Genomic DNA, 71,549 nt, shown 5'->3' on the forward strand with positions numbered 1-71,549 from the left:
AGAAAACATATTTCTTCCCATATCATCGTCGCTTGTTGAAGTAGGCGGGTTCAGTCTGCAGCCTGGCTCGGCACAGTTGTTACTCGATATCTGGATGACGTGGGCCACAAGGAGCAGCCCTAGCGTCAAGCGGAGTGCCGCCAGGGGATAAGCCTCGGAGAGGACATCGACCTACCCTGAGTTATCGTCTGAGCTTCGGCTGCAAATAGTTAAACCGTGTCCTGAAGCAGCTTAGAGATAGCGAGTGCCTCGGCGAAGAGCACATGACCGCTCTGGAGAGCTTGGTAAACGCCGAGGGCGGGCTGCATTTGAAGGAACAGGCATGCATGAGCATATTTTTAAAGAAATAAACGCAGATTTTTCTGAGTTTGTTTGGTTTGGCTTATTGGGGTTTAAAGGGAAGCTGAAATGGTTTTTTGAGAATTCGAGGTTATTCAAAAATTCTAATCTATCAAGCTTCTAAATAAAACATGCAAAGTATTTTGCACTACCATTTAAAATGGTAACATAATCGTCGATTAAAACCGCGACGATGTTTAGGCTTCCCCTCACTACGTTGGAGGAGTGCGAGGAAACTCATCAGTGACGTCATTGTTGCCGAAATTTCAGACGTCCGCTGCTTACGCCTGCACACTCCTGGGCATCGTGAGATGGCGCCAAACAATGCATCGTGAGCTTCACCTTCGATGGCGTCAGTTTTCATCCATTGAATAACCGTTTCTCCGCTGGAAACGTAGTGCTGTCATACGTGACGTCATTATCGGGGCATCTGCCCGTCGCTGTGCACTTCAGAGAAGCTGAACGGCAACGACTAATTTATTCGGCGATTACACCACCATTTAAAATGCTAGAGTAAAACAATTTCGCAGGCTTTACCAGCACATTTTGCACATTCGGCAACCTTAAACTCATCGAATTCTAAAATCGCTTCAGTTGCCCTTTAACGTCCCAAAGCAACTCAGGCTATGAGGGACGCCGTCCGCTTACTACGAACTTTGCATACAATGAACAGAAAACCTACAACCGTTTTATTTATTCACCTCCTGGACCTGACGCATGCCAAGACGTCATTAAGGTGCGGCGGCGCTTACGTCGGTAGTGCGCCCACCAGGACGCTTAAGCTACGGCAGTCTTAGGGAATACTGACGCGCAGCCCGACGTGAAACCCTAGCGATAACGAATTTGATATAATCGCGGAAGGCATATAACTCTAATATTATTCACTTTCCTGCGTTGTAAATGTGTACACCTCCCCACCCCCTTTCTCGATCCGCTTTTTTCCAGTGTATTTTTTCATATTTAATTGCCTGTATCAACTTCAGGCTTGTGCGAAGCTTCGGCTCATCAGCGTTAATCCTCATGTATTTCCTGAGTCTTAGTTTTTCCTAACTCCTGAGTTAGTGTGGAAACATAGCTATGCGAGCCAGTAGTAAATAGAACCCAGAAAACTCACTAAAACAAGCATTCAGGTCTCCAGCAGGAAATAATTTGCATTTTAATACTTGCGAGGTAAATGGGATTGTTCACTGCAGTCTCTCCCAGTTCCTCTTAGTGAGGACCCCCGGTAAAAAAAAATATCTCTCTAAAACTTTCGTTTTTTCTTATCCTTTATGTTTTCGTGCCCACGGTCGGCAATCAAAGGCAGCCAAGCGGATTAGGCAGTGTCCGTAACAGAATATCACGTCTTCAAAGTAATTGCTCATACACGAATCATACCAGGACAAGGTTACTGGTAATAAGCTGATACGGGTACCGATACCGGTAAGCGGATACCAGTAATAAGCGGATGGTGAAGAAAGTCACAGACATCGGCGACTACCAGAACAGTTTCAGTAGAACGTGAGAAATCAGTGTAGAGAGGGTACTTTTTAGGAAAGTGCCACGTGGCTTTGAAGCCGATTTCGGCTCCTACGATGAAGCAGAATTAATTCAAACATTATATAAACGCTCGGCCTCAAATAAAGGGGTAGCCGGCGTTGAAAGTACTTCCATGCAATTTCCCAGTGTCTGAGCACGAAACTGGAGGACAGGCTTATGTCTTCACGGCGCTGAAGATGGTAACCTGGTACTCTTCTTTTATGAACGATGTGTCAGCGTGCTGCTGGACACAGGCTTGCTGGAGTGGATCATCAGGTACAAGGTGATCATCAGGACGACGATGCTCAGTACGATGGTGCCGGCGCACACGGCGATCATCACCGACAGTGGGCGCCCTTGCAGCGCTGGTGAAACCTGATGCGCTGGACTGGCATGCGGCTTGCTCTGAGCTGTTGGCTGCGTGGAGGAGGAGAGGCAGCGACGGTGAGGGGACGATGAACACTTTCCGCGGATGGAGAATAAATACATAAGCGCAGAAATTCGGTACAGGCAATGTTCTTTTTTGCTGGTGGTGTACTAGAGGTGTGCCAGTAAAAAAAAAAAAGAAAGGAAAACAAGACCAGAAACTCTGGACAAACTATCTTAGTTTTCGCGGCTTTAACCACGGGCCGCGTGGCGCTGAACATTCAAAATTACTGGACGCATTTTAAGTGTTCCGTACATCCAATAGGTTTTCTAAACGCTTCGAAAGTAGCCGGTGTGAGCGTAAGCAGCATTTTTAAAGGTAATATTTTACAGCGACTGAGAAGAGGAGGCTATCGCAATCTGCGTTTTAGTGCGGCGCCTCTGTGGGTGCTGAGCAATTTTCTCTCAAGTGGAAGTATCCCAAGTTACGCGCTGTTTGCTGCTAGCGCCCGACAGATGGCGCTAGTTGGTGACTTTCAGCAGAGCTGTGACGTGCAGTAAAGCAGGACTTGAGGGTAAAAACACGCACCTAAATGGCGGACATAATAGGTATTGAGTTGAGTGATAATCACGATGAAAAAAATCAAATAGAGGGAGTCGGAAGATGGAGGACAGCCAGTTTAATTTGACGCTGTTAACGTACTATATACTGGCAAACACATTCACAAGACCACTTAAGTATACACGCAATGAAAACATAAACAACTGAGCGTGCATCCCACACTCCTATTCAAATTTTTCTATAAGTTTGAAGTATAAAGTCTCGTCATGTCCAGTACATGTCCTACACAATTATGTGTCCTACGCCGTCCCGCACATAAGTGTTAACTTTAGTGGAATCGTTTATATTGAGGTGAAATGCTATATTTTCTGTGTATTAAAACTTAGGTGCACGTGAACGGACTAGATGTGATCGAAATCTACGCGGATAACAGCAGTGTGCCTTCAAGCTTCCTACGGCGCTTATAGGCACGCAAAATACAATACATCAGTACGCAGTCCTCTAATTCTTGTTTCTTTCATCGCGTATTGCACGCGATGAAGATGACTCATGATCATTAGTGAAATGTCAGAGAAAAGGGAGTTTGAAATTGAGAGAAAAAAAAAAAAGAGAGGATAACTTAGAAAGTCAGTAGGGACTGCCGAGCTGAAAAGTAGCCTAGAAACACTATGTAGGGACTGCCGAGCTGAAAAGTAGCCTAGAAACACTATGGGAATGAACTGGAAGCATTGCAATCCTCATATGATCCACAAATGAGCAAAGGTGGGCTTCCAATAACGGCTCTCGTCGTAAAATGAATAGCAGGATAATGCTTAGAATTAGCTTGTGCTTATAAGAGCTTCACATTGCCTCGTAAACACAGAAAAAAAAAGTCCATGCACACCTTCTTGTCTAACTGCGACTAACTTAGCGTACCGCACGTTTAACTAGTGTTTCGTATTGCGTGTGGATACCAAACATATTAGAAGTCAGTCCAGGTTCATTATAAGCTCAGGCTTATTACTTTAGATGATGCAGTTGAATTTGCATAACGATGCTAGCGAAGGAATACGAGTGACACAGGGTCCATGTCGTGTTCCTGGGCTTTTGTCTCTGTTCAAGTTCTACTTCTTCGACCTCAAGAGGCGTTAACAAGTAGGCATTCAGCCTCACGAGGTGCTGATGCTGCATGTGTGAATGTAAACAACGACCCGATAGTGGCTTCCATTTTGCATCACAATGAAAAAGAAACATTGAGAGCTCTGGTAACAAACGTTTTCTTTAATGCAGGCAGTATCATAGGCTATGTCATTCCTCAGAATAACCTACAGAAAAGATAGACGGCACGACTATGCGAATTCCTCAGGAAGCGCTTCCTCCCCCTGCTGAATGCGGGAAAGTGCAGAGCATTGATTTGGCTTCCGTAGTGTGTGTCCGAAAACGCAGATTCCGTCGCGGAGTAGGGGCTGAGCCATGACACTTCCAAATTTGCGAAGACGAAATTCTCTTATCGGTGCGCTTTTCACTTTAAATTTTTTTTTTCCTAACTTAGGCCATGGCACTGTTAAAACATTCGGCAAGAACCATCATCCGCTTCTCTCTCTCCACGACAGCGTCCCTTCATTTTCCCACCTTTTTATTATATCTCATGCCCTTTTCTGTCGTCCTCTTTTCTTTTTATTCTTCACCTTCTACTCGCTTGGCCGCTTGGGTCGGTGAAAAAAGCTACAACGGGCTTCAGTTACAGGACGGCTCAAGGTGGGCTTCCAATAACGGCTCTCGCCTTGGTTTGGTTTCGTTTGGTTTTTGGGGTTTAACGTTCCAAAGCGCCTCAGGCTATGAGCAATGGATAATAGTCTAATGCTTAGAATTACGCTCGTATATGAAAGTTAGCGAAGCATTTATAGGAACTGGGTCTATATAGAGAAAAACTGCATTCCTAATAATGAATCCAGGTTTTCGTCGAGTTTCCAGCGAAGCCAAACACAATCTGCGCTTCCCGGCTTTCCCGCAGTGGTCGCACTACCAGCAGCGCCTCTCTTCTACCGAGGAGATTTTAAGAAACCTGCCGATGTTTTCACGGCTCGTACATAGCGACGTCGCTTGACTACGCCTATGTGTTTTTAGAGAAATATAAACTGCCCGGAATAACTGACTGCCCGGCCATGTTATCCCACGTTCCCCTGCTGAAGCGTGCCTGCGGACTCACGTATCGAATGAGGGCGGAAGAAAACTCGCTCTCGGTCGGCGTGTGCCACTTGGTAGAGCGACTTCCGCGCCGACTTCCCTTGGTGCTTTGAACCGGCGACTCTGGTTTTGCTTGGACGCGCGCTGGTGCTCTGTCGGGAGACCTGCACCATCGTACAGCAGCCATGGTCAGTCGCGTGTATTCGCGTGTTCACAGGCAGAAGACCTCTATACACTTCGAACAGCGTGAGAACAAAACTTTACGATTTTCTCAATTTCACGAAGAAATGGCGCCTCCTCGACAAGCAGCCAAACAGTTTAATGCTTCTAACAGCTTTATTTTTCCAACTGACCTTCCACAGCACCCGACTTGATAAAGTTCATTACGGTCGCAATCTCCTAATTGTGTCAAATAAAAAATAAAAAATTGATGTTCCGAGTCATTGACGTTCTTCATTTATGAATAGCTACCTTGTGCTTGTGACATCGTAGCTTGTGTTGCCGCGGGTCCATTAACTGCTGAAAACTACTACTTCTATTAATATTAACGTACTTCACAGAACACACAATTCACTGAACAGCAAAAGCAACTGTTACTACTACTATTACTGGTGGATTTGATAGAACAGAAGAACAACAACTGCTACTATTGCTGCTACTTCTGCAGCTAATACAATCGCAAGAGCAACAACTGAAATGACTACAACGGCAAGAACAGCAACAACTACTTCTACTGCTATTACTAACACAAAAATAAAATCTATCACTGCAGTTGATACTACTGCTGCTTCGCTTAATACAAAAGCAAGAACAACAACTACTACTGCCACTGTTTCTACTACTAATAAAATCGCTGCAGCAACTGACACATAACTTAAACTACTATTACTGCTACTGTAGCTGCAATTGCTAAACCGCCCAGAGCAACAAAACTGCAATTAATACTACTACAAGCGCATTTGCTACAACAACAAGGGTAACTACTACTACTACTGTCAATACATACAACAATACGAACAACTACTGCTTATAATAAGGGATTAATTACTCAGTAATACCCACACGAGCGCAACCACGTGGTCACAAAAAAAAAGGTGTACAACTTTCACAGAAAGTTCAAAATATAAAGAAAAATTAGTCCTCGTCGCTAGTTTGAATCAGGGACCATCGCCTCTCCGGCGCAGTCACGCTACCAACTAAGCCAACTAGAGCGACTAGCAGATGATAAGATAGCGAACAAAAAAAAATCATACCAACAAATTTTCAGGGGACGCAAAAGCTCGACCTTAAGGCTATGACGCGATAGGGTATTGGGTTAATTCTCATACTCGTACATGAAAAAGATCGTTTTCTACTTAATAATCCTATATCCTGGGAGTCTTCATACCCCTTACCCCCCTCCTGGTGCAGTGGTTAACCGATGCGCCACTGACCTGCGATGGCGGGTGCTTCCAGCGGAAGGCCTTGTGCCACCCAGATTACTCTTCCTGAGTGACCAATTATGAACTTAATCGCCACCTGCCACAGTGATCAAATTTGCTCACTATACAGTGGCCAATTTGTGATGGCGCTGCAAGGTCACGTGACCTTGGGTCACCGCCTGCCCGAATCATGCCCGCGTTTTTTTGGTCACAACGCCGACGCCGACAACGGATTTTCTGGAAAACGTGGCCTCTAACGCCATCGCGTTAAGTTACTTCTAAATGAACGCAGGATTCGAATTTACTTGATCGATACCGGCGTCGAAGTACCGCTCGGATGTCCCTTGTCGTCGTTGCCATCGAGTCGAGCCTGCCTGGGCGGATTGGCGGTGGCATCGGCCCCCGATGTACGACGCGATGTCGCCGGTGACTTCGTCCGAGGGCTTCCTGCGCCACAACAGGTGTGAGGTTACATCGACTCATGGAGTTAACAGGCTGTCACTAAATGGAAAGTGGAAGACGCACTTTCATCCACGCCGTATAGACCTTTTTGGCAATCCGCTGTAGCAGGAATTATGGAACCCCCCCCCCCCCCCCCCTCCCTGATATCCAGCCAACACTTAGCAGAAGAAATATAAGGCGCAGTGGTCTGGCAACAATGTTGGTTTATGGGGTTTAACGTTCCAAAGCGACTTATGAGAGAGGCCGTAGTGGAGGGCTCCGGAATTTCGACCGCCTGCGGTTCTTTAACGTGCACTGACATCGCACAGTACACGGGCCTCTAGAATTTCTCCTCCAAAGAAATTCAACCGCCAACAATGTGATTTTCTAATAGCGTACGTGGTGCTAAGCGGTATCATAATGACTGGTATTGCTATGCAAATGAAATACATAACATTAGTGCATTGTTCTCAACATTAAGTGCACACAAGTACAAAAAAAATACCCTCGATATCAGCTGTTTTTGAAGGAAATTTTACACACATTTGTGCAATAATGTCTTAGAAAAAAAGGGCTTAACTAACCCAATCCCTGCCGGCAACAAAGACAGCATTATCGTGGCACCGCACGGCGTTAGCGCAGGACCTTCTCCGTGCTTTGCATTATACCCATGCATTGACTACGAGAGTTAAATAGCCCCAGTTGCTAGCGTCACCTATCGGAACGCGCGAAGCTAATATCAAAACTGCATGGTTGGTTCGCTTATACGAGCGAATGCAGAAGACGCTAGAAATGCGCTACTGTGGCTCAGTAGCAAACGATCGGGAGTCCGTGAGATTTGCAGAATTATACGCTCTTTTCTGCATCACCGACTTCGAGTGCGTTAAAGCGAAGTGCTTGCAATTTACTGAGGCGGTGTATTATGGCGTTGCGTTAAGTTTGGCTATACCGGAAGAGGGTGCCGTTCAGATGACCAGCGAATTGACTGTTTGTACGTCGCTTCCGTTGGGAGACAACTTCTAGTGAGAACTTAGGGACGTCGCAAAACAATCGTCTTCTACTGGCTGACGTTTAAAGAGTCAGGCGCAAATGAATTAGGGTGTCGGGAAAGGGACAGGAAGATAAAATTATAGGCTAGGTGAGAAGTGAAGGAAACACTGAGATCCACTGAGCTGAATCCACTATAAGCGCACTACGACTACCGCGAAGCATGAGAGTTCTATTCTCTCTCTATATCGATATTCTATCGATATTCTATGGCGATATGCTATGGCCAGCTCCTCCCGTTTCCCAGCTCAGAACTAGAACGCTGTAGTTTGGGTACAAGTAACTAACCTTGACTGGTTAATAACTAGTCATGACTAACCAATGATGACTAACTTGTTACGACTGGTTAATGACTAGTTAGCAATGATAACCAGACACGACTAACTAGTCATGACTGATTAATGACTAGTTAATCATGACTTGTGACTAGTAATGAATAGTTGTCTTTATCTTCAGATTTAACGGACGGACGGACAGTCATGGCCGCGACTATGAGCCATCAAAGGCTTTCGCCTCAATACCTGATAACGGCGAGGCGCCTCCTTGCTGCGAAGTTCCAGGTTTCGGTGACACGCTCGGAGTCGGTGAGCCACTGGAGTGTAGTACGGAGCGGCGCTTCATCGGTGCACTGTCGAATTTCGGCGAAGTACCAAGCTTGCCAGAGGCGGCCGAAACACGGCGGGAACCCTTGGCTTGCGGCGAAACGTCCCCAGAGAGTTTCACCTCAGGCCCGCCGCCGACTTTGGGCGCCGTGGCGCTGGAGTTCCCCGCGAATGTGTACCCTCGCACTTGGGAGGGCTTCCACTTGGACGAAGTTCGTTCGGGCGAAGTGAGGTCGGGTTTCGCCAGCGGCGGGAATTTCTTGGCGCCCGCTAAAACCTTGCCCTGCGTTTCTTGCGGTTTGACGGATGCCTGGAGAGTTTCGCGGCCCAGAGGGTCCTCGGGAGTTCTCAGTGAAGCGTCCGTCAGTCTTCGAGGGCTTTGTGCGGGAAGCTCATTTTGCGGCGTCTTTGGAGTACCGCGACCGGAGCGTTGGGCGTTCGCCATTTCGAGCGTCTTCTTCTTTCTCAGGGTTCGGTGGTGCGTGACGGTGATGATGATGATGGTGGTGCCCTCGTGCTTAATTGCACATACACACGGCGGAGGATTGGCCAGGGTGCATAGCGGATACAAACAAACTCATGAAGAAGGAGTGGAGTATTAGGATAATTTTGTGACTTAGAGTAGAGTTTTTACAAAAATAAAACGAAAAGCAACTCAATTCTCATTCTGGCACAGGTATGTAGTCATGAATATAATCACATACTGATTTCAGGGCGTATCCCTTGGCACTTGACCCGAAGGAAAGGAGAATCGGAATAGATAAAGCACTAGTGCAGTGAGGGGGACCTCCAAGTAAATTCTACGGAGAGCAGCGAACGGCCGGCAGAAGAGGAAAAAGTGATCTATGGACTTAATTTCGTCACAAGACTTGAAAATTTAGATATTCGAATTTCTTACCCCTCTTTCTTGTCCCCCACCCCCCTTCAATTATTGAAAATTGATTACGGTGACGATTTGATTGTAGTGACGAAATGGCAGCTTCGCCCAAGAAGGGAATAGATATCGTTTTTTTGATGTTGGTGAAGTGGGGTCACATACCCATTTTCCCAAGTATTTTGCACTATAGAAGTCGAGCACCATGTCAGGGGACAGCTACCGCTGATAGGAAGAGCGGTAGTAACCAGTGGCAGCTGAATAAAAAATACATCTCTCCCACTCTACAATCCCACCTGCTTTATACTGTCGTCAAAATGTTCAGCTTTATTGGAGGCATCAAGTGGCTATATTTGCTTAGAGGAAAGCGGGCTTCGCTGGTTGATGCTGGGGCCAATTCAGCTGTTGTTGTGGAGTGACCAACGCCAGCTGGTAATGAACATAACAGAGGGCACCTGGTCAATAACATTTCTGTTAATTACAATACCTAGTTATTGTGTTTTCCTTCAGAGAGACGTACTTGCTGATTATCTACATTGACGGTTTCTTTGTCGACTATATCGGCTGAAAAGACCAACAGCGACTAACAGCCAAACTTTCATGAACCGACCGAAATGATCTGTAAGATGATGTGATGCTGTATAATCGACTTTTGACAACGAAAATCTCTACAAAGACCCTGGACGTATTGCCTCTTATAATGCCACGTATTAAATAAACTTTTTCGCGGGTTTACGACCCCTCCTGTTTTCCTAATAGAGAGACGCTCGAAAGAGAGATTTTGTTCCATCATAGACGGCTGCTGCGGTGGTAGATTTATGTATTTATTTATTTGATCTTGCACAGCAGAGGCCGATGAGCCACCGGGCCGCGCGTCGAAGGACAGACTTCTTGGAATTAAAGAGAAGCTGAAACGGTTTTTTGATAATTCGAGGTTATTCAAGAATTCGAATCTATCAAGCTTCTAGATGAACCATGCAAAGTATTTTTGCACCAGCATTTCAAATGGCGAAATAATCGTCGATTAAAACCGCGACGATGTTCAGGCTTCTCCTCACTACGTTGGAGGAGTGCGAGGAAACTCGGCAGTGACGTCATTATCGCCGAAACTTCAGATGTCCGCTGCTTACGCCTGCATGCTGCTGTGCGTCGTCAGATGGCGCCAAACAATGGATTGTGAGCTTCACCTTCGATGGCGTCAGTTTTCTTCCATGGAATAACCCTTTCTTCGCTGGAAACGTAGTGCCGTCATACGTGACGTCATTATCGGGGCCTCTGCCCGTCGCTGTGCACTTCAGAGAAGCCTGAACACCGACGACGACTTTATTCGGTCATTACGCCACCATTTGAAATGCTAGAGCAAAACGATTTCGCAGGCTTTACCGGCACAGTTCGCACATTCGGCAACCTTAAACTCATAGAATTCTAAAACCGCTTCAGTTGCCCTTTAACGCTGGCTTCCGTTCAGCGCATTTATACATGCAAAGTGACTTTGTCCAATACCATGCGGCCCGCTTTTGTTGCGACGGTTGACAATAGCAGGTGCTCTTTTAATTTTGACAACTCATCCACCTGTGGCCGTTCACTGTGAAGCATGCCCGCTCTTGACGGGGCCATTTCACCAAAATCGAAAGCCGCGCGAGCAATGAAGCTGTGCTCCTCCATATGGGGCTACAGTGGTCAGAAAATTACAAAAGCATAGCCGCGCCCGTGATGCCGCAGCTGTAGAGGAAAGGGCGCGAACCTTCCTCCACATGATCGCGCATTCTCCGTGGTACTAACCACCGCAAACAGACCCGACAGCATAGTCTCGGATCCAGCGGCCACGGCGCTGGCGTGAGACCATGCCACGCCATACAACTTCCGGTAGGGAGCTCTTATGTTCCCTAATTCGGCTAGATTGCTGCCGTAATAATAAAAATCTGTGGCTTAGCTTGGTTAAGCCCGGTAATTGCGAAAGCAATATCCGTACGTACGCCATGGTACAGCTCGTAGTGTAGCTGGTGGTGGTGCTTCTGGTTAGACTTGTGGTGATGCATCGGTTAGACAATCCAATCCAATTCAATCCAATGCAATCCAATCCTATGCAATCCAAACCAATCCCATTAAATCCAATCCAATGCAATCCATTCCAATCCAATTCAATCCACTCCGCTCCAATCCACTCCAATCCAAACCAATCCCATCCAATTCATTCCACTGGAATCCAATCCAATCCAATGTAATATATTGTAATCTAATGTAATCTAATCAAATCTAATCCCATCCAATCCAGTCCAGTCCAGTCCAATCCAATCCAATCTAATCCAATGTAATGCAATCAAGGTCAAATGAAGGTGAATGGTGGTCACCGGCCGCGGCACGCAACGGCGTGAAAGCGCAAGTAGTATTGCTTTCTCAATAATAAAAAAGGCAAAGTGGGATGGGCACGTGAGGTAGGTGAGAAGAGTTCCTCTCATTTTCCGTGCGTAGTTCACACTCCCTTGTTACGACAGTTATGAATTCAGAGGCGCACATCGGGGGGAGCTTATGCTGCCAGTCAATTCTCAGAGTTGCTTGAAGACGATGGACAATACCGATATGACGAAGGCGAGTATACAACCTTTTAGTGGGTTTATTCAGGCATGAGCAACACGCTGAGAGAGTGGGGGGGACAGGTGGGCACTGTAGTACTCTGGATGAAATTATGACACACTGATCAACAATTAGGCTGTGTGACTGCTCTTGTTAAGTTGCGTTGGAGAACCAACCCGGCGAAGGTACCACACTTTAATCTTAGTCGAAAGGCGTAAGCAATATACCTGCAATTTGATTTATTTTTTTTTTCAGCTCGCATTGCTATTACAAAAAAAATGATATAGAAGCATGCAAAGTGGTTGTAGGTAAATAAAAGATGATACTTATATCACGAAAAGCAGCGCAGGTAAAATTTCACTTTTCATTGCAAGTTGATTTTTATTGCTCTCCATATTGATTTCGAAGCAACCACTCTATTAGTGTACATACATGGCCGCCTGCCCAAAGGGTCGCATTTGTTCGCTGCGCTAGCATTGCGCAAGCTACCATGCTTTGAAGTATCGGCTCCGATATAAACAATATTCCTAGTACCATTTCATAAGCTTAGACACGCGCTGAGTATAAAGAGGCGCGTCTTTTGCTCAGGTGTCTTCGAAAGGCCGGAGTTCAAGCGCCTGCTTTTGGAACTGCCCTTTTCCAACCTTTCCGTACCGAAGACCAAATGTAGCGGTAGTCCTTGAAAATAACAAAGAGATAGGCTCCTTGCGAACCTACCAGCACGTTAACTACGGTATCGAGCACCGCAGACTCAACAAAGGCGCCAACAAGTGCTAGAGTCCAGGGAAGGCCCATGACGAGAGCCAAGCTGACGTAAAGTCCAAGGCAGCCACGCTGTTGACCACCGTCTTTCGCATCGCCGTCTTCGCCGGACACCGACCCACCACGAGTTCTCTGTACCGCGGAAGAGGTGTTCCGAATGTAGCACACTGTGCTGAGGTACATGAACAGGCAGAAGAACACAAGCGATGCCATGGGGATCTGGAAGTAGAGGACCTGTCCCCAGAAAGTGCAGATAAAGCACGCCGTTTCTCCGTAGCTCGGTGACAGAGCCGATTCAGGGGCCGTCTGGTCCACAGTCAAAGCGGCGGCGATGACGGCCATAGGCGCACCCCAGGAGAAGAGGCCGTAGGTGGCCAAGGAATTGCTGCGAGTCGAGTTCGCACTGACAGTGGTGAGGCACCTCCAGATGTCGAACGACAGCACACACGTCCAGAAGAATGTGCACAGGAAGCTGTAGTGAACGAACACCGCACCCGCGTAGCACACGTCCTCCGAGAGGTCGATGCCCTTGGTGAGAAGAAAAAGAGCCTGGGTGACCAGGAGGGTCCCGGAGAGACATATCGCGCAGGTGGACGATGCAGATCGTGCGTCGCTGTAGGTGCAGAACACTGCAATCTTGAGAGCCAAGAAGCATATCGACAAGGACGTGAACACCACCGTGACATAGTTCTGAAGGCTGTAATAGTCGGGCTTTTTCGGTTTGTACGTTACTAACGACCACCGCTTCGCTGATGTTTCAGTGACTTCGTCAGTGTAGTTGTGATAAAGGTGTAGTGCGCTGGGGACTAGTTCTTCCCGTGTAATATAGCAGTGGCCGTCGAGCATGGCGTAGCAAGTGGGCGTGCTTACTACGGGCCTGAACAAGGCAGCCAAGTTCGGCCCCATCATCGGGAACCTGTCTGCTTCTACCGTTGGTGGTAGGACGGTTGTCGGTGCGCAAGAAAGGTTTACCGCATTAGCGCCATTGCACAGGGCGCAGTAGACGTTCTTGTAGACCGGTCCTTGTGGGTCATTTACATTATGGACGGGTGCGTAGTACATTTCGCATCGACGGACCAAAGCTTCAGCCGTACCCTGTAAACACGCTTCTTTCGGCCTGTGTTCACTGCAAGGCCTTAGGTAGGTTGCTGGGTTCCTCTTCGCCTCACTGGGTGGAACAAAGTAGACCGCGCTTTCGTTTCCAAACGTTACCGCAGTCCAGAAGGTGGCGTTGGCGCTGTCATTGTTGCAAAGTGCACAAAAAGCGTTCCTGCAATAATAAGAGAAAAAAAAAAGTTGAAGATTTGAGCACCGCATGTGCTGTCGTCTCTAGTTTTAGAATTTTAGGGCAACCTTTTCCAGCTCATTTTTTTTTCGGTCGGTGAGCGTATTCCGTAAAGCACTCTTGCAAGCATGGCGTGAACAAAACTGATGAACAAATATTGCGAACAAGTGAATTCAACAGGACTAGGCAGTCATTGCTATTGAGCTCATTGTTTTGTTGGTGTATTTGATTTGGCGCTTAGAGGCTGCAATGAAAGGGGCCTCCTGAGGCGGAATGAAGAAAAAATAGACACAAATTTCACCATAACTTAAGAAACTAAAAGAATTGATGGCTACCATAAGCTATATTGTGAACTATTCTGCACTTTTTTTGTGTCTATTCCAACTTCATTGAGGGCTAGCAATATCTAGCTATGCTAGCAATACCCGCAAAGGATTTGCGTAGCTAACATAAGCAAAAGTTTTAGCCCTTATTCAAGAGAAGTGGGTGACGGACTGTGGACCGTGCAGTAAACGTTCACAGTCGCCATCTAGAGGAATACAACCAAGGTGCTGGCCAGTCGCGTACCGTCCTCGTTCTTTCACAGTGCTGAAACCCGAGTCACAAGTAAAGTTAAGAGTCAAACGTTGTCCGTAGCTATCCTGCGCTCTATCAGTGGTCTCAAGATGGCCAACGAGAGGTGAGTAAGGCGGCAAGAAAGTCAGAGGCCTATTGTGTAGCGTGAGGCACATTCGCCGAGGTTGAGTAGTTTTGCGTGGCTTCTAGAGAGCCGTGATGCGCATGCGCGAGGAGTAGTGACGTCACTACGCACAGCTGGCGTGCCTCGCCGCGCGCGCTCGCCTTCCTTTCCTTAGGTTTGGTTTGGTTTATGGGGTTTAACGTCCCAAAGCGACTAAGGCTATGAGAGACGCCGTAGATTGATCGGTGTTGTTGTTGTTGTTTAATACTTTATTTGTGCACAAATTTAAAAGGGAAGGGTGATGGGATCAGGCAGACGGGAGCCCTTGAGCCCCGGCGGCCTCCGCAGCCCACTTGCATGCCGCCACTTAGACGGCTGGGTCTGAGCTGCGCATCAGTGCCTCCCGCTGCTCCATATTTTCAATGTTGCTACGTCGTTCTGGAAGATTTGAGCAACCCAACATCATATGCGTGAGGTTGGCTGGCTGAGGGCAGAATTTACATGTACCCGTCTACTTGTCTGGGTAAATGTGCGAGTAAATGGTGGGATGAGGGTACGTATTTGTCTGTAAGCGGCGCCAGGTGTTTTCTTGGGCTTTAGTTAGGGTTCTGTGGCCGGCAGGATATTGTTTGCGGGCCAAACGGTAGGCTTGCGTAAGTTCCTGGTATGCGGTCAGTACATCCTTGTGAGAGCTACTGCCACCCCCGTGTTCTCCCTTTGCCCGATACGCTAGCTCTCGGGCGGTATCGGAGTGTAAAACATTGAAAACGCCAACGCCAATGAACACAATGAACGCTGACGGCCTATGGATTCAGCGCCGCGTTTCTGGCACAGTCTTGTCAACGCCTGCAGCTCACATCTCTCTCTCATCACCCCACGCACCTATAAGCACGATTCAGGCGTCCACTGACCCAGGGAGCCATTATGCGCACTTACTTTCCTTAATGATCGGAGTGTAAAACGTTGTCAGCGCCAACGCCAACGAACACAACGAGCGCCGATGGCCTATGGCAGTTCGGAAGTGACCACTACGTAATTCAAACGCAAATTAAACTTACAAGGTTCAGCACAATCCAGAGAAAGACAAAAATCACAGATTGGAAAAAATTCCGTGAACAGTTGGAGAATGAAGCCGGAAGAACTGCGATAACGGACATCGAAAAGTGGACCAAACGACTAAGGGAGGTCCACAGAGACAATACTACGGAGCTAGAGGTCACCGATGACTTTCCACGTGCGGATAAACGATTGCTACATCTTTGGGAGGCTCGTAGGGGACTGACGAAAAGATGGAAGAAACAAAAACATAACAGGAAATTGAGACTCAGAATAGCTGAAATCAATAAGGAGATAGAAGACCACACTGCAAACTTACTTAGAGATAATTGGCACCAAATTTGCAATGAACTAAACGACAACTTGGGTAGCGCTAAAACATGGGCGCTGCTCAGGCACCTCATAGACCCGACAAAATCGAAAAGAGAAAACAGCAAAACGATAGAACGTATCACACACAATTATAAGGGAACGGACGCCCAGATTACAGATTTTCTTTGGTCCAGGTACGTCGGAAGCACGCAGGTGCCACCCTCCACCATGGTGTATTCAGGGACAAGGAACTCGAAGCTGGATGAACCGATAAAAGACTACGAGGTATACGCGGCTGCCAGGTCATTCCCGAGGAACACAACACCGGGCAAAGATCAAGTAACAAATGCAATGATCAGAAACCTCAGTGATGACCAAATCGAAAGCCTGACTGGACTAATCAACGAGCACTGGGAAAGGGGCACGGTCCCGGCGGAGTGGAAACACGCTGAGATTATCGTGATACCTAAACCAGGGAAAACACCCAGTTTAGAGAACCTTAGGCCCATTTCACTAACTTCATGCCTCGGTAAACTATACGAGAAAGTGGTCAAGACTACACTGAGCATTTACATGGAGGACAACGGTCTGTTTCCGGATACCATGTTCGGGTTCAGAACGGGGCTCTCCACGCAAGACGTGATGCTCCAGTTAAGAGTCACGGTACTAAAACAAATATCGGGCACTCGAGAAGGCGTAATCTTGGCCGTAGACCTCAAGGGGGCCTTCGACAACATCGGCCACAATGCCATTCTCACAGAACTCTCGGCAACAAACTGTGGGGAGAGGATCTTCGCATACGTAAAGGCCTTCCTGTCTTACAGAACAGCAACGATCGGCATCAACAACATTAGGTCAGAAAAGAAGACGACGCCAAACAGAGGGACGCCACAAGGATCCATCGTCTCACCTTTGCTCTTTAACATAGCAATGATTGGATTAACTAGGAGACTGAAAAACATCAAAGGTGTAGAACATTCAATTTATGCGGACGACATCACAGTGTGGACGACAAAAGGATCGACGGGAAACAAGCAAGAAAAATTAGGAGTCACTTTGGCGACTAAAGTGGTGCAAGGCGAAAGCCTGAGTACAGCATTCTGCCACGAATGTGGTTGTGAATGATGATTGAAGTGCTACCAGCGAATGACGCGTCCATTGGCTGTCTGCGTGTGTTACTGATGTGTGGTTAACATGTTAAGCTTCGCCGGTAAGAGTGGAACGCGACAGCGTCTTGCAACGCTGCCAGGGAGTCCACAGAACGCCATCGCCAATTCGGCTGTACGCCTTGCTGGACGGTAAATTTATTTTTTGAGGAAAGGAAATGTATCTCTCTCGCATATCTGGGTGGACACCTGCACCTCGCCGTAAGGGAAAGGGGGAAGATGGGAGTGAACGAAGACGCCGTATTAGCTAGACGCGCCTTTGTTCATTCCAAAGCATTCAGCTGGCATTACGGAGTGGCTAGCGTGCTCGTATCGCACTCCGGAGACCCTGGTTCGATTCCCCAACTCGACCAATTTCGTTCTCGGTTTTATTGATTTATGCGGTCTAACTAGAAAGATTAATTAGGCTATTTGATATTTATATCATTGTATTTCTATCCATCGTGTTCTGTCATTCACCTGTCAAATGTTGGAACTGTCTAGGATGTTCGACACAACGTATATGAAACGAGCAACGTCGAACTGAGTGGGGAAGTGCGTGGTGGTGGAGCGAACGCGGCTTCGTACTTATCTGTTTTTTCAGCAGCGTTTCCTTCCGCGGACGCTGTTGTCGCTGCGACGCGCGTCTTTTCTTTTCCTCTGTCTTCTGACCTCTTCATTCTCCTCTATCTTAATTAGGCTAATTGATTAATTAAGCAATTAAATAAACTCAGTCCCACTTAGTTGGAGCATCACTATACGATCCCTTTGATTGGTTGCACGGTTACTAGCCAAAGTACAATTGGCCCCATTTGAAATTCGCGCACTGTGACGTCACGAGCATTTCGACCAATTGAAAAGCGTGACATTTTCTGTCGACAACTCCTGCTTACAACGATGAGGCATTAAAGGCTTCCGCCTTAATACTGCAAAGAGCGGCGGATGAGATCGGTCAATTTGCTTTCTTTAGCGGGATGCAGTGCTCCCCAGAAAAATCAGAATTTATTAGACTTCACAAAAATAAAGAGGACAGGGGAACGATATAATTAGAGATAGATGGACAACCCGTAAGGAGGACAAATAAGCTTCGCATCTTGGGAATGTGGCTGCAGGAGAAAGGCAAACGGGACCATACCATCCAGCTCTTGGAACACTCCACGAAACAGATATGCAGGATGTTAAGCCAGATTACGAACAAGAGAAAAGGGGTGAAGGAGCGAGATGCGTTACGGATCACTTCTGCGCTCATCATACCGAGGAAGACGTACGCGCTTCCGTACCTACAACCTAACAAAGGGGAAAAGAACAAAATGGAAACATGCATCAGAAGGGCGTATAAGCAAGCTTTAGGCGTCATGACCTGCGCCTCCACAGAGAAGCTGATGAACATGGGGGTGTACGGCCCCTATGAGGAGCACAGCGAAACCATGCTCAGATTTCAAATGGAAAGACTTAAAAGAACAGCCGCTGGCCGCGCACTACTGGTCAAGCTAGGATACCCGGCAGAAGACGAGGGCGAAGACAAGACAGACATTGACAGCCAAATTAGGAGCACTTTCTTGGTTAAACCAGTGCCCAGAAACATGGACCCGAAGAACCACGAAGGAAGACGGGCGGCGAGATCATTGGAGTTGGACAGGTTCCTAAAGAAGAAACAGATGGTTCTGTATGTTGACGCGTCCAAGTACAGAACGAAGGAAAACGCCAGGGCGGTAGCAGTAGTGAACGCCAATGGGAATATAGTTACTGGTGCGTCAGTGCGCACAAGGACAACACAAGCAGCGGAAGAGATCGCCATAGCTCTAGCCCTGACTGAAGCCAATCGGCAGGGACTGAGTTACTGGATAGCGACGGATTCTCAGGCTGCAGCAAGGGCATACAGAGATGGAAGGATCGGCCGAAAAGCCGCGAGTATCCTCTTCGAACAAAAACAACACAGACATGGATCAAACAACACAAACATTCAACACACCATCATTTGGGTCCCTGACACTGGGGTTGAGGGAAATCTCATGCAGACACCGTTGTCCGAGGGTTCACGAACCGGAGGGCGAGTTTGCCGGTCAAACCCTTCAGCACGCCAGAATCTTACGGGGAGGCAATGAAGGCGTTGTTGGGAGCGCGCAAGAAGTACTCGGCTCCGGCGGATATCCTCGACAGAGAGCAGGCCACCACGCTCAGACGACTACGAACAGACACCTACCCAAGCAGAGCCATGTATCACAAAATGTGGCCGAACAGATACGCGAAAGAGTGCGTGTGGTGTGGGGGCTACGCCACAACGTACCACGCCACCTGGGGCTGCGAAAAAAGCCCTTTACTACCAAAGGTAAATAGCCCTAGTCTAGAGCAGTGGGAGGCCCTCCTGGCTGACTCCGACCCGAGCACACAGCCGATGCTGGTGATGAGGGCCAAGGCAGTGGCGGAGGCCAACGGGATCCTGGACTAGGGAAGACCGACCACTGAAGCTCCACATCTATCTATCCCCATCCCCCATCCCCCTACTCCCTAACTCTTCCTTTTGAAAAAAAAAAATAAATGTTTTCACTACTACTTCAGCGCCGCGTTTCTGGCACAACGTTGGCAATGTCGACGCATGCAGCGCACACCTGTCACTACCGCCACTTAGCTTAAAGCACGGTTGAGGTATCCACTGTTCCAAGACGGCAGTTATGCGCCTTCCCTCTGGTTCAGGTGTCGACCGAGATGTGGACACTTCGCCCTCACCTCACGCTACGTATATACTGGCATAGCAGAGCTAAGCCACTGCCAATTTTTTGGCGCCTAAGCTACGAAAGAAACTCAAGGGGGCACTTTGTTGACCTAAAGTGCGGTGAGGCGAAAGCTTTAAGCCCAGTGTTGCTACTTGTGTCACTGATGTGTTTGTGGTGTGGTGTTGTAAGGTCGCCTCGGATACAGAAACGTGCTAGCATGAACGAAGAACTTTCACCGAAGGTTCCTCGCCAAGAAAACGTATGGCTTACCGGTAAGTGAGGTCTCTGGCGCTCGTAGCGGGGATGAAATGGAAAGTATCGTTGAATAAGTGCACCGCCTCGCACGCCTCTCGGACTTCATCTTCGGGCCACGCGGCTAGGCAGCCGGTTACCATGTAAACGAACGTCTTCACTTCAGGAGTCGCCTGCACGTCTATGCAGGAACTCTTGGGCACTTCTGTCTCCGGAGCATCGGGAAGCTCGACGTCCCAGCAGCAGTCTCCGTAGACTTGGCAGTTAGGTGAGCGTGAACAAGCAACCGACTCTGTGCTTGGACTTATGGGCTTTTCTAGGCCATCGTGAGGGCCCTCTGGGCATTGCAGGAGCTGGGCGACCACCGACGTTTGAAGGTCATTGTGCACTAGTTGACGCAATGCCGATGGCAAGGGGTCCTTGTTCACATCGTGCTTAGTCATCAGGTCGGGCCTGAGCAACGCCGCCGCATAAGCCAAGAAGAACCATGGCATCCACAAAGAGATGGTCTTCATTCTGGGTTGTAAGAATAAATGATGCCTATAGTGAATAAATGTCAGAAAAATGTGAACAGAATGCAGCTTAACATGCACATACTCCCTTGATCTTTCCCGGCACAAGTGAGGTGACAAATTTTGGAAAAGATTGGTTTATTGGTTTATTGGGGTTTAACGTCCCGGAGCAACTCAGGCTATGAGGGACGCCGTAGTGAAGGGCTCCGGAAATTTCGACCACCTGGGGCTCTTTAACGTGCACTGACATCGCACAGTACACGGGCCTCTAGAATTTCGCCTTCATCAAAACTCAGCCGCCGCGGCCGGGATCGAACCCGCGTCTTTCGAGTCAGCAGCCGAGCGCCGTAACCACTGAGCCACCGCGGCGGGGCAAGACAGCTATCACGAGAATACATAAGTGACATAGACAGAAGTTTCCAAATTTTATCTAATATGCCAGATTATATGTATAGTAGTCTGAAATATATAAGCCACGGTTTGCTTCCAGTATTTTCCAGTTTTTAAGATATATCGTCATGATTTCATGGAGCTTTACCGGCACTATGTGGAAAGAGAACAGTTCTTTTTGTGAGAGAACGACAATAACCTTCCCTCGACTAAGAGATATGAACTTCGTACTTGTATGCCGTAATGCGCTGCCTGAATGTTTAAGAGAAAATGCAGAGTCGAAAAACAGCGCAGGCGGTGAAGACAGTTACTAACCAATAATAACTGATTGCGCTGCTATGATTTTCTAACTTTACAATCACAACTACAGTAAATTGTACGAAGCAGCTTAGGCGACAGAATGACGCGAGCAGTACGTTTGAAGGCGTGTATGCGAGAAGTAAATACTAGCTAGTTAAAGTAGACGCTTAAGAAGTTACTTCCGGGAAACAATAAAAATTGGGCCACTTTCTACAACATTAAAAACCAGATCGCGTGCAGTGAAGTTTAGAGCCGAAAATGAGAGACCAAACTAGTATCAAAACTGTGTTTACTTACTTGACTGCCTATTGACTGCGGCGCCGTGCAAGACGTTGGTTAGGATTAAAGAGAAAACATGCGAAAGGCAGCTGTTGTTGACTACCTCTCAAACCTTGACGCTTGAAGCCTTGAAGAGCAGGGCTCCTGAAACATTTCGGGCTCCTCAAGAGTACATGATCACCTGTAGTCCGGAAAGCCTCTAGAGAAGTGGCGTATTATTCGGCCCAGAACCATAATCTCCAAGAAATCCGTCACTTTTTCTGCACGATGTTTGCTATCTTCTACGATTTCTTTTGAAACAATATTAGCGTTTTCGAAATCTGCCTGTGTTTAACTGTTTCTTGACAAACACTCTTTTGTTGCTGTATAAATGAGGTTGAAGTTCACTGACCTAACGGCGAGCGGTCACTTGCCTTTCTCCTGAGTATCAGAATCCATATGCCTCATATATTCCACGGCGTGGACGAGGAAGAGGACTGAGCGGCGCTCCAGGCATTCACAGGACTTCGTGCGACACATCTCGGCGCAAGCTGCTATAGCGGTGTCGGTTGATTGCAAACTGTTTCGAGGTGTTAGTCCTTATGGGGACAAACCGACGGAAGCGGATATGAAGGCGATTGGCCGCAGATTTCTCCCAGCTCCGCAAGGGGCAAAAGAAGATAAGGTGTTGTCACACGTTGCGGCATTGGATTTCATGGCCTACGTGACCTTGTTTTCCGCCACCGTTTCCTGTAGAGTGAAGATACATTCGTCGGACAGCAGCGTTGAAATTTTCACATCCGTCTTTAAAGCGTCACTTCCGTTTGATAATCTTTTTTTGAAACACGTAACGCAGTAGGAGACTGGGGGCCGCATTTTTCTCTCCGCGGAGTTCGTAACGGAACATGTCTTAAAATTTCAGTACAGAAGCGCTCTCGACAATTTTTTTTATTTAATACAGCTTAATTTTCGCGAACCTTCGAGATTAGCTTTACTTGTTCTTATAGGAACAAAGAGATCAAGATTCGCGAAGAACAATTGTTCCACGAAAGTTCTTGAGGGATGATTAAAGTCGTTATTAAAAGATTTTCAGATCAATACGCTATAACGTCCAGGTCAAATCACTTAAGTTCCAGGCATTGCTTTCTACTGAGCACCCAAGAAATGTCACAGGTGCGTTCAGGAGCCGTATGACGATTTTTGCAGGCATTCCCATCACTGCCGAAATGTGTGACAATCGCCAAGGTTGTTTTTAAAGATTGGATGTTCGTTCGAAACAACCAGGGACAATAACTGTAAAACTACAGCTGGATATTTTCCAACACCAAAGCGTTGAGCGGGTGGCGTGTCAAGCGAATAAGCCATTCCACCCCATTGCACAAGTTAGGACGGACGAAGATTACGACCATTCTGTGAGCGCCCCTGTAAACTGTGTTTCTAGCAGCATTAGCTGTCCCCGTTAGGTGAATGACGGGCCCCTGTTTACAATAATTTCTTTTGTTGACAGGGGAGCTCTGGTTACTACTACATGTAGATGTGTGGCCAAACGTCGGCTGGCTTACTGTTAAGAATGAGGTGTTGACCTCGGATTTAGAACCCGCCTAGGCCTTTGTTTAGCAGGGCCCATTTTACAAGTAACGTTCATGTGGCCTCGAAAGCACACCGTAAGAACGGCATCGGCAGCATTTCATGACGTGCATTCTCGGAATAAATTCTTTCATTGAAGCGAGCCATGCAATGCGGTTATACGCCGCCATTGTTTGTCATCAGGATAAACAAAGAAGTCCACGTGCCTGTGAATGAAAGCGAGGAGAGCAGTCGTCGCGGCAGCAAGGCTGTCTCTTCGGCACGCACACTCTAAGTCAAAGTGGACGGGATCTTATCGACGGCGCTCAAACAAGCCGATAGATGATGAAAGGGGGGGGGGGGGGGGGGGCATAGGAGCCGCTCTCCGAATGTCGTGGCGATAACCGTGCGACATTTGACGCAGTCGAAATCACAGATGCGAAGAGCTTTATTGAGAGCAGGAGGTCGATAATGTTCGCGTGCCAGAGTATACAAGTGGGAAAACACAGAGCCCATGGTGGGGCCCGTGTTGGCAGGACAGCCAAAACAGGCGGGGATGACAGGTGGCCGGGCAACATTTGTCAGATGGGTTAGATAACCGCGCGAGAAGTTCACTACGCACGAAGCTATGCAGCCATAATGTTGGCCTATTGCTGCTTTCTTTTCAGGCTGCCGGCGGTGAAGACAAACAAATGCTATGTTGGGGAACAAGAGAAGGAATGAAAGATGAAGTGCCCCAGCTCGTACCACTCAGTATAAGGAGCTTAAAGCAATTGGCGGAAAAATGATGGTATATATAAAAGAATGAAAAAAAAAAACAAAAAAAAAAACAAGGGCGTAACTTCTACCCTCCCCGACCGCCGACATAAGAACGGGTTGGTTGCTCAGCGCAACACTGTCTGTTGAAGTGGCTACGTATTTGTGTATGGGGGCACCTCGCTACCATCTGTGAACTGCTATTCCCTTACTAGACTGTAGAACATTACTTTGGTTTTCTGCATGTTAATTTTTAGCCCCACCGTTCTGCTCTGCCTGTCTAACTCATTGATCATGCTTTGCAGTTCATGTCCTGAGTGACTTAGCAGTGCAATGTCATCAGCGAATCGCAGATTACTTAGGTATTCTCCATTAACTTATCCCCAACTGTTCCCATTTCAGGCCCTGGAATACCTCCTGTAAGCAGGAGCCATGAAAAGAAAAATGGTAGGTGTAACGTTAAGAGATCGGAAGCGGGATGAGTGGGTGAGGGAACAAACTCGGGTCATTGACAACCTAGCTGAAATCAAGACGAAGAAATGGGCTTGGGCCGGGCATGTAATGCGAAGGCAAGATAACCGCTGGTCCTTTAGGGTAGCGGAGTTTATACCAAGAGAAGGCAAGCGTAGCAGGGGGCGGCAGAAAGTTAGGTGGACGGATGAGATTAAGAAATTTGCGGGCATACGGTGGCCGCCACTGGCGAAGGACGAGGTCAATTGGAGAGACATGGGAAAGGCCTTTGCCCTGCAGTGGGCGTAGTCAGGCTGATGGTGATGATGATGAGTTAATGGAAGTGGTAGGATGACGGTAGAGATAAAGGCCGGGCTACGAGGTTTTTCCAGGTGGGCTCGTTCAGGTAGCCGTAATTTATGGTTTCCTTGTCCTGGTGAGGGCGTTGGTCCAACTGGTGGTCGGAGCGTAGCTGCTTGTTGAGGTCGTGGTTAAAGGGGAGGAATCCCTTGTTTGTTCTTCGTTGGGAACAAAGACTAGAAAGGGTAGTTAAAAAACAACTAAAAAGAAAACTACCCGGCTTGCCCTGCCAGTGGCACAACAGGCTCTTCGTTGGGGACAGTGCGAACAAGGCGTTTCATATCCTCAAGAAAGAAGGTGCCAGTTCTGCACAGCCATCATCCCCGTCCACAATGTCCCTAGCGTCGCAATGGACTTGTCCAAACAGGGGTGCTACGATTACTAAATGCTCTGACAACCGCATCTAGTACACCATACGCTGGCCAAAGACAGGCACCTGCGGTCCATCGCTATGGCCATGGGTAATGAAACTGACTAGTGAGAGTGACTCATGCACACACCCGGTTTGGAGTGCTGTATGCATGCCGCTTTATGTGGGACAGGGTGTTCGTAGCAAACCGAAACCGTATACTCTCTTGGAAGGCGCGCAAGAAGTTTGGTTCTACAGCAGGAGAAAAGGGCTAATGAAGAAAGAGGTACGACCGGGCGAAGAGAAAGGGTGCACGACGTGCATTTGAGGAGGCGAAGGAATGCATTGTGGGGTGGACCAGACGTAATTCAGAAGCTTTTTCTTCCTCTTGTACTTCCAGGACTGGGCAGGTAAGCTTTTTGAAATTTTCTAAACTGAGCGCAACGTGAAACAGCACTTTAATGTGTAGTTAGGGTGGCACTAATGTGCCCCCAAAATGGCGGCGTAGTGTAGTTAAGAAGTTGTCACCTTAATATGACGTTCGCGGCGGTGATTGCGATCTACAAGAACGACCGATTTGGAGCCCCTTGCCCTCTCAGTACCTATGCATCATTTTGCCGTGACACTCTTATCTTACTGAAAATAAGTGATTTTACTCACTGATACTACTACAGCCTACGAGATTAATCAGTATTTGCACTAGTAAGTGCAGTATTTAGTGGACGTCGGCTTAACTCGATTTCTGCTTGGAAATGCACTGTGAAAAGTCACCCAGCGTCTTTCTCAGCCGTTCACGGGGCAGTCAAAAAGAAGGAAGTGCAAAGCGAGACAACAAAGAGGACGTTGCCGATGCCGCCAGAATCTCCATGTCAAGTTCGCCTCAGGTGGCCGATATCCAGGCGGCTGAGATCGGATCGCTATTTCAAGGTTCTTGCACGCGCTGGTCGAGCTGCCAAAAAAAAAAAAGCTCAGATTAGGAGAAGACATACGCTTACACAAAACGGACCATTACCAAAACAGTGGGGCATTGCAGCTCGTGGCAAAAAAAATTGGCTATGGTTTAGCTTGGTTAAGCCCGGTAATTTCGAAAGCAATATCCGTAGCTACGCCATGGTTCAGCTGGTAGTGTAGCTGGTGGTGGTGCTTGTGGTTAGACTTGTGGTGATGAATCAGTCATACAATCCAATCCATTCCAATCCAATTCAATCCAATCCAATACAATTCAATTCAATCTAATCCAATCCAATCCAATCCAATTCAATCAAATCAAATCCAATCCAATCCTATCCAATATCCTAATATGGTAGCTACCGGCCTCGCTACGCGACGGGTTGAAAGTGCAACTATATTGCTTTCGCAATAATCAAATCCAATCCAATCCAATCCAATCCAATCCAATATGCTAATATGGTAGCTACCGGCCTCGCTACGCGACGGGCTGAAAGTGCAACTAGTATTGTTTTGGCAATAAAAGCTGGTGCACCAAGTTTAACCCAGCACAGCCTCCTGAGAAAGGAATAGTATGGGCTGGGACGCTGTGCACTCGTTCTGCTTGTATAAGTGCTGGCTGTTCTTGAATATTTTCCCAGTGACCTATGCTTCCTTTTTTATTAGACCAGCAGTCAACACACATGGCAAAGTTCACAATTCTAGGAGTGCCTTTAAGAACACTGTTTTTCAGTGCAAAGAACTGAAAGCAACGCAGTAAAAGCAGCGCGCATCTTGAAATTATTCTGGAACGGTGTTTCACTAAAGTGCTGATTCCTTCAAACCTTTTGAAATTCAACTTTTGACTTAACTTTTTTTCAATTATAGTTATCGAGCCGCCGCTGTGGCTCAGTGGTTGTGGCGCTCGGCTGCTGACCCAAAAAGACGCGGGTTCGATCCCGGCCGCGGCGGTCGGGTTTCTATGGAAGCGAAATTCTAGAGGCCCGTGTACTGTGCGATGTCAGTGCACGTTAAAGAACCCCAGGTGGTCGAATACATTTCCGGAGCCCGTCACTACGGCGTCCCTCATAGCCTGAGTCGCCTTGGGACGTTAAACCCCAAAACATAAACCATAAAATCTAGTTAACGAAATCAATGTTTCCCTTCAGAATGGATACGAGAGGTGCCTGTCAGAAGCGCGTAACTGAAAAACAGGCACTGACCTGACATCTCATTGCCGTAATATATCAAGCAGCGGCAACCATGTTAATGACTTCCTGCTCTAACGCTGCTGGTTTGGTCTGGTAGCGCTCACGTAAGTTTTCCTAATGAACAAGCAATGATAGGATGGTAAGGCATAGATTAGGATGTGCTGCGCATCCGAATGGTAATTAACGAGAACATATAGTTGCAATTGATTCGGAAAATGACTGCCTCCTTCAGCTGGCAGATCCTTGGCGAAGGCGGACATATAGAGATTTTTCTGCAGAAACAAACAACCAAAAATATCTCTGGCTCAAAGAAACAAAAATTATATACAAGTCAAAGAGGTCGGATTATTTTTTTTTTACGAAAAGTACACCAAAAAAATTCGAAATGCCGAAAGGGCCCTAAAAGAATCTCTAACACCTGCCATTTAAAAAGAAAAATCTCGTCCAAATTTTACCTCCCTATTGCAGCAAAAAATAAAACGCGAAAACATGGGGCTTTTGCTCATTTATTTATTCATAATAGCTTGCATGTGCAAGGTGCAGTGCAGGCGTTAGGCAAATTTAAGCCGCGGAAGAAACACTGTAAGAAGTAACGCACAGTAAAGGGGAAAAAGTTACAAAAACTTAAGTCCTTGTACTTATTGTAACATATCTGCAACATAAGTTTTTGTCAAAATTCAGTAGCAAGGATACCAAACGCAGTAAAACAAAACAAAAGAGAACCAGATGGAATGCAATAATCACCTGCGGCTATCAAGAACCGCGGTAAAGACAGGACCTCTGTGCAAGGCACACAGCGGTTTGTCCTGTGCGTCCCGACTGTCGTTGCAGCATGGCGGTAAGCATGCATACATATGGTTTTCACGTGGGCGTATGAGTGCATTTAATATTCATTTGAATCTTACGTGAGGGAACAGCAAGGTGACCTATGAGGAGCGTCTGTGGAGCACTCGGCGCGAATACGTAGTATCTTCGATGTTGTCACAAAAATGGGCTCTGCACGAAATTAATCTCGTCCCGCGCCGTAGAAGCATCGTATCAGGATGTAGGCTGTTACTAATCTGCATAGTTAGGTTTGGTTTATTGGGGTTTAACGTCCCGAAGCAACTCAGGCTATGAGGGACGCCGTAGTGAAGGGCTCCAGAAATTTCGACCACCTGGGGTTCTTTAACGTGCACTGATATCGCACTGCACACGGGCTTCTAGAATTTCGCCTTCATCGAAATTCACCCGCCGCGGCTGGGATCGAACCCGCGTCTTTCGGGTCAGCAGCCGAGCGCCGTAACCACTGAGCCACCGCGGCGGGGCATCGTTAGGGAAAGGATTCAATACGCATTCAATTTGCACTCGACAGAACTTATCGAGAGAGCTCAATTGAGCCCAAATTGCTGATCTGTATTGCGTTCAAATTTGAATTGGGAGACCAATTTTTTATGGTCAATCAACAGGAAACTTCAATAACGAAATAGCGTGTCATTAACAGGATCTATTGAGGAGATTGAGAGTCAAGTTGATGTCAAGTTTAAAGTCATAAAGTACTTTTGTATTTCCAGAATACTCTGAGTGCGTTCTTGCGAGCGGTTAGAATTTCTTCTGTGTCGCCTTTTTGCTTGTTTGTTTTGTTTGTGATCCTCGAACTCAAACCCATTCCCTGCACTCTGAACGTCAATACGCCTACGTGGGAATAAAAAGGGAGTAATCTGTCCTCTAGTGCACTCCCTTTTATAAACGGCAACAACCCTTAGGATGGTTCCCATTGCAGCGACACTCCAGTTGCTCATTCCTCGCACTCGTCATACCATCCTTGGGCCTGCCTGCGTCGTGAGTCAAGTATCGCGGACATGTTACGGGGAACCGGTGCGACACGGAGGTTGCAGACATGTGGGATGCCAGAGACTTGAAGGTCTGTGGTCATGATAGGGATGTCAGCCTGAGAGAAGGTCCATCCGCCTTGCTGTATGTGAAGAACAGGTGACGAAGTTGGCGATAGCGGTTAAAAATTATGCACGGACCTGATAAAGAAAGTAAGCCGGTATGTTAGTAGACACATTTAGCACACCGTGTACCATGCTACCGCTGCCGTTACCGGAGTACCAGGAGCCCGCGGGTCGTTAAAGGGGCTGCGAAACACTGCCTGGGGGAATGCCGGCTATACTTCAGGTGGATTCTTTATGTCACACAGATGCTGACTTAAAAAGAATTACAGGAATCGATGCACAGGAACGGGAGTTATTCAGTGAAGAAATTTCAAAATACAAGCAAACAAAACGCTGCCCTCAACTCGATTTTGGCGGCGCTTCCCACTCCTATTTCGCTCTCCCAATGACGGCACCTGGCGCAACCAATCAAAACAGCCAGCCAGAGCACGTCGCGGAAGTTTGTACTCCATGGTTGCCTGCTCTCTGTGAGACTGGCAGCGTTGTTTCCATGCCAGAGCGCCCCTGGTGGTGTATTTTTATTTTACTTGCTTTGCAGGGCTTTTATCTAAGACAAACAAATTGTTTTTGTTGATCTAATATAAAACGCAGACAGGTGACAAAATGCGTCCCTATTTATTCACACAATTTGCAGTATATTTACTGTTTGTCCGGTCATCAAGCTCGCGCCAGGTGATGTCATATCCGCTGCTAAAAACCCGCCACTGTGTGGCGACACCATCAGTGCCATGAAGTTGTTTTTGGGAGGACATTAAAATATTAAAAAACGGAATGTACGCGGTATTACCGACGCTAATAGCACCATTATAACTCACTGTATGCAATCAACAGGCAAACCAGTTAACTAAGATTGTGTTTCTGGGCCCCTTTTATGCGCATGCTCAGTTCGCCTTGAGGGCGCCAGGTGACGCCAGGTACCCGGAAGCTGCGCGAGCGTCACCCTCATCGGGACCAATCAGCGCGGACGTACTAGCGATGGGCGGGCTACCGGTATTCCCATAGAGTTTCTTACTATTACCTAGCGGGAAAGCTGGCGGCCCGTTTATGGGAGTCTGCATGGAGATCCCTCGAGACCACTTAAGCCACAATGGGCGCTCAAAGCATCATGGGGCGGTGAGCTACCGACTACAGAACTTCCACTTTTGGCCAAAAAAATAATGCAAAAATAAACGCTATTCGATAATCAAGAATGTGCTAACATTCAATATCTTGTCTTTAAATTGCAATAAATTAGTAGAAAAGCATTTAAGTGTAAAGTTTCCCCAAAATAACAGATGGCTAGCTCTCCTATTGGCGAAGTAATGAACACTACAAAAACTAATATTAAGGCGGAAGCCTTTAATGCCTCATAGTTGTAAGCTGGAGTTGTCGACAGAAATGTAACGCTTTTCAATTGGTCGAAATGGTCGTGACGTCAGAGTGCGCGAATTTCAAACGGGGCCAATTGTACTTTGGCTAGTAACCACGCAACTAATTAAAGGGATCGTATAGTGATGGTGCAGCGAGCCTAATTAAGCTTTCTAGTAAGACCACATACACAAATAAAACCGAGAAAGAATTTGGTCGAGTTCAGGAATCGAACCCCGGTCTCCGGAGTGCGAGACGAGCACGGTAACCACTCCGCTATGTCAGTTTTTTTTTTTTTATTGCCTGACTTCACACACACAAATACACAAATACACACATACAAACACACAAATACAAATACAGTACACAAATACACTTAACTTGTTTACTTCTGTTTCCAGCCGTTTGTATTCTGTGTTTTATATCTGTTGTTTTCTTTCATGAATCCCCCCCTATGTAATGCCCGCATTGGGCCTTTAGGGTATTGAAATAAATAAATAAAATAAATAAATACACTTACAGAGCGCAATGAGCAATAATTAACAACACTATCCGCCCGGGGGTGCGTGGCTTCGTCATATTAAAACTCCTTAAGCGTCACCAAAGGCTCGACTCTTTCGAGCCACTCGGGAGCTTCAGGAGCAAGTTTCTGAACTTCAATATACTTATGCATGCACTCCCGAAAATAGATCCGTGCTGGCCGTGCATCAGGATCGCAATGATATCCTGCCATTCTGGAGCGCCAAATACAATGGAGGCCCATTAGCATAATGAGGTCGAATGGTGTCCCATCCTCACTCTCTACAGGCAAGTACCGGATACCATGAGCGTCGAGCGGAAATTCCTTTTTTAAAGTCCGTTGCAAGATGTCCCAAAAGTATACCCCCTCCCAACAGTGCAAAAAAACGTGGTCTATTGTTTCTGGTTGTTTACAAATTAAACAATGTGATCCCCAAGGTAGAAATAACTGCTTCCTTTCCAAGAATTCCTTTACTGGTAGTGTTCCGGTATGTAATTTAAAGAAAAAAGTTTTTGCACTTGGCGGCACCTGCATCGCCTTCACACGCTTAAGTACGTCGCGTCCCTGGCCTCCATTGTATAAGGCCCTGTACATAGGTTGTGGAAGAACTACATCGCACAAATCTTTATACAACTTTTTCCTGCTAACAGAAGATAAATATTCATACGAAAATCGAACCGACAGGAATCGAACACTCGCGACAACCTCTCTAAAGTAACCAAAAATACGTCCCGAGAAACTTTCGGTTGTGACAACAAAGTCCGGCAGTGCATTTCCGAGCCTTAATTGGCACACAGTGCGCAAAAACGGATCGCTTACATCGCGCACAAAACAAAATCTGCTTACAATCTGCCGCAGAAATAAGTGTCCCAGACTCAGGCCGCCATCCTTCACCAGCCTAAACAAATTGGTCCGGCTGCAGCGTTCCCAGTCCGCAGCCCACACAAAAACGGCAAAGATCCGGTGCAGTCTCTGTACGTTCATCCTTGCACAATGCAACACTTGCATCACATACCACAGCCTAGACATAAAAAACAGATTGCACACTGTGGCCCTTGCGAAAATTGAAAGGTGTCGCCCTTTCCACCTTTCCACCTTTTCACGCGTGGCTTGCGTCTGTGCTTTCCAGTACGAATCGCTATCGCGATAACCGTCCAGTGGGACACTCCGCTATGTCAGCGCTATGCTTTCGAATGAACAAAGGCGCGTCTAGTGAATACGGTGTCTTCGTTCACTCCCATCTTCCTCCCTTTCCTTAAAGCGAGGTTCAGGTGTCCACCGAGATATGCGAGACAGGTACATTTCCTTTCCTCAAAAACTAATTTACCGACGAGCAAGACGTAGAGCCGAACGGGCGATGGCGTTCTGTGGACACCCTGGCAGCGTTGCAAGACACTATCGCGTTCCACACACACAGCCGAAGCTAAACATGGTAACCACATATCAGTGACACTAGCAGCAACACCGCGCTTAAGGCTTTCACTTCTACGCGCTTTAGGTCAACAAAGCGCCCCCTGAATTTTTTCGTAATTAACAGGCGCACTTTTAAAAGAAAATATGTTAAAAAATGTTGCTTAAACACTTTAAGAGGTTTTTAATGGCATTTCAAAAAAGTGACACCTTTTATTGGCGTCGTGTGCTGTTGCGTTTTCATTACTATGGCTTTTGCACACTGCGTTCGCGTAAAAGTCGTCTGCGCACACACGAACAGCGTTTTTGGAATGAAACATCTTAGTAGTGCCACTCCGTGTTGGCGAAAAAATACGACTGTCCCGCATTAAGTAGCTCACCGCCCCATGATGCTTTGAGCGTCCATGGTGGCTGAAGTGCAGCGCCGCCAACTTTCCCTCTAGGTAATAGTAAGAAACTCTATGGGCATTCCGGTAACCGTAGCGACAACACGGTATGCTAAAGGTGTCGATGACGCTGTGCAGACGTTTGCGTAACACAACCAGCGCTGCTCGCTTGGTCGCGAACAAGGGGGTTGTGTCTCGTCAGCTGAACAGCCGAGCAGACGACGTGGCAACTGGAGAGCGCTCCGTGCGCACGCGCGTCTACTCTTAACACGAAAGGAGTAAGCTGTCCTCTAGCTCACTCCATTTTATAAATTAAGGTCCGCTAAAGGGCAGCTTGCTCTCTTTTTACTCCGACTCCTTTCTGTCTAGAGTGTCCTCTCGTCAGGTCTAGCATGGGACTTTGAACGACTGCCTGGTCGATATTCCCGTGAGATTTCCCGTTCTCACGTGGACGGGAGCGCCGCCTGCACGCCTCCCGCGGGGGGGATTTTACCGATAAGCTTTAACCGCGACTGTTCAAGGTGCATATGTCAGCCTAATCAGGGGCGAGATCCTAGAGGGCGTACGATATGGCGAGAACAATGGTTTACAGTACACGTAATATGAGATAACACTTATCTTTGTCTACTTAAATACGTTCAGCTGGAGAGGCATCTACAACAGAGTGGCATGCAGTGAACGGTAACAGCTGTCTGTTTTCAGTGCAGGAAATGGCGGACATCGCTTCGTACCAGCTCTGTGACTTAACCGCTGGCTTGAACGGCAGACCGGTCCGCTTCAGCAAGCGTCTCCCTTCCATCCTAGTATGCGGCCTGTGCTCTGTGATTCCTGGGGAAACATGTGCCTTGCCTTGCGGGCACGTCCTCTGCAAGTGCTGTCTACAGGGCTGCGTAGATGGCAACCGCATTGCCTGCCCCTTCGATGGGGAGTCGTTCGAGGCGGCGAAGGACGTCTATTGGGTGTCGTTTTCTGATGAGCTCCTGTTGGATATGGAGGTAGGTACGAGTCATGATCCGCCATAGAGTTTCTTACTATTACCTAGAGGGAAAGCTGGCGACCCCTCATGGGAGTTTGCATGGAGACCCCTCGAGGCCACTTCAGCCACCATGGGCGCTCAAAGCATCATGGGGCGGTGAGCTACTTGTTGCGGAACTGAAACTTTTGGACAAAAAAATAATAGAAAAATAAAGCTGTTAGATAACTACGAATGTCCTAAGATTCAATATCTTGTCTAATGATTGCAACAAACGAGCAGAAAAGCATTTAAGTGCAAAGTTTGCCCAAAATAAGAGATGACTAGCTTTCCTATTGGCCAAGTGATGAACACTAAAAAAACTAATATTGCGCAATTAACAGGCGCACTTTTAAAAGTAAATATGTTTTAATATAAAAATGTTTTTGCTTACATATTTTAAGAGGTTATTTAATGGCATTTCGGAAGAGTAAAAACCTTTTTATTGGCGTCGTGTCTCGTCGCGTTTTCACTACTATGGCTTTTGCACACTGCGTTCGCGCGAAAGTCGTCTGCGCACACACGGGCAGCGTTTTCGGAATGAAACATCTTAGTAATGACACTCCGTGTTCCTGAAAAATTACGACTGCGCCGCAACAAGTAGCTCACCGCCCCATGATGCTTTGAGCGTCCATGGTGGCTGAAGTGCAGCGCCGCCAGCTTTCCCTCTAGGTAATAGTAAGAAACTCTATGTGATCCGCGAATGAAGTGACGCAGTTCTCCTTCTCTTCTTCTGCCCTGCAACATGGCTTAACTTGGATCGCTTTATTTTGTTGAGTGATCACACTGCTTATGAAATGAGCGTTTCAGATTGTGTGTACTTGTTTAAGACCAGCAGAAGGAAGAGTTTCTGGTGAAAAATAGCAAGACGCCAAAGCAGAGTGGGCTCTGAGTGTATGGACGCCTCCGCCACGAAAAAAAAAAGCTTTCAGAAGATACTTAGTTTTTGTTTGCTGCTACAGAGAGTATCTCTTGACGACATAGGCGAGTGTTCCATCTCTTGACAAACAAGGCTCCACTGCACGGCCTCGGCGGCAGCACTGTCGCCGTCGAGAACTTGGGTGCGCAGAACTGTCGAATGAAAGGTAACACAGGCGAAAGTTCAAAACACGAAGCGTGAGAGGCTGCACAGTAGAACATCCAGTGCGAAAGCTTGGGGCGATATGCTAATTGTCTTAGTCATCGGAGAACGAAGCTTGTTTGCGCCGGCGGTGGTTTTTTTATCTGCTGGATACCATTTGGACGGAACATTTCTGAATTGTTTAGAGCAGTTCGAGCAGTTCAGCCTCAGATTTGCCACAGCTTTCTGACGATGTTTCCCTGAATTTGCTGAGAATTGGAGTTTAAAACATTTCAATTCCAATGAAATTCCGAACAATTTCAATTTGAAAACATGTTCGCAGTGCAGTGGAAGCTCCAAGAGATGTCCTGTTCTATCCCGCTAGCAAGCCCACCACACTCCTATGAAAGCCGTAGCGTCGCAGGCACATCTTCCAATCTGCCGCTCGCAAATTTTGTATTGCCTGCGGATGAGCAATGAGAGATAGACGGCTGGGAAAGTTTCAGCAGGTTGTTGACTTGAAAGTTCAGACGCCTCACCTGCGCGATATCTCGTAGACAGGGACACTACAAAGCGCGTAAAACGGTGTACAGTGGTTCCCAAAATTTTAGAGCCAACTGCAACTGTGGCCGGAACGGCAGCACTGAGGAGAGGCGGCGCTGTTATCGGCGACGTATGCCGATGCCGAGCCCCAGCTAGGCTACGAGGCATGTCCTCCTAGCTTTTAACGTCTTGCTGATGATGTCAACGAAAACAGGCAATAATCATCTTAGTTATCAGCCTGACTAGCCATATAGGACAATGACCTCCTCCATATCTCTGCAAATGACCCTGTTCTGCGCCTGCTATCGTTACCTTATCCCAGCAAACTGCCTAATCTCATCCGTCCACCTAACTTTCTGCCGCCCCTGCTACGCCCACCTCGTCTTTGAATGTCTGCGCGAACGCTGACGTTTGGACTGAGCCTGTTCATTTCTCGTAAGCTATGAAGGCTTTATATATGATGGCTGGTTTGTACTGCATATTTGTCTATCACGTGATTGATAGTGTGAATGTGCTGTCTTGATGAGTAGCCTTTGCTAAAGCCGGCCTGGTCTTTCAGCTGACTGAATTATGAGCTTGCCCTTATTCTATTGGCAATTACCATGGTAAATACCTTGTAGAGAACGGACAGTAAGCTGAGCAGTCAGGTCTCATATATTTTTCAGGTCCCATAGATTGGGATAATGCTACTGTTCTTTCAAGATTACGGTACGCTTGAAGCGGTGAGGCATTGCATATAGAGGGTGGCCAGTTTTTCTAGCACAAGCTCCCCACCCTCTTTCAACAGATCTGGCGTTGCCCGATCCTCACCAGCTGCTTTTCCGTTTTGCTTCTAACGATTTCTTTGCTTCTCTTTCATTACGTCTAGGTTGTCCATTTCCTTTGCACTATTACCTCTTTCATTATCGTCCTAGTTACTCCGACACTAGAATAGACCTATGTGGAAATCATCGGCTACCTTAAATGTTCTCCCTATTGGCAATGAAATGGTCTTCTTCGTCTCATAGCGCATACATCTCAATTTTGCCTATGTTTAGTTTCTTCTTGACTGCTTTTCGGCGACCTCTTTTCTTTATAGCGTGCTCGATTCCCTGTATATTATACGTCCTCACGTCGGTAACTTTAAGCTTATTAACTTTGCCAGCTTCGTCAGTTCTATTCTATCTGAGGGGCTTGAGGCTTTCATGCTCTGGCGCTTCTTAATCAGCTATTTCGTCGCCTGAGAGAACTTACTGGTATCCTGCTTAAATATTGTACCCACTACTTCTATTGCGAATTCTGTTATGATATCTGTGAGATTACCATCAATCTCCTGAAGGCTAAGGTCGCCGTCCACGTTTAAAGCAGAATATCTGTTATACAGGCAGGTCGTGGATTCCTGTGCATTTCCTTTTGCCGTTAACGCATTGATGGGCTTATTTCTTACTAGTTTCTTCCGTTCTCTTTTCAAATATTGGCTGATTCAAGACCTTACCACCCTATGGTCACTGCATCTCACCTAGCCGAACACCTCCACATCCCGCACGATGTCAGGAATGGCACGCAATGTGAAGTCTATTTCGTTTTTTTTTTTTGCCTGGCCATTCGCGGTCTTAATATAGAAGACAATATAGACAACAGGCATTAATATAGACTGAAGCGTTGCCGGCAGTCTGACAAGTGCATATCACTACTGCTAATCTGCAAACTGGAGAAATGAAGGAAACACCCCCCTTTGCCAGTTTGGACACAATGTATCAGAGAACAAATGACACCCGAAGCCGAAAGCTTTTATTAGAAGGGAGCAAATTACTCAATGACATCCACACATGCGCAAGGAAAGCTTTGCAGCTTCCACATAAACTTCGTAGTTAAAGAAAAATTCGTGCTGGTTGGGGGTTCGAACCCGGGACCACCGCTTCGTCGAAGCAGTCGCTCCATCAGAGCTATACGGGACGGCTAGTATATGATAGGGCGAGAGCGAATTGATCAATATCTCGAAGCGGGAACAGTGTTGGTCAAATGTTTAGGGGAATCCCCCAAGGTGGAGTAAATTTGTAATAAGGGAGTAATTACTCATTGACATCCACCCGAGCGCGGCCATACGGCTACAAAGCCATACGGCTTGTATCATAAGGTGTATTAAAAAATGGGCTGAAATAATAGAGTTTAGAATTGGGGACATCAAGCCTTGGGGCCCCCAAGGAGTTCAGGGTGTCGAAAGGCCAGCATAAATTGCGCCCCAAGCCGCCTTGCGTTGAGGCAACATGACGCTGTCCGGCAAAGCGGGGTCTCGCGCGCCTGAGCACATATTTTTGGTGGCCGCTACACTGTCTCTCATATTCACGGCAGACGAAATGCGCACGAACCTTTCGATGTGTTTGAAGATGCCTGCGCCACAAAATTTTAGCGATAGAACGTGCGAAGTTTTCAGATTGCTGTCAGATTTAAAAAGCTCCAGTGCTGAACGAGTATGCGTCGTTCTTTTTTTTTTTTTGGCCAAGAAGACAACATGGCAGAAAGAAATGGACGCTCTAAGAGGTTGACGATTTTGGTCGGTAAAGGGCTACGTAGAATTCGCGTTCCGTTCAGATGTTTTTTTTTTGTCTACGTAGAAATTTTTATTCTTGCAAACGCAAACAAAAAGGAAGTTAAGTTCAATTTCGAGAGTTACCATGGTGCGTTCCAGCCTAGGTGGCTCTGCACTTACGTGGCAAACGATCCAAAAAAGATGAGAAGCGTTGGTTTTCCCTATTATAAAACTCTCTAATAGGCTATTGGCCACTGTACGGAAGTGAAAATATCTAAGGGGCACTTAATCGCTGACTACATGAATATGCAATAGCAGTGCTTTGCGTCCGGACCGACGCGCTCCTACAGACACCGTTGCATCTGTTGGTCGACGGCTCGAGTCCAGTTTGACGGCTGACTTACGTTACGATTAGCAATTCTGTACTAAACTCTCACGCAGATTCGAAGGCAATTCCCACAATTCTAAGTGTATTGCGAAGCGGATAGATATACGCGTTGTTTTTTTCAGCCCCGGATAAATTAGATATGTTATACAGGGTTAACAAATCAGAAAGTCACGCGTACTGGATGTGCAAGAAGCACAGAACTCTCTTCGTTGAATGTAAAGAGGGTGTGGTGTATGAGATTCTGCTATCGTGTGGGAAACAGTGTGTAGGACAGACTGGTCAGTGTTTAAATGATCGCCTCCGATTGCATAAATGCAATGTAAAGAACGAAATGAACAAGATGGGTTGCTAACAACGCCTTGCAATTGGTGCCAAGGGTGTACACATCTCCCGACAAGACAGTTCTAATCGGTAAAAACAAGGATAAGCGCACGCGGGAAATAATTGAAGTGGAAAAGATAGATCGATTAGGAAGTGCTTGTGTTAGCATCCCCTCTTTTAGTCTGTCCTATTTGCGTTCATTCGGGCTCGATGATGTCACGTAACTCTTGTGATATCATGGAAATACAGCGAGTATATACAGATCTGTTTCTTCACAATAAAGTTTTCGGAAGTTAGCACTGTGTGTGTGTCCTCTCGTTCTGTGTCCTTGTGCTGCGCTACAACGATGGTTTTAGGTTTGAGCCCCCGTACTGTGCGCCAATTTGGGGAGTCACAATGTGCGACATATTCAAAAAAACTGCTGAAAACACGACCGGACACGAAGCAGAAACACCTCGCATCGTGTTCAGTCGTGTTCTGCGCAAAGCTTTCTTGAATATGTTACTTCCACAAGTGATCCAACAGCCTGCACTACAATCTGTGACCCGAAACCACATCGCTTTGCAAGCTGGTGCGATGTTTATTGGAATATATACTATATATGAAGTGATGCTATGTAATATCTAAAAGGAAACGGGTCCGGTCATGGTTAATGTCGTCTCACGCATCCAAATGCATTCTATTCTAATTCATTTCTAATTCAGTTCAATTCCTTTGTAGTTTGTGCAGTTGTACGTACTAGTACTGATTATTACCGGTTAACGTTTCGTATTTTCACGCCTTTGATGACGTCACGCCACTTCGACCAATCGGGAGTTTTGTAACGCCACATTTCGGACGACCCCGGGATTTCGTGCGCATGAGCCATCTAATGCTTTCGCATGGATAAGCGGCCGCGTAACCTTCGTATTAAGGCGAAAGCCTTTAATGCCTCATCGTTGTCGACAGAAGGTTGTCAGCAGAGGTGTCACTCTTTTCGGTTGGTCGAAATGGTTATGACGTCAGAATGTGCGGGTTCGCAGTAATGAGGTCACCCACGGATGCCTGATGCCCCCTTTTGGAGCAGACGGCAACTAATAAAATAGTTGTCGTCCGCTCCGACAGGGGGCGTAAGGCGTCCGTGGGTGACCACATTACATATCTCATTACTGCGAACAGAGCCATGGATACAACCGAACTCATCGAAGCAGAGAGAGAGTGCACTTTGACTGCTAAAGAAGCAGTCAAAGTGTGTAGTTGTAATGTAGTTGTAAGCAAATAGAGAACTAGTACAGCACAAACAAGAAAGGTTTTCGCTTTGCAGCACTTTAGAGAGCCAAAGTGCCCCCTGAATTTTTTTCGTGTTCTCTTGCTGCTGGCGAAAGGTGATCTGTTGGAACGCCGAGCACGGCTGCGACTTCGTGGGTCCCGCCGGAGATCTCCTGCAGCACTTCGAGAGGAACTGCTCGTACCACGCCGTCTCCTGTCCTCGGTGCGGGGACAGCATTCTGCGGAGGGAGCTACCTCGGCATTACGTGCATGCGGGATGCTCTGTATCCGCGTCGCCTTACCCAGTTGCCGCGGACATCTTTACATTTCCAGTTGTAAACAACGCCGTCAGCAAGGAGGAGTTACTGCTCCGCAAGTGCCATGACTCACTGGTTTCGATACAGACCCGCGCGAATCGCTTGTCCGAACGTCTGGATAGGCTTAATTCCCAGCATTCTGCTATGCACTCAGGGTTTCGCTGGGTCAACTTTGGCGATCTGAAACAATTACGCGTGCCAGGAATTCTACGAATCGCTTTGATTGCTGCTTTGGTTTACATGTGGTATTGGATTTTTAATACGCAATTGCTTCAAGATGCTACAAATACGAGGAACGCTTCCGTGTCTAAATCGAAGTCATGGTTTTGGTAATGATGGCCTTACACATTTCTCTGTTAGGCCAACTATTAATTCAAACTGCTTGAGCGCTAGCGTTGACTAGAAGCACTACACTGTACCGTTTCGTGGGCTAGAGTTTTACAAGGAAGATAGGTACTCGTGCTTTCTGTTTTGTGTTTACGTATAAAACGAAGACATTTTTTTATCTTATTGATGTCTATTGTTTCCAAGAATTAATTAGAAGCAGTGAAATCTGTTAGTGTAAGATTTTAGCGTTATTTGTAAGAAGTAACGAGTGAACTTGTAGAACTGAACCAGCACAAGCGGATTTAAAGGTTAGGAAGTGTTTATTTATTGTCATATTCAGCGGTTCCCGAACCTTTATAGCGGTATTGACAAATTTGATTTAACTTATTGTCTAAAGGGTTCCTAGCTTTCCGATGACCTTGAATTTTATGGTTTTTCCACGTGCATATAACTGCTTCTTTTCCGTCTCTTGATAAGAGTTTCGGTTCAATCTGCATGGACGACAAGTTAAAGCATTTCGATATGTGCGGAACAGTATACCACCATGTAAGCAGCACTCCAGCTCCACGCATCTCCATTGTCCCTTTAGTCACGGGTGCATACCTTCAAGCCATTGCCATTGCGTTGCAGGTTACATACGCTAGCGCCCATTCTTTCTTCAGTGATGGTCCTAGCGGTCGGCGCTAGACACTATGGCGTCTTTATGCCATATCTACTGACGAGTAATGCATTAAGCTGGGAGGTGGGTGTTTCGTTGGCTTCTGCTGCTTGCGTAATTCTGTCGCCATGACAGCAGCGCACCGCCACCCATCTACGGGAACTTTCCTCTTCGTTTGAATAAATAAATGTTTCACCACGAACAGAAAAAGGAGGTGTTTCTGCAGGGGCCGCTCAGCTAATACGGATTACTATGTTTTTGCCCACATTGCCGTTAGTGTGATGGTATGTCAGCATAAGTCGCGCTGCAGGTCAACGCTACTAAGCACAGCGGCGTGTCAGTGCAAGAGGAGTGAAAGAGGTACTATATTTGCTGTGCTTTGCTTATTGTCATCTTAAAAGAGCTTAGCAAAAGTGGCCTCCGATGCAAAAGAAATACTTGGCAAGAAAACATTGTGTATGTCTATTTTGTCAGTGTTCTGTACAGTGAAAATAAAACAGAACAAGAATACGCGTCTATCGACCACCGGTAATAACTCAGGTTGTGTTTAAATTGAATAAACAGGCCAAGCTGGCATGGCCAGACACATCCCTGGATGGACAGTGGATGCGGCGAATTAGATGCATTTTCTTTTGGGGGTTACCAATTTTTCTTTCCACCCAACTCCTACTGAAGAAACATACGGGTTGGGAGCTTCGTCAAGCCGCAATTGCGGCTTTTTTTTTTGTCTTCTCAGCGACGTATCTGACTGAAAAAATAAACCCTAAATCATGAACCCTGAATAATTTAGCTTCATATAATAGTTGATTTGCAACCGCAGATGACATATCTTTCTGTGTTGATTCTGCAACGTTCCTTTCATCTGGAATAAACTTCCCAGTCAAGTATGAGGCTACATATTAAAATTTAATGGTTCATAACAACGTCCGAATCCAGAAGTTCGGTCGCTTAACCATACAGCCTACGTAATTAAATACCATCAATACCCAATGCCAGTGATCCTCCTTGGCATCGGAGATGGCCGCGTGTCCACTCTAGACGCACGCATCTTCGCCAACGGGTGCTACCTCCCCGCAGCTGGGCCTCAGCTGCGCGGTCTCCATTTCACGGAAGAGCTCGTCTTACCGTCCCTGCTGTCATCACCATCGCCGGCTTCGCTGCCGCTTCCATCGTGGTTCGGCGCTAACCTTTGTGTTTTTCACCTGTGCAATGACGTCAGTGTTGTTGTCTCTGCCGATTTCGCTGTATGGCACATCAGCGAACTGCGCGACAACAGCGCTAACCCCCTTGGTTCCCTGGGGCCACCTCGTCACCGCACACCTGCGGCTATCAAGTGGAGATGGCGTGCCACTGCGTTTCTCTGACACCTGCGCGAATGACGTCACTACTGCTGCCCCTGTCGTCATCGCTGCGCTGTAGGGCATGTCTACTCACGTGCGCCTTCTTTTGTGCAATGATCCTTCTACAAACACGGCAGATGCCCTGCTCATGGGAGCGCATCTTGCCACCTAGTCCACCTCGGACCGGCTGTAAACCTAAAGGAAACGCTCAGTCTTGACATTTTGCCGTAGCAGCAGGGCTGGATGGAGGAATCCGCTCAGTTCAGGTGCTCAGGGATGCCCCCGATAATTGTTGATCCTAACAATGATAGTTCGCGAACACGTCGTGTGGAGACTGCCGTCTGGTGCAGAATCACCGCCATTGTCCAGAAGCAGCTGACAGAGTCAATCAAAACTTTGTGCTCCTTCTTTAACCACCTCGGCGAGAGTGGATGCGGATTGCCATTCAAAGCGCTGCCGTCTGCGAACGGAAAACATAAAAGCGCAAGCCGGAGAACTACGGGGCACTTACATGCACGAACGCTGACCTGCCTGTCGATGCGGAAAGCCCTGCAACTTATGGCATCGCTGCCTTCATGTGCGATGTCCTTCTGTGAAACATACCCGACGATTCTATATGCAAACATTTTTGAACGGGTAAAAGTTTATGAACGCATTTTTTTCTTATAATGTAAGATTTCGCCATAGCAATCAATATATCTGTAGATCTCCCAGCGGCAGGCTTGCGTTTTTTTTTTGCTAGTAACGCTTTTGCTATCGTCAAAAGCGTTCTTCATTAGTTTTATATGGTAGACTTAACTGCTCGATGCGAGCGATGGAAAAGCATCATAAGAAAGATTTTGCTACACATCTCAAGAAAGACCATTACCATCAATATTGCGATAGCAGTGCCTTACAATTTTTCAATATTCAAAATTTTTCACCGAGAATACTGGACATTCCCCATCGAGGTCGCATTGAAAGATGCGCGGTACACTGATTCGGCGATTCCGAGGACCACACTGTCGCCAGGTGACGCCTTATAAAAAGCATCGTCCATTAGTGCGTGTTGCCCGACCATTGTATACAGGAGCAGAAACGTCGCGATGAATTCACAATTTCCTTAGGATGCAGGGTAGCAGCGGCTGTGTGTCGCTTATAATTTCAAAACCATCGCTAATCAAATGAAAAATGTGCCGGAAACCACGGGACAGAAGCACGGAAGTGCAAGAGGCATTTCTGAAAGCACATGAATTGAAAAGGTGCTGGAAAAGCTATTTCTGTCCTAGCCAGAGGAGTAAGACTGTGTTCCTGACAAAGCCATATTTTAATTCCGAGTGTATATGACATACGTGGCATTATTATTTTACATGAAATTTCTTCAGTACTCCGTCAACAAGGGCATGATTTGATGCATGCCTTAAATTTTCCGTTTTTGCCTTGTGGCATTTTTTATTTTCATTGAAGAAAAGAGGCTGTTCACCAAGTGCAGTTCATGTGCAACGGGAGCACAGAAACCACAGCCATGATCACAGTTTTTCAGGAGTGTACTGGGGAACTGATGCCAGCTTTCAAGCTCTTAATCACTGTGAAACAGGAAGGGCCTTCGTCTTCACCGTTCAAAATGTTTTGATTTTGAAGGCTGCCATCGCCCCACTAAAACACCTGAAAAAGAACTAATGTTGCCTAAACATTTTAGCCACGGCTGTAGTCGTCAGCACCGCACAACTAAACTCTCGGGCTGGCATGTTCCTCCGATTTGAACCAGTAGCCTTCTGAGGAAATAAGAAATTTATTTGTGGGAAGTAACAAGTCACTTACGTATTTCGCGGAAGTACATTTGACTGAATAGCGATGGGACATGTGTTACTTCTGTATCTGGAGAAACGTGTAGTCTTTGTCAGAAATATGGAGCCCAAGGAGTTTGCTCCCAAAACATGTAGCGCGTCTCTTAAGCACATTGGACAGACCTAAGCTTAGGAGCGCTGAGGAAATAAGTTCCTCTCGTCGTCGTGAGATTCGGTATGCAAGAGGAGCTGCGCTGCAGGGCTCAGCAGCGAACCCCTTGGGCTGTATACTTTTGACAAAGACTGAACATAGAATCATTACATGGTGCACAAACACGAATACGCCTGTACGCCTGGATGTAAAAAGGGAATAATCTGTCCAATAGCCAACTCTATTTTATAAGAGCGAATGCGCTAGAGGACAACTTTCCTCCCTTTTTACTCGTTTCTTTTTAGAGTGTAGGAGGAATTCCTGAGTCTCGCCTAGGAAGGTAAGTCCCGCGAACACCAACAGAATACACGCGCGAAAGTTTTGTTAGGTTTAAGACATGAATACACGTAAATTTTATACAACAGTGTATGCACAGCACAATGCTGATTACATATCCAGGCAGCAAAGTTCAAATTTTGGTCGCCGTGGGGTCCCAAAACTAGTCACTTTGGCGCAAAGTAGCCGAACCTGGCAACCCTGACAGTCTCCGCGTCGTGACGTTGGTGACGTCTTGTTAGGAGAAACGCAGGCCTTGTATTCTAGGAGGTGCTGCATCCTTTCGTTGAAGCTCCATGTTCAGGTAACATCTTCGGCGTAGTCGAGTCTCTCGGTGTCTCAGTAGATGTGCTTCGATGTGGTAATGTGTCGAACGTCATCAGCCATGTACGCAGCCATTTTGGTACCGCAAAAGCACGGCGGGAGCCCTTGGCTGTAGGACACTCGTCTCTGTCGAGTGTCGACTCAAGCCCGTCGCTGGTTGGGAGGCTCTCGAACGTGTACCCTCGCACTGGGGAGGTCCTACTCTTGGACATACTTTGCTCGGCCGAAGCACGGCTGGGTTTCGTGGTCGGCGTCGGCGCGCGTTTTGTTGAGCCGTCCATGGTCTTGCCCCGAGTTCCTTGCGGTGGTTTAACACTTGCCTGGACGCTTTCACAGCCCAGAGAGTCCGCAGCAGTTGCCAAAGAAGCTTCCGTTGCCGTCCGCTGGCCTGACCTGGGGCGCGCCTTCTTCGAAGACTTTGTTGGGGTTCTACGACCGCCGCGCTGGGCGTCCGCCATTTTGTGCCTCGTCTTCTTCGGGTCCAGTGGCGCGCGACTCGAGACTTCGCAGAAGAAATCTTCTTCCTTCTCCTTATTGTCTCTGTTGCGTTCATGAAAACTAATGATGACGGTGACTTGATTTTATCAAAACGAGGGCAGCTGCATGCGCTAAAGAGCGCCATGGCTAGCATGTTCTTGGTGTGCACACGGTACCATTCGGATAGCCGGTTGATTCGCGAAATCACGTTCTAATTATTCTGTTCTGATTACTGTAATGAGCTCAGTACTAATTGACATTCAGCTTTGAAATGTGTGTAGCAAATCTTGTGAACCTCAGCACTTCATCCTGTTCTTTGAGGAAGCCACGAGTTCTTCAACGTTCTTTAAGATTGCTGCTCTGGTTTCTACTTCCGACACGAGCATTCATTAATAAACATGGCATGCTTAACATCCTTAACGCAGAGTATTTGTTAATGGGGACACTAAGGTATCGTATATTCGCAGATGTCACCTTCTAGTTCAAGGTTTGCGGGCATAATGCATACATCTGAGATCTTATAATCATTTGATATGTTTGGTGTACCTATTGCTTGAGACATAGATATTGTGCGCATATTAGATAGAGGAAATATGCCTTTTCTATTCTCCTCTTATTAAGCTCTGAACCCTTGTTATGTTTCAGCAAGTTTCTCTTGTTTCCTTTCAAGTGATTTAATTCATTTGCAAATACCGTGGTTTTAGAGGAGCAGCGGAAGTCTGCCACTCTTTTACACCTATCATTTTGCTCTGTCTCACTCTCGCACAGTTGACCGCGGCAAGAGATAAGCTGGATGCAAAGCAGGGATAGGTGGGCAGCTAGGAAGATAGTGGAGAGGGCAAGCGCGTGCGGTGAATGAGAAGGCAGTTGGCTTTGAAGTGTTAGCGGGCGCCTGGTTATGTTCTTGGCTAGTGTTATCCTATCCAACTATGAACCATCACACTTCTGCAGGAGCTGAGAGAAAATTCCTGGGTAGTGAGTCGGCTGTCTGCATGTCGCAAACGACTAAGCTAGGCTTGACTGCGCAGTATTATCGAACTGTGACGCTGTTGTCCTGTAGATTAGTCAGTTTATTGTAGCTCTTTATTTTTATTTATTGATTTATTTATAAATACTGCGGTCTTGAACTACAAGACCATCGCAGGTGGGTACATGATTTGTGTAACACCAAAGGACAAAGAAAAGGAAATACAGCAGACAAGGCGTCACAGCAACGAAATTAGTACATCACACTGTACTGTATCAATTCACAACTTCAGAATATATATACTGCAGTCATAGAGCCAAGCATATAATTAAGTAAATCTAAACAAATTACTCATCAACCGAACATTCAAAATTTCTTCACTTGTTGCAGCAGCTCCTCAAAATGGGACAAATTATTCTCTTCGACTATATGACCAGCAAGGTTGTTCCATTCGGTAATGGTTCTCGGAAAATAGGAATATTTGTAGCAGTTCGTTCTTGTGGATAAAGGTTTTACGGAAAGAGAATGTCTCAGGCCTGTTGCATAACCACTAGAGTAACTAACAATTTTCGAGATGTCAATGTTGTATTGCCCATGAATTAACTGGAAAAAGAATTTCAAACGACAGATACGGTTTCTATAAGTAACGGATGGTAAGCCACTCTTTTTAATAAGATTAGTGATAGAGGTGCGACCATAGGAATTATAAATAAATCTTACTGCATTCTTTTGAATCATTTCTAATTTGTTAATGTTAATCTTGGTATATGGGTCCCAGATCATTACGGCATATTCTAAGATTGGCCGCACAATAGTGTTATACGCAAGGAAACGTGTTTCTGGAGTAGCCAACCGTAGTGCACGCCTCAAGAAGAATATTTTGCGCAGAGCATTTGCCGAGATGGTATCAATATGTTTGTTCCAGGAAAGATTATTGGAAATCCATAGGCCGAGATATTTGTAGCATGTTACCTCTGAGAGTGCACTATCTGAAGTACCATACTGGTAGAGAAGAGGATTCCTTTTAAGCGTTATTCTCATATATACTGTTTTATCAAAATTTATCACCATTTGCCACCTATCACACCAGCGCATTACTTTCCGAAAGTCATTATTTAGCCTGATTTGATCTTCACTTGAGTTAACTCGTTCATAGAGGACACAATCAATTATCTTAGACTTCACTGCATTTTTTTTTAAATTTAGTTTTCCTCTTTTTGTGATTGGTTCAAACCAAGCCACCACCGATGGTTGACTTCAAACAAACGAAGAAGACAAGCTGGGCATGTCATTGTTTTAGCCAAGTAGAAATAAACGAAGGGTTAAATGGTATGTAATTTAAATATAATGTTATAATACCAGCCGAAAGATTTAATTTCGTGCCTTTTATAGATGACCGAAGAAAAGAAGAAAATTACTGCCTGTGTACTAAACTGCGCGAAATATTGAAGGCAATGTGCCTATGCAGACGAGAAACAGACGCATTACGCATATTGTAGTCTGCACGTCCCATGTGTGTCTGTTCTGTGCTTTGATGCATCGGGCAGTTATCTTTTTTTTTACGCTGGTTCACAGCATATGGTTCCAGCGAGAGAAACCATAAGGTTTCGTTGTTTTGCGACTCGACGATACTTGGGATGCTTCGTTGAACTTTAAAAGACAGTAACTCTAGTCTGCCTGTAGCGAGGTGCATATTCATAGTCGGCAAGGTTAGGGTTCTGTCTAGGCTTCCACACACTTGTGTATATTTTCGTCAAACTTCTAGACACCTCCCACATAACAAAGGATATGGGCCAGCTATTGCCTGTTCACGTCATCTTGAGGATAAGTAAGGCAGTAAGTTTTCCACTATTTTGAGAAGTGACACACTAGTATTCTTTCATGGTGCACATTGTTGCCGTAGGTTCTGTGACAAGAAATGGGATCTTTGAGTGCCAGTTTTGGAGCAAAAAAATAAAAGGACACCAGCAATGCTCAAGTCACTGTACGGTTTGCTGCGAAAGTATTGCCTCTTTTGATCGGCACAACAGGGCATATATTGAAAGCTTTCTTGGCCAAACGTTTGTTTCATGAATCTCGGCTGTGTGTGGTATTTGTTTTGTCGTAAGTTCTTGAGGGAAGCACCTACATTCAGAAAATGCGGTCAATTGTTTGAGCTGCTCATTTCATGGCTGGTTCGTAATCGCAGGAAGAGTTTTTTGTTATTACTACGCAGGTTTCCGGCATAATTTTTATTGCTGAAGTGAAAGAATTACAGCTATTACAGTCATTTGCAATAACAAGAAATATGACGATATACTCATGACGTAGTATGCTTAGCAGAATAAAAAACAAGCAAAGCTCTATGAAGTCAAAAACAATAGTGTTCGATCCCCAAACACCCTGCACACTGAGCATGCATGGAAAATTGATTTCTTTTCACCCGGTTCGACAAATTTATTCGTGCCTAAATTCTACCATTATTGAAAAATACGATTCCAGTCGTAGCCAAGCTGAAAAGGGCGAAGTAGGGATCATTTGCTGATCCTTCAAAATATTCTTAGCGAGCAGTCTAAGTGACATGTAGCGAGGATAGTTAAACAGCTTTCTTCCATTAGCTCAGTGCCAAATTGGTGGAGTTGGGCCCAAAGAGTCGAAAAAAGTCAAAGGAAATGGTACAAGTATTTTAACATTCAATTCAGTTTGATGCCACTAAAAGTAATAACTACTTTGGGGAGGAAGTAACTCAAAATAATAAAATATAACCTTGAAAGGCATACACCGCATTCTACGGAATATACCGAATTAAAAAAAAAAGGCAAGCCTACTGATGAATTCGAGGAACTTTTCTTTGCACATATGCAAAATATGAATGATTGAAACTGACATTCATATTCTCTGACTCTGGGTGGACCTGGACCTGACTCTGGGTGGACATGACTCTGGGTGGACCTGTAAAATTCAGATAAGAGGATTAGTCAGCGTGGCACAGGGAAATGAGAACAAGGCAAACAAAATAGGCTGGCACTGTAAGGAGAAAGAAAGGGGGGGCATTTCCAAGGAAGGACAAGGCAGGGGGGGGGGGGGGGGGGGGGAGAATGGCTCGAGTTCAGAGAAAGGCAAAAGGTGGGGGCGGAGGGGGTAACAGGAATGTCATGGTTTCCGAGAACTGATAGTAGGGGATTACGAGAAAAAAAAAAGGTGAACAAAAGGAGAGGACGAGAAGGCCGGAAATGTGGTGGAAGATATGACGTGGGAAGGGTGCAGAAAGCGATAATACGAGGTCTGTTAGAAAAGTATCCGACCTTTGGCCGAAGAAAAAAAACTGGCATAACTGGAGCGTTAGAAACATAATAACCTTCAAAGTAGTCTCCTTGGGGCTCCATATACATCTTCCAGCGGTGCTGCCATTGTTGGAAGTATTCCGAAAAGGCCCTTTTCGGAATGAAATTTAGCTCTGCTGTCGTTGCAGCCATAATGTCCTTTCTTTTCTGAAATCGCGCTCCTTTCAATGGACTCTTGATTTTCGGAAACAGCCAAAAGTCGTAGAGGGACATATCAGGAGAGTAAGGAGCCTGTTGAACTACAGGAGTCTGGTTTTTGGCCAGAAAAGTCTGAATCAAATGCGAGGAATGTGCAGGAGCAATGCCGCGAGAGATGCGCCAATTTCTTGTTGACCTCAATTCCGGTCTCTTGCGCCGCACAGCACCACGTAGGCGATGGAGGACATCTCTGTAGTACTCTTTAGTCATTCTTTGACCCTGTGGGGTGCGTACTCGTGGTCTGCCACACAGAGGGTGTCAAAGAGAGCAGTCAGCATCACTTTCACATTGCTGCGCAATTGGCGGGCCTTCTTAAGTCTTGGTGACGTGGAATGCTTCCACTCTGACGACTGGGATCTGGTTTCCGGGCCGTCCCTGTACACCCAAGACTCGTCACTAGTGATTATGATGTTGATGAAGTCGAGGTCACTGTTTGCGGAATCCAGCATGTCCTGTGAGACTTCAACACGAAGCTGCTTTTTCTCCACTGTTAGCAGCTTCGGCACAAATTTCGCTGCCACTCTCTCCATGGCCAAATCTTCGGTGATAATGGAATGTGCAGAAAAATTGCTGATGTCCACCTCTCCCGCAATTTCTCGGATAGTCACACAACAGTCCCGCATCACCACAGCGTTCACTTCGGCAATTACCTGGTAATTTCGGCCGACCGACCGGAGCGTGGCTCTCTCTCCACGGATGTGCGGCCGTCTTTAAGCAAGTTGCACTACTGCTTAATCTGCGTGCTGCTCATAGCATCATCACCGAAAGCCGTCTGAACATTTCGAATGGTTTCCACTTGGCTATCGCCAAGTTTCTGGCAAAATTTCAGGTAGTAGCGCTGCTGCTCTCGCTCCGCCATTTTCTTTGCAACAAAAAACCGACGAGAGCACTGCGCACTGCCTCACTCAAACGCTGCTTCCCAGGGACTGACGCTATCGGCAGGCGGGAAAAAATTCGTGCATGCGCACGAGGGTTCAAGGTCGGCATCTGTAAGCGCGCTTGTTTCATATCCATCAGGTGTTCGCAAAAAAAAAATAAAGTCGGATACTTTTCTAACAGACCTCGTATACTTATGCGACGTTCTGGGAAATGGTTTGACCACGTGCAAGACATTTGTTAATTTAAAATTATGCTAACCCTGGAATATACCTGAGAGATTCCAGGTTTCCTCTGGATATGTTAATCCCTGTTGGTTGCAGTGTTTTAAATTTGTGGATTAGGAATGCTTCTCTGTATTTAGGGTGGCACTAGGGTGGCACTAATGTGCCCCAAAAATGGCGCCGTAGTGCAGTTAAGAAGTTGCCACCTTAATATGACGTTCGCGGCGGTGATTTCGAACCACAAGAACAACTGATTGGGAACCCCTTGCCCCCTCAGTACCTATACATCATTTTCGCGGGAAACTCTATCTTACTGAAAATAAATGCTTTTACCCACTGATATTACTGCAGCCTACGAGATTAACCAGTATTTGCACTAGTAATTGCAGTATTTAGTGGACGTCGGCTTAACACGATTTCTGCTTGGGAATTTCCTGTGAAAAGTCACCCAGCGGCTTTCTCAGCTGTTCACGGGGCAGTCAGAAAGAGGGAAATGCAAAGCGAGGCAACAAAGAGGACGTTGCCGACGCCTCCAGGCTCTCCATGTCAAGTTCGCTTCAGGTGGCCGATATCCAGGCGGCTGTGATCGAATCGCTAAATAAAGGCTCTTGCACGCGCTGGTCGAGCTGCCAAAAAAAAAAAAATGCTCAGATTAGAAGACGCACGCTTACACAAAAAGGACCATTACCAAAACAGTGGGGCATTGCAGCTCGTGGCAAAAAAAAATGGCTTTGGTTTAGCTTGGTTAAGCCCTGTAATTTCGAAAGCAATATCCGTAGCTACGCAGCCGCCGCGGTGGCCCAGTGGTTATGGTGCTCGGCTGCTGACCCGAAAGACGCGGGTTCGATCCCGGCCGCGGCGGCTAGAATTTCATTCGAGGAGAAATTCTAGAGGCCCGTGTACTGTGCGATGTCAGTGCACGTTAAAGAACCCCAGGTGATCGAAATTTCCGGAGCCCTCCCCTACGGCGTCTCTCATAGCCTTAGTCGCTTTGGGACGTTAAACCCCATAAACCAAACCAAACCGTAGCTACGCCATGGTTCAGCTGGTAGTGTAGCTGGTGGTGGTGCTTGTGGTTAGACTTGTGGTGATGCATCAGTTATACAATCCAATCCATTCCATTACAATCCAATTCAATTCAATCAAATCAAATCAAATCAAATCAAATCAAATCCAATGTGCTAATATGGTAGCTATCGGCCTCGCTACGCGACGGGCTGAAAGTGCAACTAGTATTGCTTTCGCAATAAAAGCTAGTGCACCAAGTTTAACCCACCACAGCCACCTGAGAAAGGAATAGTACGGGCTGGGACGCTGTGCACTCGTTCTGCTTGTGTAAGTGCTTGCTGTTCTTGAATAACGAAAATTTTCCCAGTGACCTATGCTTCCTTTTTTATTAGACCAGCAGTCAACACACATGGTAAAGTTCACAATTCTAGGAGTGCCTTTAAGAAAACTTTTTTCAGGGCAAAGAACTGAAAGGAACGCAGTAAAAGTAGCGCGCATCTTGAAATTATTCTGAAACGGTGTTTCACTAAATTGCTGATTCCTTCAAACTTTTTAAATTCAAATTTTGACTTAACTTTTTTTCAGTTCTAGTTATCGAGCCGCCGCGGGGGCTGAGTGGTTGTGGCGCTCGGCTGCTGACCCAAAAAGACGCGGGTTCGATCCCGGCCGCGGCGGCCGGATTTCTATGGAGGGGAAATTCTTGAGGTCCGTGTACTGTGCGATGTCAGTGCCCGTTAAAGAACCCCAGGTGGTCGAATGCATTTCCGGAGCCCTTCACTACGGCGTCCCTTATAGCCTGAGTCCCTGTCTCCTTCAGCTGGCAGATCATTGGTGAGGCGGACATGTAGAGATTGTTTGCGGAAATAACCAAAAATATGTCGGGCTGAAAGAAACAAAAAGTATATACCAGTCAAATAGGTCGGATTACTTTTTTTACGAAAAGTGCCCCGAAAAATCCGAAATGTCGAAAGAGTCCTCGAAGAATCTCATTAACACCTGCCATTTAAAAAGAAAAATCGCGTCCAAATTTTATCCCTCAATTGCAGCAAAAAATAAAACCCGAAAAAGGAGGGCCTTATCTGCACGCACATTTTGTTCGTTTATTTATTCATAATACCTTTCATGTGCCTGGTTCAGCGCAGGTTCTACGCAAATTTAAGCCGTAAGAGATAATTTAAGACTGTAAGAGATAAGGCGCAGTAAAAGGAAAAAAAGAATACAAAAACATAGGTCTTTGCGCCTATTGTAACTTATCTTCAACGTAAGTTTTTTTTTCCAAATTCAGTAACATATGCACCAAATACAGTAAAACCAAACAAGAGAGGACCAGGTAGAATGAAATAATCAGCTGCGTCTATCAGGAACAGCGACAAAGACAAGACCCCAGCGCAAGGCACACAGCGGTTTGCCCTGTGCGTCCCGACTGTCGTTGCAGCATGGCGGTTAGCATGCATACATGTGGTTTTCACGTGGGCGTATGAGCGCATTTAATGTTCATTTGAGTCTTACGTGATGCAACAGCAAGGTGACCTATGAGGAGCGTCTATGGAGCACTCGGCGCGAATACGTGTCTTCGATGTTGTCACAAAAATGGGCTCTGCACGAAATGAATCTTGTGCCGCGCCGTAGAAGCATCATATCAGGTTGGTTGGTTGGTTTTATGGGGTTTAACGTCCCAAAGCGATTAAGGCTATGAGAGACGCCGTAGTGAAGGGCTCCGGAAATTTCGACCACCTGGGGTTCTTTAACGTGCACTGACATCGCACAGTACACGGTCCTCGAATTTCTCCTCGAAAGAAATTCAACCGCCGCGGCCGGGATCGAACCCGCGTCTTTCGGGCCAGCAGCCGAGCACCATAGCCACTGAACCACCGCGGCGGCCATCATATTAGGATGTAGGCTGTTACGAATCTGCATAGTTAGGTTTGGTGTATTGGTTTGGTTTATTGGGGTTTAACGTCCCGAAACAACTCAGGCTATGAGGGACGCTGTAGTGGAGGGCTCCGGAAATTTCGACCACCTGGGGTTCTTTAACGTGCACTGACATCGCACAGTACACGGGCTTCTAGAATTTCGCCTTCATCGAAATTCAGCCGCCGCGGCCGGGATCGAACCCGCGTCTTTCGGGTCACCAGCCGAGCGCCGTAACCACTGAGCCACCGCGGCGGGGGCATAGTCAGGGAAGGGATTCAATACGGATTCAATCTTCACTCGACAGAACGTATACCGAGAGAGCTCAATTGAGCCCAAATTGCCGATCTGTATTAAGTTCAAATTTGAACTGGGAGACCAATTTTTATGGTCAATCAACAGGAAACTTCAATAACGAAATAGTGTGTCATTAACAGGATCTATTGAGGAGATTGAAAGTCAATTTGATGTCAAGTTTAAACTCATAAAGTACTTTTGTATTTCCAGAAGTGCGTTCTTGCGAGCGGTTAGAATTTCCTCTGTGTCGCTTTTTTGCTTGTTTGTTTTGTTTGTGATCCTCGAACTCAAGCCCATTCCCTGCACTCTGAACATCAATACGCCTACGTGGGAGTAAAAAGGAGTAACCTGTCCTCTTGCGCACTGCCTTTTATAAGCGGCGACAACTCTTGGGATGGTTCCCATTGCAGCGACACTCCAGTTGCTCATTCCTCGCACTCGTCATACCGTCCTTGGGCCTGCCTGCGTCGTGAGTCAAGTATCGAGGACATGTTGCGGGGAACCGGCACGACACGGAGGTTGTAGACATGTGGGATGCTAGAGACCTGAACGTCTGTGGTCACGATAGGGATGTCAGCCTGAAAGAAGATCCATCTGCCTTGCTGTATGTGAAGAACAGGTGACGAAGTTGGAGATCGGGGTTAAAATTGTGTACGGACCTGATAAAGCAAGTAAGCCGGTATGTTAGTAGACACATTTAGCACACCGTGTACCGTGATACCGTTGCCGTTACCGGAGTACCAGGAGCCCGCGGGTCGTTAATGCGCATGCTCAGTTCGCCTTGAGGGCGCCAGGTGACGCCAGGTACCCGGAAGCTGCGCGCGCGTCACCCTCATCGGGACCAATCAGCGCGGACGTACTGGCGATGGGCGGGCTACCGGTATTCCCACAGAGTTTCTTACTATTACTTAGCGGGAAAGCTGGCGGCCCGTTTATGGGAGTTTGCATGGAGATCCCTCGAGACCACTTAAGCCACCATGGGCGCTCAAAGCATCATGGGGCGGTGAGCTACCGACTGCAGAACTTCCACTTTTGGCCAAAAGATAATGCAAAAATAAACGCTATTCGATAATCAAGAATGTCCTAACATTCAATATCTTGTCTTTAAATTGCAAGAAATTAGTAGAAAAGCATTTAAGTGTAAAATTTCTCCAAAATAACAGATAGCTAGCTCTCCTATTGGCCAAGTAATGAACACTACAAAAACTAATATTTCGTAATTAACAGGCGCACTTTTAAAAGAAAATATGTTTTAAAAAAATGTTGTTGCTTAAACACTTTAAGAGGTTTTTAATGACATTTCAAAAAAGTGACACCTTTTATTGGCGTCGTGTGCTGTTGCGTTTTCATTACTATGGCTTTTGCACACTGCGTTCGCGTGAAAGTCGTCTGCGCACACACGAACAGCGTTTTTGGAATGAAACATCTTAGTAGTGCCGCTCCGTGTTCGCGAAAAAATACGACTGTCCCGCATTAAGTAGCTCACCGCCCCATGATGCTTTGAGGGTCCATGGTGGCTGAAGTGCAGCGCCGCCAACTTTCCCTCTAGGTAATAGTAAGAAACTCTATGGGCATTCCGGTAACCGTAGCGGCAACACGGTATGCTAAAGGTGTCGATGACGCTGTGCAGACGTTTGCGTAACACAACCAGCGCTGCTCGCTTGGTCGCGAACAATGGGGTTGTGTCTCGTCAGCTGAACAGCCGAGGAAACGACGTGGCAACTGGAGAGCGCTCCGTGCGCACGCGCGTCTACTCTTAACACGAATACGCCTATATGGGAGTAAAAAGGGGTAAGCTGTCCTCTAGCTCACTCCCTTTTATAAATTAAGGTCCGCTAAAGGGCAGCTTGCTCTCTTTTTACTCCGACTCCTTTCTGTCTAGAGTGTCCTCTCGTCCGGTCTAGCATGGGACTTTGAACGACTGCCTCGTCGATATTATCGTGAGATTTCCCGTTCTCACGTGGACGGGAGCGCGCCCTGCACGCCTCCCGCGGGGGGATTTTACCGATAAGCTTTAACCGCGACTGTTCAAGGTGCATATGTAAGCCTAATCAGGGGCGAGATCCTAGAGGGCGTACGATATGGCGAGAACAATGGTTTACAGTACACGTAATATGAGATAACACTTATCTTTGTCTACTTAAATACGTTCAGCTGGAGAGGCATCTACAACAGAGTGGCATGCAGTGAACGTTAACAGCTGTCTGTCTTCAGTGCAGGAAATGGCGGACATCGCTTCGTACCAGCTTTGCAACTTAACCGCTGGCTTGAACGGCAGACCGGTCCGCTTCAGCAAGCGTCTCCCTTCCATCCTAGTATGCGGTCTGTGCTCTGTGGTTCCTGGAGAAACATGTGCCTTGCCTTGCGGGCACGTCCTCTGCAAGTGCTGTGTACAGGGCTGCGTAGATGGCAACCGCATTGCCTGCCCCTTCGATGGGAAGTCGTTCGAGACGGTGAAGGACGTCTATTGGGTGTCGTTTTCTGATGAGCTCCTGTTGGAGATGGAGGTAGGTACGAGTCATGCTCCACGACTGCAGTGACGAAGTTTTCCTTCCCTTGTTCTGCCCTACAACAGGGCTTAACTTGCATCGCTTTATTTTGTTGAGAGATCACACTGCTTATGAAATGAGCGTTTCAGATTGCGTGCAGTTGTTTAAGACCAGCAGAAGGAAGAGTTTCAGGTGAAAAATAGCAAGACGTCAAAGCAGAGTGGGCTATGAGTTTACGAACGCCTCCGCCACAAAAAAAAAGCTTTCGGAAGATGCTAAGTTTTTTTTTTTTTGCGGCTACAGAGAGTATCTCTTGACGACATAGGCGAGTGTTCCATCTCTTGACTCAAGGCTCCACTGCACGGCCTCGGCGGCAGCACTGTCGCCGTCGAGAACTTGGGTGCGCAGAACTGTCGAATGAAAGGTAACACAGGCGAAAGTTCAAAACACGAAGCGTGAGAGGCTGCACAGAAGAACATCCGGTGCGAAAGCTTGGGGCCATATGCTAATTGTCTTAGTCATCGGACAACGAAGCTACTCTGTTCGCGCCGGCGGTGGTTTTTTTACCTGCTGGATACCGTTTGGGCAGAACTTTACGGAACTGTTTAGAACAGTTCGACTTCATGTTCGGTCTCAGATTCGCCACAGCTTTCTGACGATGTTCGGCTGGATTTGCTGAGAATTGGAGTTTAAAACATTTAATGTCCAAAGAAATTCCGAACAATTTCAATTTGAAAACATGTTCGCAGTGCAGTGGAAGTTGCAAGAGATGTCCTGTTCTATTCCGCTAGCAAGCCCACCACACTCCTATGAAAGCCGTAGCGTCGCAGGCACATCTTCCAATCTGCCAGTCGCCAATTTTCTATTGCCTGCGGATGAGCCATGAGAGATAGACGGCTGGGAAAGTTTCAGCAGGTTGTAGACATTGAAAGTTCTGACGCCTCACCTGCGCGATATCTCGTAGACAGGGACACTACAAAGCGCGTAAAACGGTGTACAGTGGTTCCCAAAAGATTAGAGCCAACTGGCCGGAACGGCAGCACTGTCGAGCGGCGACGCTGTGATCGGCGGCATATGCCGATGTCGAGCCCCAGCTGGACAGTGAGGCATGTCCTCCTTGCTTTTAAGGTCTTGCTGATTATGTCAACGCAAACAGCATTAATCATCTTCGTTGTCAGCATGACTAGCCATGTAGGACAATGACCTCCTCCATATCTCTGCAGTGGACCCTGTTCTGCGCCTGCTATGGTTACCTTATCGCAGCAAACTTCCTAATCTCATCCGCCCACCTAACTTTCTGCCGCCCCCTGCTACGCTTGCCTCGTCTTTGAAAGTCTGCGCGAACGCTGACGTTTGGACTGAGCCTGTTCATTTCTCGTAAGCTATGAAGGCTTTATATATGATGGCTGGATTGTACTGCATATTTGTCTATCACGTGATTGATAGTGTGAATGTGCTGTCTTGATGAGTAGCCTTTGCTAAAGCCGGCCTGGTCTTTCACTATTGTGATACATTCCAGCTTTCAGCTGACTGAATTATGAGCTTGCCCTTATTCTATTTGCAATTACCATGGTAAATACCTTGTAGAGAACGGACAGTAAGCTGAGCAGTCAGGTCGCATAGATCTTTCAGGTCCCATAGATTGGGATAATGCTACTGTTCTTTCAAGATTACGGTACGCTTGAGGCCGTGAGGCATTGCATATAGAGGGCGGCTAGTTTTTCTAGCACAAGCTCCCCACCCTATTTCAACAGATCTGGCGTTTCCCGATCCTCACCAGCTGCTTTTCCGTTTTGCTTCTAACGGTTTCTTTGCTTCTCTTTCATTACGTCTGAATGTCCATTTCCTCTGCACTATTACCTCTTTCATTATCGTCCTAGTTGCTCGGACACTTGAATAGACCTATGTGAAAATCATCGGCTACCTTAAATGTTCTCCCTATTGGCAATGAAATGGTCTTCTTCGTCTCATAGCGCATACATCTCAATTTTGCCTATGTTTAGTTTCTTCTTGACCGCTTTTCGGCGACCTCTTTTCTTTATAGCGTGCTCGATTCCCTGTATATTATACGTCCTCACGTCGGTAACTTTAAGCTTGTTAACTTTGCCAGCTCTGTCAGTTCTATTCTATCTGAGGGGCTAGAGGCTTTCACGCTCTGGCGCTTCTTAATCAGCTCTTTCGTCGCCTGAGAGAACTTACTGGTATCCTGCTTAGATAGTGTACCCACTACTTCTATCACGAACTCCGTTATGATATCTGTGAGATTACCATCAATCTATTGAAAGCTAAAGTCGCCGTCAACGTTTAAAGCAGAATATCTGTTCTACAGGCAGGTCATGGATTCCTGTGCATTCCCTTTTGCCGTTAACGCATTGATGGGCTTATTCCTTACGAGTTTCTTCCGTTCCCTTTCAAATATTGGCTAATTCAAGACCTTACCATCCTATGGTCACTGCATCTCACCTAGCCGAACACTTCCACATCCCGCACGATGTCAGGAATGGCACGCAATGTGAAGTCTATTTCGTTTTTTTTTTGCCTGGCCATTCGCGGTCTTAATATAGAAGACAATATAGACAACAGGCATTAATATAGACTGAAGCGTTGCCAGTAGTCTGCCAAGTGCATATCAGTACTGCTAATCTGCAAACTGGAGAAATGAAGGAAACACCCCCCTTTGCCAGTTTGGACACAATGTATCAGAGAACAAATGACACCCGAAGCCGAAAGCTTTTATTAGAAGGGAGCAAATTACTCAATGACATCCACACATGCGCAAGGAAAGCTTTGCAGCTTCCACATAAACTTCGTAGTTAAAGAAAAATTCGTGCTGGTTGGGGGTTCGAACCCGGGACCACCGCTTCGTCGAAGCAGTCGCTCCATCAGAGCTATACGGGACGGCTAGTATATGATAGGGCGAGAGCGAATTGATCAATAACTCTAAGCGGGAACAGTGTTGGTCAAACATTTTCTTGGGGGATTCCTTCAAGGTGGAGTAAATTTAAAGGGGAGAAAATTAATCATTGACATCCACCGGAGCGCGGCCATACGGCTACAAAGCCATACGGCTTGTATCGTAATGTGTATAAAAAATTGGTATGAAATAATAGAGAGTTTAGAACTGGGGACAAAAAGCCTTGGGGTGCCCAAGGAGTTCGGGGTGTCGAAAGGCCAGCATAGCTTACGCCCCAAACCACCTTGCGTTGAGGCAGCACGACGCTGTCCGACGAAGCGGGGTCTCTAGCCTGAGCAGAGATTTTTGGTGGCCGCTACACTGTCTCTCAGGTTCACGGCAAACGAAATGCTCACGAACCTTTCGGTGTGTCTGAAGATGCCTGCTCCACAAAATGCTAGCGATAGAACGTGCGAAGTTTTCAGGTTGCTGTCAGATTTAAAAAGCTCCAGTGCTGAACGAGTATGCGTCGTTCTTTTTTTTTTTTTTTGGCCAAGAAGACAACATGGCAGAAAGAAATGGACGCTCTAAGAGGTTGACGATTTTGGTCGGTAAAGGGCTACGAAGAATTCGCGTTCCGTTCAGATGTTTTTTTTTTTGTCTACGTAGAAATTTTTATTCTTGCAAACGCAAACAAAAAGGAAGTTAAGTTCCATTTCGAGAGTTACCATGGCGCGTTCCAGCCTAGGTGGCGCTGAACTTACGTGGCAAACGATCCAAAAAAGGTGAGAATCGTTGGTTTTCCCTATTATAAAACTCTCTAATAGGCTATTGGCCACTGTACGGAAGTGAAAATATCTAAGGGGCACTTAATCGCTGACTACATGAATATGCAATAGCAGTGCTTTGCGTCCGGACCGACCCGCTCCTACAGACACCGTTGCATCTGTTGGTCGACGGCTCGAGTCCCGTTTGACGGCTGACTTACGTTACGATTAGCAATTCTGTGCTAAACTCTCACGCAGATTCGAAGGCAATTCCCACAGTTCTAAGTGTATTGCGAAGCGGATAGATATACGCGTTGTTTTTTTCAGCCCCGGATAAATTAGATATGTTATACAGGGTTAACAAATCAGAAAGTCACGCGTACTGGATGTGCAAGAAGCACAGAGCTCTCTTCGTTGAATGTAAAGAGGGTGTGGTGTATGAGATTCTGCTATCGTGTGGGAAACAGTGCGTAGGACAGACTGGTCAGTGTTTAAATGATCGCCTCCGATTGCATAAATGCAATGTAAAGAACGAAATGAACAAGATGGGTTGCTAACAACGCCTTGCAATTGGTGCCAAGGGTGTACACATCTCCCGACAAGACAGTTCTAATCGGTAAAAACAAGGATAAGCGCACGCGGGAAATAATTGAAGTGGAAAAGATAGATCGATTAGGAAGTGCTTGTGTTAGCATCCCCTCTTTTAGTCTGTCCTATTTGCGTTCATTCGGGCTCGATGATGTCACGTAACTCTTGTGATATCATGGAAATACAGCGAGTATATACAGATCTGTTTCTTCACAATAAAGTTTTCGGAAGTTAGCGCTGTGTGTGTGTCCTCTCGTTCTGTGTCCTTGTGCTGCGCTACAACGATGGTTTTAGGTTTGAGCCCCCGTACTGTGCGCCAATTTGGGGAGTCACAATGTGCGACATATTCAAAAAAACTGCTGAAAACACGACCGGACACGAAGCAGAAACACCTCGCATCGTGTTCAGTCGTGTTCTGCGCAAAGCTTTCTTGAATATGTTACTTCCACAAGTGATCCAACAGCCTGCACTACAATCTGTGACCCGAAACCACATCGCTTTGCAAGCTGGTGCGATGTTTATTGGAATATATACTATATATGAAGTGATGCTATGTAATATCTAAAAGGAAACGGGTCCGGTCATGGTTAATGTCGTCTCACGGCATCCAAATGCATTCTATTCTAATTCATTTCTAATTCAGTTCAATTCCTTTGTAGTTTGTGCAGTTGTACGTACTAGTACTGATTATTACCGGTTAACGTTTCGTATTTTCACGCCTTTGATGACGTCACGCCACTTCGACCAATCGGGAGTTTTGTAACGCCACATTTCGGACGACCCCGGGATTTCGTGCGCATGAGCCATCTAATGCTTTCGCATGGATAAGCGGCCGCGTAACCTTCGTATTAAGGCGAAAGCCTTTAATGCCTCATCGTTGTCGACAGAAGGTTGTCAGCAGAGGTGTCACTCTTTTCGGTTGGTCGAAATGGTTATGACGTCAGAATGTGCGGGTTCGCAGTAATGAGGTCACCCACGGATGCCTGATGCCCCCTTTTGGAGCAGACGGCAACTAATAAAATAGTTGTCGTCCGCTCCGACAGGGGGCGTAAGGCGTCCGTGGGTGACCACATTACATATCTCATTACTGCGAACAGAGCCATGGATACAACCGAACTCATCGAAGCAGAGAGAGAGTGCACTTTGACTGCTAAAGAAGCAGTCAAAGTGTGTAGTTGTAATGTAGTTGTAAGCAAATAGAGAACTAGTACAGCACAAACAAGAAAGGTTTTCGCTTTGCAGCACTTTAGAGAGCCAAAGTGCCCCCTGAATTTTTTTCGTGTTCTCTTGCTGCTGGCGAAAGGTGATCTGTTGGAACGCCGAGCACGGCTGCGACTTCGTGGGTCCCGCCGGAGATCTCCTGCAGCACTTCGAGAGGAACTGCTCGTACCACGCCGTCTCCTGTCCTCGGTACGGGGACAGCATTCTGCGGAGGGAGCTACCTCGGCATTACGTGCATGCGGGATGCTCTGTATCCGCGTCGCCTTACCCAGTTGCCGCGGACATCTTTACATTTCCAGTTGTAAACAACGCCGTCAGCAAGGAGGAGTTACTGCTCCGCAAGTGCCATGACTCACTGGTTTCGATACAGACCCGCGCGAATCGCTTGTCCGAACGTCTGGATAGGCTTAATTCCCAGCATTCTGCTATGCACTCAGGGTTTCGCTGGGTCAACTTTGGCGATCTGAAACAATTACGCGTGCCAGGAATTCTACGAATCGCTTTGATTGCTGCTTTGGTTTACATGTGGTATTGGATTTTTAATACGCAATTGCTTCAAGATGCTACAAATACGAGGAACGCTTCCGTGTCTAAATCGAAGTCATGGTTTTGGTAATGATGGCCTTACACATTTCTCTGTTAGGCCAACTATTAATTCAAACTGCTTGAGCGCTAGCGTTGACTAGAAGCACTACACTGTACCGTTTCGTGGGCTAGAGTTTTACAAGGAAGATAGGTACTCGTGCTTTCTGTTTTGTGTTTACGTATAAAACGAAGACATTTTTTTATCTTATTGATGTCTATTGTTTCCAAGAATTAATTAGAAGCAGTGAAATCTGTTAGTGTAAGATTTTAGCGTTATTTGTAAGAAGTAACGAGTGAACTTGTAGAACTGAACCAGCACAAGCGGATTTAAAGGTTAGGAAGTGTTTATTTATTGTCATATTCAGCGGTACCCGAACCTTTATAGCGGTATTGACAAATTTGATTTAACTTATTGTCTAAAGGGTTCCTAGCTTTCCGATGACCTTAAATTTTATGGTTTTTCTATGTGCATATAACTGCTTCTTTTCCGTCTCTTGATAAGAGTTTCGGTTCAATCTGCATGGACGACAAGTTAAAGCATTTCGATATGTGCGGAACAGTATACCACCATGTAAGCAGCACTCCAGCTCCACGCATCTCCATTGTCCCTTTAGTCACGGGTGCATACCTTCAAGCCATTGCCATTGCGTTGCATGTTACATACGCTAGCGCCCATTCTTTCTTCAGTGATGGTCCTAGCGGTCGGCGCTAGACACTATGGCGTCTTTATGCCATATCTACTGACGAGTAATGCATTAAGCTGGGAGGTGGGTGTTTCGTTAGCTTCTGCTGCTTGCGTAATTCTGTCGCCATGACAGCAGCGCACCGCCACCCATCTACGGGAACTTTCCTCTTCGTTTGAATAAATAAATGTTTCACCACGAACAGAAAAAGGAGGTGTTTCTGCAGGGGTCGCTCAGCTAATACGGATTACTATGTTTTTGCCCACATTGCCGTTAGTGTGATGGTATGTCAGCATAAGTCGCGCTGCAGGTCAACGCTACTAAGCACAGCGGCGTGTCAGTGCAAGAGGAGTGAAAGAGATACTATATTTGCTGTGCTTTGCTTATTGTCATCTTAAAAGAGCTTAGCAAAAGTGGCCTCCGATGCAAAAGAAATACTTGGCAAGAAAACATTGTGTATGTCTATTTTGTCAGTGTTCTGTACAGTGAAAATAAAACAGAACAAGAATACGCGTCTATCGACCACCGGGAATAACTCAGGTTGTGTTTAAATTGAATAAACAGGCCAAGCTGGCATGGCCAGACACATCCCTGGATGGACAGTGGATGCGGCGAATTAGATGCATTTTCTTTTGGGGGTTACCAATTTTTCTTTCCACCCAACTCCTACTGAAGAAACATACGGGTTGGGAGCTTCGTCAAGCCGCAATTGCGGCTTTTTTTTTGTCTTCTCAGCGACGTATCTGACTGAAAAAATAAACCCTAAATCATGAACCCTGAATAATTTAGCTTCATATAATAGTTGATTTGCAACCGCAGATGACATATCTTTCTGTGTTGATTCTGCAACGTTCCTTTCATCTGGAATAAACTTCCCAGTCAAGTATGAGGCTACATATTAAAATTTAATGGTTCATAACAACGTCCGAATCCAGAAGTTCGGTCGCTTAACCATACAGCCTACGTAATTAAATACCATCAATACCCAATGCCAGTGATCCTCCTTGGCATCGGAGATGGCCGCGTGTCCACTCTAGACGCACGCATCTTCGCCAACGGGTGCTACCTCCCCGCAGCTGGGCCTCAGCTGCGCGGTCTCAATTTCACGGAAGAGCTCGTCTTACCGTCCCTGCTGTCATCACCATCGCCGGCTTCGCTGCCGCTTCCATCGTGGTTCGGCGCTAACCTTTGTGTTTTTCACCTGTGCAATGACGTCAGTGTTGTTGTCTCTGCCGATTTCGCTGTATGGCACATCAGCGAACTGCGCGACAACAGCGCTAACCCCCTTGTTTCCCTGGGGCCACCTCGTCACCGCCCACCTGCGGCTATCAAGTGGAGATGGCGTGCCACTGCGTTTCTCTGACACCTGCGCGAATGACGTCACTACTGCTGCCCCTGTCGTCATCGCTGCGCTGTAGGGCATGTCTACTCACGTGCGCCTTCTTTTGTGCAATGATCCTTCTACAAACACGGCAGATGCCCTGCTCATGGGAGCGCATCTTGCCACCTAGTCCACCTCGGACCGGCTGTAAACCTAAAGGAAACGCTCAGTCTTGACATTTTGCCGTAGCAGCAGGGCTGGATGGAGGAATCCGCTCAGTTCAGGTGCTCAGGGATGCCCCCGGTAATTGTTGATCCTAACAATGATAGTTCGCGAACACGTCGTGTGAAGACTGCCGTCTGGTGCAGAATCACCGCCATTGTCCAGAAGCAGCTGACAGAGTCAATCAAAACTTTGTGCTCCTTCTTTAACCACCTCGGCGAGAGTGGATGCGGATTGCCATTCAAAGCGCTGCCGTCTGCGAACGGAAAACATAAAAACGCAAGCCGGAGAACTACGGGGCACTTACATGCACGAACGCTGACCTGCCTGTCGATGCGGAAAGCCCTGCAACTTATGGCATCGCTGCCTTCATGTGCGATGTCCTTCCGTGAAACATACCCGACGATTCTATATGCAAACATTTTTGAACGGGTAAAAGTTTATGAACGCATTTTTTTCATATAATGTAAGATTTCGCCATAGCAATCAATATATCTGTAGATCTCCCAGCGGCAGGCTTGCGTTTTTTTTTGCTAGTAACGCTTTTGCTATCGTCAAAAGCGTTCTTCATTAGTTTTATATGGTAGACTTAACTGCTCGATGCGAGTGATGGAAAAGCATCATAAGAAAGATTTTGCTACACATGTCAAGAAAGACCATTACCATCAATATTGCGATAGCAGTGCCTTACAATTTTTCAATATTCAAAATTTTTCACCGAGAATACTGGACATGCCCCATCGAGGTCGCATTGAAAGATGCGCGGTACACTGATTCGGCGATTCCGAGGACCACACTGTCGCCAGGTGGCGCCTTATAAAAAGCATCGTCCATTAGTGCGTGTTGCCCGACCATTGTATACAGGAGCAGAAACGTCGCGATGAATTCACAATTTCCTTAGGATGCAGGGTAGCAACGGCTGTGTGTCCCTTGTAATTTCAAAACCACCGCTAATCAAATGAAAAATGTGCCGGAAACCACGGGACAGAAGCACGGAAATGCGAGGCATTTCTGAAAGGACATGAAGTGAAAAGGTGCCGGAAAAGCTACTTCTGTCCTAGCCAGAGGAGTAAGATTGTGTTTCTGACAAAGCTATATTTTAATTCCCAATATATATGACAAGCGTGGCATTGCTTTTTTGCATGAAATTTCTTTAGCGCTCTGTCAACAAGGACATGATTTGATGCGTATCTTTATTTTGCCGTTTCTACCTCGTTGTATTTTTCTTTATTTTTATTGTAAAAAGAGGCTGTTCGCCGAGTGCAGTTCACGTGCATTGGGAGCACAGAAACCACAGCCATGGTCACTGTTTTTTAGGAGTGTACTGGGGAACTGATGGCAGCTTTGAAGCTCTTAATCACTGTAAGACAGGAAGGGCCTTCTTCACCTTTCACTACGTTTTGGTTTTGAAGGCTGCCATCGGCCCACTAAAACACCTGAAAAAGAACTCATGTTGCCTAATCATTTCAGCCGCGGCTGTAGTCGTCAGCACCGCACAACTGGACTCTCGGGCTGGCATGTTCCTCCGATTTGAACCAGTAGCCTTCTGAGGAAATAAGTTTATTTGTGGGAAGTAGCAAGTCACGCCCTTATTTCGCCGAAGTACATTTAAGTGAATGGCGGTGGGGCATGTGTTACTTCTGGTTCTGGGGAAACGTGGAGTCTTTGTCAGAAATATGGAGCCACCAAGAAGTTTGCTTACAAGCCGCGGGGCTCTTAAGCACACTTGACAGTCCTAAGCTTGGGAGCATTGAGGACATAAGTTTCTCCCGTATTCGTGAGATTCAGTCCCTGAGTATGCAAGAGGAGCCGCGCTGTAATGCTCAGCAGCGAACCCCTTGGGCTGTATACTTTTGACAAAGACTGAACATAGAATCATTATGGTGCACAAACACGAATACGCCTGTATGGGTGTAAAAAGGTAGTAAACTGTCCTCTAGCCCACTCTATTTTATAAGAGAGAATGCACTAGAGTAGAAATTTACTCCCTCTTTACTCGTTTCTGTTTAGAGTGCAGGAGGAATTCCTGAGTCTCGCCTGGGAAGGCAAGTCCGGCGATCATCAACAGAACACACGCGCGAAAGTTATTTTCTTAGGTTTAAGACATGAATACACGTAAATTTTACATAACAGTGCACGCACAGCACAAAGTTGATTATATATGCAAGCAGCAAAGTTCAAATTTTGCTCGCCGTCAGGTCCCAAAACCAGTCACTTTGGCGCAAAGTAGCCGAACCTGGCAACCCTGCCAGTCTCTGCGTCGTGACGCTGGGGACGTCCTGTCACCAAGAAACGCAGACCTTGTATTCTAGGAGGTGCTGCATCCTTTCGTTGAAGCTCCATGTTCAGGTAACACCTTCGGCGTAGTTGAGTCTCTCGGTGTCTCAGTAGATGTGCTTCGATGTGGTAATGTGTCGAACGTCATCAGCCATGTACGCAGCCATTTTGGTACCGCAAAAGCACGGCGGGAGCCCTTGGCTGTAGGACACTCGTCTCTGTCGAGTGTCGACTCAAGCCCGTCGCTGGTTGGGAGGCTATCGAACGTGTACCCTCGCACTGGGGAGGTCCTACTCTTGGACATACTTTGCTCGGCCGAAGCCCGGCTGGGTTTCGTGGTCGGCGTCGGCGCGCGTTTTGTTGAGCCGTCTATGGTCTTGTCCCGAGTTCCTTGCGGTGGTTTAACACTTGCCTGGACGCTTTCGCAGCGCAGAGAGTCCGCAGCAGTTGCCAAAGAAGCTTCCGTTGCCGTCCGCTGGCCTGACCTGGGGCGCTCCTTCTTCGATGACTTTGTTGGGGTTCTACGACCGCCGCGCTGGGCGTCCGCCATTTTGTGCCTCGTCTTCTTCGGTCCAGTGGCGCGCGACTCGAGACTTCGCAGAAGAAATCTTCTTCATTCTCCTTATTGTCCCTGTTGCGTTCATGAAAACTAATGATGGTGGTGACTTGATTTTAACAAAACGAGGGTAGCTGCATGCGCTGAAGAGCGCCATGGCTAGCATTTTCTTGGTGTGCACACGGTACCATATGGAAAGTACAAGTAGAAAGAAAGTAGTAGAAAGTATTTATTTAGCATAAAACATGAAATACAAAGAGACAATTTCAGGGACCCAACAAAATTTGTTTAAGGGTCCCGACCACTATAAGCTATTACATATGACGTAGACGACAGCAACAAATAACGCAACTATATGACAATAAGCATGTTACAGCAGTAGGCACCGGATACTAGTGACAATATCAAATAAACATGTTATAATTAGAAAAGAAAAACACAAACCACAGCACTAAAGAATGTAGACTAGGTTGAATTTAGTAGAAAATGTTTTAATTGTTTCTGAAAGGCATGAAGTGTAGGTGAAATTTGAACGTTATATTCAAGACTATTCCACAGATAAGGACCCGTAAATTGCAACGTTTGTCGACCATAATTTGTATGTATTGTAGGAAGCAAGAGCCGATGTCTTGCAGTAGACGTGTTCGTGCGTAGTGAGTGACGAAGACATACTGTAGTTAAATTGAGTGTGTTGTGAATTATCTGATAAATTAAGGAAGCGGTATTATAAGTTACTAGGTCATATACATTTAGGATACCAAGAACGGCAAATAATTCATCCGGATGAGTATGCTGAATGTTTAGCCGGATGAGTAGCCGGCGGATTCCCGAAATCGTGCTCTAATTATTGTTGCGAAAGCAACACTCCGAAAGCCAAAGCGAGACCTCAGGTGGCCGCCGTGGCGCCGTAGCTACGCTGACCTTGAGCCACCGTTGCCCGGCAACGCGACAGCGCGCGCTCGCTCCGCCGCCTCGCCGTTGCCTAGCACGCGATAGAGGGCGCTAGCTCCTCCCTCTGGCTGTGTAGCTTCCGCATTCCTTTAGGTCAACCAGAGTTAAACCACAGCCATTTTTTATGTTCTGCTTACTCTATCGAGTTGGGTATTAATTGACATTCAGCTGTACTAATTTCTTAGAGAAAGGAAGCAGCCACAGCTATTTAGTCGACACCAGGCTAGCGTTATTGAGGCTGGGGCCGTTCCTCTTCTTACCCCAGAGCGCCCAGCGGTAGCCAGCAATAAACAGGGCGCAGATCTCTGCAGGGTCTCATCTTTGTGAATGACGATATCTTCTGTTTTCGGAAAACTCCTGCTTACTGATTAGCTGGTGGCAATCTTCGGATTATTGTCGGGACGACCAGGTAGCGAAAAAAAAAGTTGAAAGCAATGTGCCTATGCACACGAGAAACAGACGCATTACGCATAGTGTAGTCTGCACGTCCCATGTGGGTCTGTTCTGTGCTTTGATGTATCGTGCAGTTATCTCTTTTTTTTTGCGCTGAATCACAGCATATGGTTCCAACGAGAGAAACGATGAGGTTTCGTTGTTTTGTGACTCGCCGATACTTAGGATGCTTCGTTAAGCTTTAAAAGACAGTAACTCTAGTCTGCCTGTAGCGAGGCGCAGATTAAGAGTCGGAATGTTTAGGGTTCTGTCTAGTCTTCCACACACTTGTGTGTATTTTCGTCAACCTTCTAGACACCTGCCACATATTAAAGGATATGGGCCAGCTATCGCCTGTTCACATCATCTTGAGGATATGTAAGGCAGTAAGTTTTCCAATATTTTGAGAAGTGACACTCTGGTATTCTTTCATGGTGCACATTGTTGCCCTAGGTTCTGTGACAAGAAAAGATATTTGAGTGCCAGTTATGAAGCAAAAAAATAAAAGGACAATAGCAATGCTCAAGTCATTGTGCGGTTTGCTGCGAAATTATTGCCACTTTTGATCGGCACAACAGCGCATGTATTGAAAGCTTTCTTGGCCAAACGTTTGTTGCATGAATCTCGGCTGTGCGCAGTACTCTTTTTTTCGTTACTTCGGGAGAGGGGCATCTATAGGCTAAAAAAAATGTGGTCACTTGTTTGAGCTACTCATTTCATGACTGGTTCTTAATCGCAGCAAGAGTTTCTGTTATTGCTACGCATGTTTTCCGGCATAATTTTTATTGCTGAAGTGAAAGAATTACAGTTATTACAATCATTTGCAATAACAAGCAATGTGACGATACACTCATAACGTAGTATGCTTAGCAGCATAAAAAACAAGCAAAGCTCTATGAAATCAAAAACAATATTGTTCGATACCCAAACACCCTGCACACTGAACATGCATGGAAAATGCGCTTCTCTTCCTACAGTCCGACAAATTTATTCGCCCCTAATTTCTACCACAATTGAGAAATCAAGCTCAAGAGCGTGATATAGGGATCATTTCCTGATCCCTGAACATATTCGTAGTGACGACTCGAAGTGACATGTAGCAAGGATAGTTAAACAGCTTTCTTCCTTTGGCGCAGGGCCAAATTAGTCAATTTAGGCCCAAGTGTCGAAAAAAGCGAAAGAAAATGGTACAAGAATTTTAGCATTCAATTCGGTTTGATGCCCCTAAAAGTGATAACTACTTCGAGGAAGAAATAACTCAAAATAGTAAAACATAGCAACGAAGGGCAACAACCACATTCCGCAGAAAATACCGAACTGAAAAAAAAGCAAGCGTACTGATGAATGTGACGAGCTTTCTTTTGCATATATGCAGAATGTGAATGATTGAAACTGACATTCGTTAAAAACAAAGCGTAGGTTACATAATTAGACGTGTCTACATCACGTTCACTTAACGTTCAGAGCACTTATAGCCCAAGTTAGAATGAACTTCAGGTTTTCTTTCAAGAGACCCTCTCTTGGGATGTTCTAGAGCTTTTAGTTAGATATACTGAAATTCCCCGTTTCTGCAATGATGCTAGAAAATACTGGTAATCTTTGAAAGCGAAGAACAGATAGACACCTTGCAAGCCAACCAGTACGTTGACAATGCAGTCCACCACCTGTGACGTCACGAAGGTACCCACAAAGGCGACCACCCAAGGAGAGCACATGATCATCGCGAGCCTTACAAAGAGAACAGCATGGTTGCGTTGCTTCGAGCTTCTCACTTCTTCCGCTGCTTTGTCCGGCAGCTCTCCTCGAGCGGAGCCCGCTGCGGAGGACGTCTGTCGAATATATCTCACGGATCTGAAGTAGAAGAACAGGCACAACAGCAGGAGTACCGCCACTGGAATGAGAAAATAGAGGACAAGACTCCAGAAAGTCCCTATCCAGCAGATAGGATTGCCGTAGTTGGGGGACAGGACAGTTCCAGGCAGGGTGCGGTCCACGGTGAAAGCCGCGGCGGTGATGACCAGAGGCAAGCCCCACGAGAATAGTCCGTAGGCAGCCAGCTTGCTGTCGCGAGTGGAGGAGAGCTTTACGGCGGTGATGCTCCTGTAGATGTCGTAGGAAAGGATGCATGTCCAGCAAAATGTGGACAGGAATCCATAGTGTACGAGCACGCCACCCACCACGCATGCCCC

At 46.6% G+C, this 71,549-nt stretch overlaps 3 protein-coding genes and 1 pseudogene across 4 annotated transcripts in view; 1 reads left to right on the plus strand and 3 right to left on the minus strand.

Moving 5' to 3' along the window:
* LOC149336462 (uncharacterized) overlaps nucleotides 1-6,792 on the minus strand; it is a 24,210-nt gene extending 17,418 nt beyond the window's left edge. The window contains exons 1-2 of the mRNA XM_089552917.1: nucleotides 6,678-6,792; nucleotides 4,974-5,115 (exon numbers count right to left, since the gene is read on the minus strand). Of these exons, the coding sequence (XP_089409043.1) occupies nucleotides 4,974-5,115; nucleotides 6,678-6,768 (233 nt within the window). The 5' untranslated portion in view covers nucleotides 6,769-6,792. The remainder of the gene's footprint in view (nucleotides 1-4,973; nucleotides 5,116-6,677) is intronic.
* A 5,567-nt stretch (nucleotides 6,793-12,359) lies between these two features.
* LOC149336463 (uncharacterized) lies at nucleotides 12,360-22,159 on the minus strand. Its single transcript, XM_089552918.1, has 3 exons — nucleotides 21,988-22,159; nucleotides 20,134-20,631; nucleotides 12,360-13,942 (listed from the first exon to the last, which is right to left on the minus strand). The coding sequence occupies exons 2-3, from the start codon at nucleotides 20,628-20,630 to the stop codon at nucleotides 12,520-12,522; spliced, it is 1,920 nt and encodes a 639-aa protein (XP_089409044.1). The 5' UTR covers nucleotide 20,631; nucleotides 21,988-22,159; the 3' UTR covers nucleotides 12,360-12,519.
* On the plus strand, nucleotides 20,153-41,530 carry LOC149336464 (uncharacterized). Its single transcript, XM_089554148.1, has 3 exons — nucleotides 20,153-20,383; nucleotides 33,497-33,789; nucleotides 39,965-41,530. Exons 2-3 carry the CDS (start codon nucleotides 33,505-33,507, stop codon nucleotides 40,523-40,525), a joined length of 846 nt encoding a protein of 281 aa, XP_089410274.1. The 5' UTR covers nucleotides 20,153-20,383; nucleotides 33,497-33,504; the 3' UTR covers nucleotides 40,526-41,530.
* Nucleotides 41,531-70,903: 29,373 nt separating this feature from the next.
* The window catches only part of LOC149336465 (uncharacterized), a 14,169-nt pseudogene continuing 13,523 nt past the window's right edge, over nucleotides 70,904-71,549 (minus strand). The window contains exon 3 of the transcript XR_016284514.1: nucleotides 70,904-71,549. This exon is cut by the window's right edge and continues 703 nt beyond it. The product of XR_016284514.1 is annotated as an uncharacterized LOC149336465 (transcript).

The sequence above is a fragment of the Amblyomma mixtum genome, chromosome 7, assembly GCF_055824585.1.
Source record: "Amblyomma mixtum isolate Tamu chromosome 7, ASM5582458v1, whole genome shotgun sequence".
Taxonomy (NCBI): Eukaryota; Metazoa; Arthropoda; class Arachnida; order Ixodida; family Ixodidae; genus Amblyomma; species Amblyomma mixtum.

What these genes read in the sequence shown, in the direction of transcription:
- LOC149336463 (XM_089552918.1), bottom strand. Translation starts at nt 20,630, where the DNA reads ATGAAGACCATCTCTTTGTGGATGCCATGGTTCTTCTTGGCTTATGCG. An exon ending in GCCAGAGACCTCACTTACCG is followed by an intron (nt 13,943 to 20,133) that starts GTAAGCCATACG and finishes TTATTATTGCAG; the next exon opens with GAACGCTTTTTGTGCACTTT.
- LOC149336464 (XM_089554148.1), top strand. Translation starts at nt 33,505, where the DNA reads ATGGCGGACATCGCTTCGTACCAGCTCTGTGACTTAACCGCTGGCTTG. An exon ending in AGCTCCTGTTGGATATGGAG is followed by an intron (nt 33,790 to 39,964) that starts GTAGGTACGAGT and finishes CCCTGAATTTTT; the next exon opens with TTCGTGTTCTCTTGCTGCTG.